The sequence below is a fragment of the Miniopterus natalensis genome, chromosome 7 (genome assembly GCF_054644295.1).
Source record: "Miniopterus natalensis isolate mMinNat1 chromosome 7, mMinNat1.hap1, whole genome shotgun sequence".
Taxonomy (NCBI): Eukaryota; Metazoa; Chordata; class Mammalia; order Chiroptera; family Miniopteridae; genus Miniopterus; species Miniopterus natalensis.
In genome coordinates, this window is record NC_142087.1 from 28,900,061 (window position 1) to 28,952,982 (window position 52,922).

General features: G+C 47.9%; 4 protein-coding genes and 1 long non-coding RNA gene across 6 annotated transcripts; 4 read left to right on the top strand and 1 right to left on the bottom strand.

Moving 5' to 3' along the window:
• The first annotated feature begins 4,369 nt into the window (after nt 1–4,369).
• On the top strand, nt 4,370–9,486 carry LOC107536264 (cystatin-8). The gene is made up of 3 exons (XM_016211923.2): nt 4,370–4,603; nt 6,353–6,466; nt 9,403–9,486. Exons 1-3 carry the CDS (start codon nt 4,370–4,372, stop codon nt 9,484–9,486), a joined length of 432 nt encoding a protein of 143 aa, XP_016067409.2.
• Nucleotides 9,487–18,353: 8,867 nt separating this feature from the next.
• Nucleotides 18,354–23,102, top strand: LOC107536311 (cystatin-13-like). The gene is made up of 3 exons (XM_016211959.2): nt 18,354–18,581; nt 21,258–21,371; nt 23,019–23,102. The coding sequence occupies exons 1-3, from the start codon at nt 18,354–18,356 to the stop codon at nt 23,100–23,102; spliced, it is 426 nt and encodes a 141-aa protein (XP_016067445.2).
• Nucleotides 23,103–28,381: 5,279 nt separating this feature from the next.
• On the top strand, nt 28,382–31,245 carry LOC107536263 (cystatin-9-like). Its single transcript, XM_016211922.2, has 3 exons — nt 28,382–28,642; nt 30,184–30,297; nt 31,153–31,245. The coding sequence occupies exons 1-3, from the start codon at nt 28,382–28,384 to the stop codon at nt 31,243–31,245; spliced, it is 468 nt and encodes a 155-aa protein (XP_016067408.2).
• A 7,980-nt stretch (nt 31,246–39,225) lies between these two features.
• LOC148092735 (cystatin-C-like) lies at nt 39,226–43,191 on the bottom strand. The gene is made up of 3 exons (XM_087818596.1): nt 42,924–43,191; nt 40,352–40,465; nt 39,226–39,526 (listed from the first exon to the last, which is right to left on the bottom strand). The coding sequence occupies exons 1-3, from the start codon at nt 43,161–43,163 to the stop codon at nt 39,443–39,445; spliced, it is 438 nt and encodes a 145-aa protein (XP_087674722.1). The 5' UTR covers nt 43,164–43,191; the 3' UTR covers nt 39,226–39,442.
• A 726-nt stretch (nt 43,192–43,917) lies between these two features.
• LOC107536291 (uncharacterized) lies at nt 43,918–49,576 on the top strand. Of its 2 annotated transcripts, none has more exons than XR_001603113.2 (5): nt 43,918–44,009; nt 45,863–45,904; nt 46,616–46,735; nt 48,572–48,714; nt 49,266–49,576. It is a non-coding gene; the product is annotated as an uncharacterized LOC107536291 (long non-coding RNA). The 2 variants fall into 2 exon arrangements; XR_001603112.2 differs by having other exon boundaries at nt 49,269–49,576.
• Nucleotides 49,577–52,922: the final 3,346 nt, after the last annotated feature.

Here is a 52,922-nt window from a genome sequence, read left to right on the forward strand (position 1 = left end):
GCTTTATGGAATTACCTGGGTTAAAATATTGGAATATATTTGCTGAGACTCCTGAAATTGGGGCTTAACCCAAATCCCAGCACTGGGGTCTTCTGGGGAAGATTCAAAGGCAGAGGGAAGGAGGTGGGGGAGAAATAGGAGACCTGTGCTCCCTACAGGTTGGACGGAGTAAATCTTGAGTGATAGGTTATCTCTGTGAATCCTCACCACCAGCCCCCCTTTCCATTTCTATATCAGGAAACTAGCAACTAGTCTCATGGTTCCTGACTGTGGTTTTCTGAAATTGAGCCCAAGGCCGATTGAATCCAGCACCCTTATCACCAATTTCCCTTTTAACTCTTTGGTTTTCAAACATAAAGATTCATTACTATTAGCAAAGAAACAAAGGCTTAGAAACACTTGTGACTAAGCACTTCTTATTTCCTTTTTGTGATGCCCTCCAACTATCATTTGCAGAACAAAATTACCTGCCACTGAAACTGCTGTTGTTTATCTTCTTTCCTGACCCTCCTTTTGAGGTCACATTGTCAGCAGAGGAATACCATCAGTGGACCAAAATCAACAAATCAATGCCTCAAATCATTACATTTGTCAGGATGAGCCCCTCACCCCGTCTCCTACTGCCCCATACTCAAGTGCCCCACAGCACCTGCCTCAATCTATTCCCAGCGCTCCCTAGGCTCTGGACCATCTCTTCTCCCTCTCCTAGTTTCTTCACTGCATCCCACTTTCGGAATCTGCTACTCTTTCCAATGACACCTATTATCTCTGAAATTGCTTACATTTTATGTAGACCCGTCCTATGGCTTACATTCTGTGCATAGCTGTTAGACTAATCTGAAATATTATCCAAATCATGAAAAGCTTCAAATTAGTTCTATATTTTTAAAACATAGAATTTCTAGAACAAAGTAAAAAAAAATCAGAAAAAAGACAAGACATGATGGGGCAGAACAAAGGTAAATAATAGAAACAAACCTGAAAGCTATCTAGACAACATGGTTATCAGATATGGGCTTTAACATACCCAAGATGAATGGGTTCAAGGAATTCAAAGGTGAATAATACTAGCAAAGAAGTTGAAGCTATCCAAAAGGATAAAAGGAAAGTCCTAGGAATGAAAAACACAATAACTGACATGAATAAAGAGACAGGCAGGTTAACCCCAGATTAGAAACAGCTGAAAGGAGAATCAGACAACAGGAAGCAGGACAAAGGAGATGGTGCAGAATGGAAAGTATGAGGTCAATGTGACATCTGCCCCATAGTGGAAGAAACAATGTTTGCAAATGTAAAGCCTGAGTTATATAAAACTAACCAAAGATATCAAGCCATTGTTTTAAACAGTATTACAAAGCCCCATGCAGGATAAGAAAAGAAACCCACAACTGAACATGAAAGAGTTAAAAATCAAATTTAGGGAGAAAAGTCTTAAAATCAGCCAGGGGTAAAAAAAAGTTTTATTTTCAAATAAGCAAACATCAGGCTTACAGCTGCCCTTGGATAGGAAACAATGAAAGTCAAAATGCATTGTCATGCATTTTCTGTGTGATTCCTTAGCCAGCAAAAATGCATATAAAACAGAATGATTTTAAACAAACAATATGGAATGTAATTGTTGCCAGTAGAATTGTTTTAAAATAAATACTAAAGGGAGTTTTTTGGGCAGAAGGAAAATAATCCCATATGGGAAAATAGTATGATAGGAAGAAAGAAACAATATTCAAAAGAATAAATACGTGGATAAATCTAGATTATATATAGACTGTAAAAAATAATTTTTATGAGCATTTTTCAATACTTTTGAGAATTCTTCAAATACACAGTTTTTAAGTCATATAATAGGCTCCCTTTACTTATACTGTAATGCATTTATATATTTAGTAAAGGTAACAATGAAATGTTAACAACTTTTAGCTCTTTTATGTAAGGCTGTGGCAAGCTTCTTTCAATAAAAAAATTATAACCTGGTTTTTATTGTAGCTTTAAGATAAAGTGGTATTACTGGGTCATAGGACATGGATAATTTTAAGGTTTTTAACATGTTTTGTCAATTTGCTTTACAATAAGATGACACAAGTTTACGATCCCATCAGGAATATGTGAGAGAGTATTTAATCATTTTATACATTATGAAAATGTAAATAAAATAAATGGTTTAATTTTTATGGGTCAAAAAAGCCTTTTCAAATAATAAAACTTGGCATAAAAGCTAGAAGCTAATGAAGAAACAGGTGAATACATTTATCTACACAAAAGGTAAAATTCTTTTATGAGACACATTAAAAACAAAAATAAAATATGAATAAATTCCAAAGATGGAAGATAAGTCTGGGAAAAGTCTTGCTGCGTATTTGTAAAAGAAAACATTCATTTCCTCAGTATAAGAAAAGTTCATGCAGCCTGGCCGGTGTGGCTCAGCGGTTGAACACCGACCTAGGATCCTGGAGATCATGGTTCAATTCCCGGTCAGGGCACATGCCTGGGCTGTGGGCTCGATCCCCAGCCCAGGGTGTGCAGGAGGCATCGGGCAAATGACTCATCACTGATGTTTTCATCTCTCTCTCCCTCTCCCTTCCTCTCTCTGAAATCAATAAAGATATATTTAAAGAAAAGAAAGAAAGAAAGAAAAGTTCATGAAATTAATAAGGACAGACACTAGGAAAAATGGGTGGGACATTAATAGAAAAAGAATAACTGAGTCTATATGGAAACATGTTGAACTTTGACCAATAATATCATTGAAACAGAATTGTTTTTCTATCTAATTATGAAAGAACATCTAGGCTGAAGGCACAGACATGGAGAAGCAAGGATTGTCAAACTGGGGCCTGAGCTGCTGGCTAGCAGGCTGCTGCACAGTTAGCATTCTGAGCCTTGGCTGAGGACCATGCAGGACTGAAACTTGGGTGACTAACAAACATCCTGGTCTCAGTTATTTTTAGCTAAAATGAAGGTAATAATTAATAGGCTGGTCATTGTAAGATTGAAATGATGTGATAGGTTCAAAGCACTCAGCAGGGACTAAAGCACAGTTGACACTTGATAAATGAAGCCCCTATTACTAGTATTAGGTTTCTGAGTCAGAGCTTGCCTCTCTCTCTGTTTTCTAGTTACAGCATCACTAACAAATCTTTTTTTTTTTTTTTAAACTGAAAATCAGCAAATAATGTATGTCAAAGGCGGAAAATACAGATATTAAGTGGATGTCAGCATTTTTTAACAAAAAAGTTGCTAAATGCGATGTAGTGGTGTTCTAGATCAGATCCTGAAACAAAAGCAGAACATGAATGAAAACCTTGTGAACATTAAATAGAGTCTGTGAGTTACTAGCATGGAGCCGATGTGAATTTCTTCCATGGTGCTATGTCAGATGCTAAAGTAAGGGAAGTTGGGTGAAGGGTTTATGGGAACTCTTTTATACGATCTTTGTAACTTTTCTGTAAGTCCAAAACTGTTTCAAAATAAAAATTTTATTTTAAACAATGGGTTGTATAAAGAACCACCCAAATAAACATTTTAATCAGGCGCCCGCAGGGTGGGCTGCGTTGCCCACTCCCTGGCAGAACAGTGGAGAGAGGTGCTATTGGGCCAGGGGGAGGCCAGAGGCCAGGCTTTAGGAAGCCAGGGTCCTGGCCCAGGGGAGCAGGGAACCTCTGAGGGGCCTCCACTCCGAGGGCAGGAGCAGGAAGAGTTTGCCTGGACTGAAGGTCAGTGGTGGGCAGGTTAGAGGTGCCCTCCCTGAGACAGGGTCACAAGTGCTAAATTACATCACAAAGTGTGACTTCCCTGCAGGGGCAGGGACTCAGAGGTGAAGAGAAACCAGAGATCAGGAGGAGTGAAGGAGGCAGCAGAGCAGGATTCAGGCGCAAGCTGAGAGTGCCCGAGACTCAGGAGAACCAGGAGCTGGCACCTGGGTCAGAGCCTGACTCCACAGGAGGAAGGAGCAGCTGGCAGTGGGGCAGGTTGGAAAGTCCACTGAGGGCTGGAGCCAAGAAACCTAGGGGCAGCAACGCTTTACCAGTCACGCCTTATAGGCCTGAGGCACACAAGCAAGAGTGGGTGGTGAGGCTCACAGGGTAGGAGGTGTTGGCACCTCTGGGCTAAGCAGTCTCCCTGGAACTGCAGACCACACCTGGGACAAGGAGGGCGGGTGCCTGGGGGCAGGGACTCCTCCTGGCTTCTCACAGGTGGGCTTCCTTGGAGGACAGGGGTAGCCCTATAGGTGACCCTCACGGCTCTGTCTTGAATCTAGCTGGCTCATGATGCTGTGATGAGATCTTTGAACAGCAGCGACCACCCCACCTCACCTGCAGCTCCTGCCCTGAAAGGACAAAGAGGCCCATCTGCGCCCCTGGATGGAGGGACCATGACAAGACTCTGGGGGTCCTGCCTGTTCCTGCTCACCCTTTTGGTGGCCCTGGTCGCCAGCACAAACTCAGGCGGGGATAATAAGGTCCCGGTGCTAAGGGAATTAAAACTTATCAGTGCCTCGAATTCCAATGTGAAGCAGTGTCTGTGGCATGCCATGCAAGAGTACAATAAACAGAGTGAAGACAAATACATCTTCAAGGCGGTCAAGATAGTGCAAGCCCAGCTGCAGGTAAAGGGGTGCTCTCTCCATATGCATATTTGCATATGGTGGTGCAGACTGGGGCCAGTCTGAAAGGTGGGGCATGCGAGGAAAGCACTGATAGACAAAAATCCTAAATATGTAAGTGCTCAAGCACATAGCATCGGTGCATTTTCTCTAGATGCTTGGACTGTCGGTCTAAGTACTTCACATATATTAACTCGTTTAAGTCCAAAACTACAAATCAAATGTTCATTATTTGTATTTTCTAAGGTTATTGGGAAACAAATTGAGTACCATGGATACTTCACAATGCTGCCACAGGCAGCATTTCAATCTATCCACGTAAAGTGGAACATGGAATTGAAAAGAGACACAGGCCACACTATCTAATTTATAGGCTAAGAAAGTGCCTCCTCCCATATTCTCAATACTTTTAATCCAACCTAGTAATGGAAGTGTAGACTTCATGATTTTCTGTTTGTAGAAATGTGTCCATCCTCATAGGATCACAAATTGCCCAACACAACACTAGGAATTGTTGCTGACTCGGATTCCAGCGTGGGCAATGCCCCCTGGAGTTTCCAGCGTGTGGCCTTGGCACCATATTTGAGAATGTTATGCTGATGGTGCAGCACAATTTATTGACTGGGCACAGGCCACAATCCACCTCGAGGCACACTCTTGTGGCATTTTGAGATGAGGCATGGATCCTAGGTCTTATAACTTTCCTAGTCTCCTTCACAGTTTGTTTTTCCCTTTGGAACCCCAGCAGCATACACATTTAGCAAGTTTCTCCCAAGCCACTTCTATGATAGCCGCTGTAGATGGGCTGTGAGACAGACAGGAATGATCACAGCCCTTCCTTAGGGACCCAGCAGGGCAATTAGAAAGAAAAAAATGCCAAACCAGGAATGAGAGCTGTGATGTTTGTTCCAGTGGCTTGGAACACAGCCAAAATTTAACACAAATTTATCAAGGCTTGGAAGTGGCAGGGAGAAAACGTGATAGAAAAAGTGGAGTCCAGGGAAGCTGGAGCCACGTTGCAGATTCCCCCTTTCATCGCCTGCTGCGATGCTTTAAAACCAGCTGAAAGCATATTTAAGTGAACACCATGAGTAGCCTTCACCTTCCAGGCATTCCATCATTATTGAATTCAGTAAATCCTGAAGCCTCGCTACAAACCTGCTGCTTCCCTCTCTAAACGCCCAACAGAGATCAGAAAAGACAAACTCTCTTGGCATTGCCCCTTAGGGACAGCTGAGGTGGTGGGAAGAGCCTTGGGTGCAAAAGCCTCAAGGGGCATCAGTTTAACCAGATGACAGAACCTGAGGGGGGTGGGGGGGTGGGAAAAGAATCAGGGAGGATGTCCAGTGTGGCTGAATTGTCTGTCTGCCTGTCGGGCCCACATGAATATGTAACATCTAGGGCCCAGAGGAGTTCGTGGTTCTGGTGCCTTCAGTTTCTTCGCCCAGCCCTTCACTGAGCATGCTACATGCCTTGGACTTTGGGACAGAAAACAGAAGGTCTTGCCTTCCAGGAGGCCCCACACTGGAAAGAAGCCTTTTCCCTGAGTGTCCAGCTCCATGGGGCTGCATAAGGTGGTATCAGTGTGCAAAGGAATCCAGGCAGCGGACGTCACCGGAGAAAGACAGGGCAACAGATAGGGAGGGAGAGTGAAAGTGACAGCAATTTTTTTAGTGTTTGCTAAAACTTCTCAGAGGTAAAATACAACTTTTTGAATAAAATTGCACAATCATTATACTTGCTAATTGGCAGGTCACAGACCGTTTGGAATACTTTATGGTTGTCAAAATTGCCCGCAGCGATTGCAGAAAACTTGCAAAAAATTCTGAAAACTGTGTCATTCAAGGAAACAGCAAACTGAAAAAGGTAAGTGACAAACCAACTGTCTGTGATGGTGTTGGCTACTCTGAGCCCCAGCCAGAAGAACTTGGGGTGCCCAGACTCTCTTTGAGGTCTGGATCCCTCCCAATAGTTAGCCCCAGAAGTGGTCAGCTCTGCGGCTTTTGGAGCAGAGAGTGTGGGGCAGCGGAATGTGGGAGACCTCTCCGAGCCTTTCCCCACCCCTCATCCTAGGGACAGCATGCTCTCAAGGTCACTCTTATCGCAAGGGCTCCAGCAACTCTGGCCTCTTGGTGCAGGGACACTTGCCAATGCGTATTTACTGAAAGTCTGCTCTCTCGGGCCTGGATGAGCAACTCAGCTGTTGCTGGCCCAACAGTTGTTCATCCTTGTGAAGACACAAAAGGACATTTGTTCGTTCACTCATCTACTCATTGAAGCTTACTTGCACCAGCTGCTATTCTGGGTGTTGGAGATTAAACAGTGACTAGGCCAGACAGTGTCCCCATCCCAGACTTACAGTTGGTTCTTGCCAGGCTCAGCCGCAATTTCCATGAAGGTTCAATGACACCCACCAAAGGGCTGACTTGGCCCAGGGGCCTTTGGTCTCAACCCTGTATCTTTCATTTCAGAGGATTTATCCAGTGCTCAGCCTGAGCCTGGTGAAGGCCCCTGAATTATGCCTAGGAGGTGTGTCTTTGTCTCTTTCTTTATACCACTGCTTCTCCACACTAGTGGGCATGCGAATTCCCTGAAGGCTTTGGTAAACCCAGATGGCTGCTTCCCACCTGCACAGTTTCTGATTCATGGGTCTGGAATGGGGTCCAAGGATCTGCATTCTTGACAAGTTCCCAGGCGATGCTGCTGCTTCTGGCGTTGAGTGCAGGAGATTGCCAAGGCCTGTTAACAAAGCACACTCCTGTCATGCCTGGAACTACCTCCGGGCGCTCAAACCAAACAAGTTCAATCCTTTCCAGTGAATAGTAGATACCCATCAGGACAAACGTTTAAACAGTGAGCGTGTCATAATGCCATCTGATCTGTTATGTTAGTTTTTTAAAAAATATTTTACTGTTAGTAGAATTATGGTCAGTTTAAATATATATTTTATACTGGGCTCTTTGGAGTTATATTGGAAGTTGTTGCTTTTTACCTGTTTGTAGAAAATACTAGAGAGAATTAAGGAGATTTTTCCTCAAGGAGCTCACTTTTTGTATATAAGGTTTCCACGGACAATCTTAGTTCTACAGTGTATGTTTTAAGCACATATTTATCAACACTGAAAATTTTCTCTTTTTCTCCAGGCCTCTGGAATAATGCAGGGGGCGGGGGGTAATAATGCCAAGCAACTGTTCTTCCCCATCTAATGAGGATGTTTCAGGATTTATGTTCTGTTATTAAATATTATGTAAGTGCTACTTCCTGAAGTTCCTCCAATTCCCTCTTTACAAGTGTAATTTTGTAAATTGGGGACATTTTCTTCTATCAATCACCCTTTCCAGCATCTACCAAGTATACTGAATAACTTTTCTCTTTGAACAACTGGTGTAGTAAACTAAAATAACATTCCCTAGTCTTGACTCATCTTACAAGTCTGGACACTTCTTTTTTTGTGGTTTTATAACTTTATTTAATTATTCGTTCTCCTCTTCATTGATTGACAGTAGGATTTTGAAAATGGTGACAGGTACATAGACAACCTATATATATATATATACATTTTCTGGATAACCACACAGATAGGGTAGGAGACATTTCTTATTCCTTTGACTGACAGCTTTGCCAAGCCTGGTGTTGATGGGCACACCTGGCATTTCTGTCTCTTTCACTGCAAATTTCCAGCTCTCTCAGTGCACCCCTTGAAGGCCACTCCGCAGGTGTGCTTGTGGACATTGATGGTGTATCCTTAGTCACCACCACGTCGATGACAGGCAGCTTCTCCTTCTTGTCACCTTTCCTTGTAGCCCTTCTGCCAGCCCCAGGCTGGAAAGAACAAGGGTGAGGGATTGTGTCTTAACTCATCTCTTAGATTCAATATTCCACCTCTTTATTTAGGACTTTTGCTTTAATAGATATTAAGTACTCTCCAACTTTCCTAATATTAAGAATCTTTGGCAGATAAGGTAGAAGCACATACACACATGCAGACTAGCTCCAGCGCTTCATCCTAAGCTTATTGAATCAGAATTTCCAGACACCTCACATATACTTCATACCACTGAGGAAGTCTGGGAAGCACTGCATTAGGGCTGTAAAAGTCTGCAGCCTCTAGCTAGCAGTAATTGTTTAACTTGCTAGTATTTTTAATCCTGTTTATTGGTTTTAGAGAGAGGAAGAGGGGGGAGAGAGACACACATATGTATGTGAGAGAGAAACATGGATTGACTGCCTCCTGTATGTGCCTGGAATTGAACCTCGACCTTTTCAGTGTCCAGGGTGATGTTCCAACTGAGCCACCAGGCCAGGGCACTAGTATTTTTTAAAAGGATTTTTGTTCTATTTACTAGGGCAAACATTTAAGCAGTAAGGATGTCTTAATGCCATTTTGAAGTTCCTTGGTGATACTGCTAGGCACTGTGGGAAATTCAAACTGCCAAAGAAATCCAACCAACTCTTCTCTCCTTTTTAAAAGAAATATGTTTGTATTGATTTCAGAGAGAGGGAGAGAGAGATAGAAACATCAATGATGAGAAAGGATCATTGATGGGCTGCCTCCTGCATGCCCCACACTGGAGATCTAGCCCCCACACCCAGGCATGTGCCCTGACCGGGAATGAACCGTGACGTCCAGGTGATGGGTTGGCGCTCAAACCACTGAGCCGTGCAGGTGGGTCCTGGGAACATTTCTTGATGGATGTTGGCGATCTTCTAGCATATTTCTAAGCTGATACCTAGCAACCGGATAATTTTTTCTTTTTCTTTGGGCACACTACTGATCTTTTTGTGGTGGTGGTCTTTTTCAGGAAATAACATGCAACTTTATAGTTGGAGCGCTGCCCTGGAACGGCGAATTCACCGTGATGAAGATGCAGTGTGCAGATACCTAGGGAGTACTGGAGCATGCCCAACTGTCTCTGCCTTTCCCTGTGAAACGAGCTGTTAGCAACATGCTTTCTTCAAGCCTCTGCTTGCTCTTTTGTCTTCTAGTTTCATATTAGGCGATAACAAAAGATGGGCATGTCCAATTCCTCCTTCCTGGCCTCAGGGGCCCCCTTGCCTTTAGCCAGCCTGATGACCCACCACCAGGAATACCTTTGCCACTAACTTCAAAGGATGGGGCGAGGTCTAATTCTGCCTCCCACTGCAAGTCTGAGGAGGAATCACTTTTTGATTAGATAACAGCCCCTTACAGAGGTATTAACCCAGTGGGTGCTAACTCAGCATGTTCCTCTTGGAAGCCTCATTTGGCCTGGGGCTCCTTACCTCCTCCTTCTCCCCCGCCCCCCAGGGACCCGAGTGAATGGATCACTTGTGCTGGGAGACCCCCTGGCAGAAGCAATCCTCCCCTGGGGGGCCTCTGTGATTTGTGGAAAGTTGTATGTTTTTTTCTTATGTAAATATCAACAATGGATAGAAAGAGAGAGAGGCAAAGAAGGCAGTCAAGTCTTGAGAGTAAGCTGTATTATTCCCACCTGTCCCACGGAGGGTACCTGTGTGCACGCGTGCATGTGTGTGTGTGTGTGTGTGTGTGTGTGTGTGTGTGTGTGTGTAGAGGGGAATGGAGAATGGAAGTAAGCAAATGTCCATGACAGCAGAAGATAGAAATCTCTTGAAGAAGATAATCATTAAGAATAGGGGAAAAAATAAAACAAACAACAAAAAAGTAAAAGATTGTTTTAAATTAAATTAAGTTAAAAGATTGAAGTAAAATGCAAGGCAGGCCTCACTTTCCTCTTGCTGGATTTCATGTCTATTTCATTAAGTTACAGGAGTGCTTGTCCTCTCTCTCTCTCTCTCCCTCTTTCTCTCTGTCTCTCTCTCTGTCTCTTTCTCTCTCTCTCTCTCACACACACACACACACACAGACACTTTCCCTGCAGAGGAGAAGGGAAGAGGACAGCCCCCCAAGATAGTGTGGCAGGATAGGAAGAAGCTAGGAAAATTCCTGGGCAAGTGGAATGAGGAAACTGAAACAAGAAAATGAAACAAAGCCAAGCAGTTTGGGCAGCTTTCAGCCAGCTTGTGAACTGCAAAACCTTATCTTACCCAAACAAGGACACTTGAGAGTAAATGGTTCATACCCTTCTTCCTAACCAGAGAATACATAGCTTAAATCACCTTGGCCTGGGAAAATAGAGAACAGAGACCCAATTAATGCCATTTGTGTCAGCTAAACCCAAGGACAGATGAAGTTGGGGAACAAACAACAAAACCCCAGAAGCATTTGGATGGTATCACTTGATGGGGAATGTTAGGCAGGAAAGATAGCTGCTAGGGCAGGAGGAAGAGAAGGGGAAAAAGGGGAGTTTATCTCACCCTCTGAACAAATAAGTCAACAGTCTTGGGACTTGCCAAGATAAAATTGCCAGATGTTCTCTTAAATTCTGGGAAAAGCCACAGCAATGTAAAAGGGGGACCTTAAAATCTATCCTATCTGTCAGGGGAACCTTGAAACCTATAGGGGAAAAAAGTATAAAACCCTTGAACTCCCACCAGGTGGTGTTCTCAGACTGACTGAGTTGCTCACTTGTGCTTTATGCTAAGTGTATTCTTAATAAATTCACTTGCTTTGCTTCAACACTACTTTTTGTCACTTGTCTGAATTCTTTCTCATGACCATGATAAGAGCCGAGGAGGGGATAGACCAACCCCCTCCGACTCAGACAGCTCTCTGGTAGCAATAACATTTGCAGTCTCTGCTAGATTCTCCTGAAGCCCCTACCTGTGGGCCCTGGATCTCAAGCACTGTCTGTTTCAGTTTGGGACAAAAGAACACTGAGGTCATGGGAGGCCACAGAGATCAAGGACATGGGGCATGACTGATAAGCTGTGTGTCCTCTAATGTTGCCAAGGCTCAGGACTAGTATAGGCGGTTCCCGTGTCCTGGCCCTATCTTTTCAGGGACATGTGGACTTTCCACCTGGTGTTACCCATGGCTATGCTGTGTGTGAAAATAAGGAATCCATTTAGCTCTTGCCCTGGGCTGTGGAGTAGGAAATGAGGTCAGAGGCAGTGGCCTGCCAATACCAGCAGTGGGCTCTGTGGGGACCACATGGACAGCAGCAAGGAGCTCAGGGCCTTGGACCTGCGAAGAGTCAGGCAGGCTTTGCAGAGAGTGCTGCCTGTTCCTGGTCTCAGAAGACATGAGTCCTGTACCAGCTGTGCCAGTTCTTACTTGTGGCTTCTTCACCACTGAATCTACCCCTAATATGCTCACTATGACCTGGGAAAATGTCAGGACTGCATGGCTCTCAGGGGCCTGCTGGAATTGGAGGCTGTGGGGGTGGATATAGAGTCATTTCCCATGTGTACTCTAGGAGAGGAAACTTGGTAGAGGCATTTCTAGTGTCTCCAAAAGAGTCAGGGGCAGATACTGATTTATGCATTGGAAAAAAGATCAGAGCAAATAGAGTAAATACATAGCTTATAAACTTTAACAGCAAGTGTTAGAAGAGAAAAATTGGTAGCACTCACAAAACCATGAAAGGGAAATCCAAAGGAATGACAATTCACCCAAGCCCAAACCAGGAAATAAAGCATGACCAATAGGAACAAATTAAGAAAGCAAAAATGTGGTTGGATTTTATAAACTGATAATATGGAGACATTTGGATTTTATAAGATTATCAAACTCATAGGATATTTGTTAAGAGACACATATATCACAAACTAATAATGACATGTTGAAAATTTGTAGATGGACAAAGATATAACCATACAACTGCTAATTTAAGAAAGCAAGAGATAAATATTAATTTCAAGCATAATAAAATTTAAGCAAAGAACATTAGAAGAATTCCTTCCTAGAAAACAGATTCTAAGATAGCAAAAAATACGAATAAAATGGCACATAATCCAAATACTATGGAAATGACAATACCACGAATAGAGTGGGAAAAGTCTCTGTCAGTAGCTGATGGATCCAGTAGGAAATATAAAGTGAGGAACGCAGTGTGAGGTGAGTAAAATAATGAAGCCACTTTGTTTCTAAAGCCTGAACTTCTGCGTTATAATCAGAGCCTAACTGATCTGGGGAAGGGAAACACCCAGCCCTGTCTCTAGCCACCTTCTCCTGCCTAAGGAGGGGCAGGTGAAAACCTGAAACACTTGTGAAGTTCACAGCCCAGAGGCACAGGCTCGGTAAAAGCCTGAGGCCTAATCATAGGACCAAAGAAAGCTTCCTCTCCCCAAAACTTCACCACCACATCCCTGAGGGGTTATTTACCACAGTTCATGGTGGTACATTATGTCCAACTATCAAGAAAAAATTACAGAGTGATGTCTCCAAGACAGCATTACCGGAGACCCTGGGATCCATTCTCCCACGAAGATCGACCGCAAGACAGACACAGCTCCGAGGAGCTCAGACACCACTTAAGGAACTTCAGCAGTACATGGAAACAAAAACCAGGACAGTAACCACACACAAAGGGAAGGAGGGCCACTTCATCACCCCCCACACACACACATCACCCCATCCCCCACTGCTCAGCACCCAGAGGGAGCTCTCCGGCCAGAAAGAGCGTCCCTTGCTGAGAAGGGACAGTCTAAAAGACAAAGTCAAATCAGAATATATAAAGGCCTCCTGAATATACAAGACAACGCTCAGCTCAACCCAAATGCAGCAGCTACCCAAGGGACCGGCAACAAAATTGAAACCAATATCATCACCACGAATGTGTCAGCCATTTAAATTACTTAAAAAAGGATTCATGATTTCCACAAAAGCTGTCAGACTTGGTAAGAATGATGGGTGAGCAGGATAAGCGAAACCTTTCTAAATGTTTGTTGTTTGGATAGAGGCTAAAGTTATTGATAACAATAGTGGTGAAACAAAGCAGATGCAAAGTTGTATTTCTTTCTTTTTGGCTTAAAAGAGCTTGTGTTTACTGTCTTACAGTCTGCGGGTCAGAAATCTAAAGTGGGCTGGCAGGACTTTATTCCCTCCTGAGGGCGTAGGGGAGAATCAATGTCTTTGTCCTTCGCAGTCTTTAGAGGCCGACTGCATCCTGCGTGGTCCTTTCTCAGGTCTTCAAACTCAGCAACATGGCACCCTCCCGTCAGTCTCTCTCCCCTGTCTTCTGCCACATCTTCTCGCATCCTCTTGCCTCCCCTTTCCCTCACAAGAACCCCCCCTGTTTACTCTGGACTTGCCTGGGTAATCCAGGATCATCTCCCATTTCAAATTCCTTATAAGTTATATTTATTGATGTGTAAAATGAATAAAATTAACTATGATGAAGAACTGATTAAATTCATGATTAAAAGTAAAGAAAACAAATGAGCTGTTATGCAATAAAAGTGTTCGGATCAGTGGTCAGAAAAATGTGAGCGGATTAAATTCTCTCACTCAATGACAGGGTAATTTCATATTGTTAAGGACCCAACACCCAGCAATATAATGTTTATAACTATAAAACAAATGAGCAAGAAATATGTGACTAGATAGATGAAAATAGGTCTCAGGAACTAGAAAGGACGTTGGTCTGGAACATACTGGAAAACTCAGTGAGTCAAGAAAATGAAATAACTGGTATATATCCTATAAGAGAGGAGAAAAGGCAATTTCTTTTTATGCGATTCTTCACCTGGAGACCCCATATGATGATGAAGGGCTAAGGTGGCTTCCAAGCTGCAGAGCCCAGCTTGACCACCTTATTTAGAGCACTGCTGGCCACACAGTAGGACTGAGAAAATATCTCTTGAAACCTAAATAAAGCCACTACTTAATGCCATAAGGATTGATTGATTCTGAAGATGTAATAATTGTGGACCCAAATGCACCCCAAATTATACATGTGCCTTAAAATAGAACAAAAGTGGACAGAACAACCAGGTGGCATAGATACCTCCCCTTGAAGGCCTCGAGGACAGGCACAAGCCTGTGAATGGCTCAGAATCTCCAGATTTTCTTTTGAGTTTAATAAACAATTATCTTTTTTGTTAACAAATCAAGATCTTTCTCTGCTTAGTATTTTATAACTTGCTTTTGACATTTATATAGAGCAGATAGCTTTTTTTAGGCACATATCTTTGTTGATTTCTAAAATCTCATTTCATGGATATTATACATCTTATTTAATAGTCTACTTTGATACATATTTGGACCAATTTCCTTGTTTTACTATTAGAAATTTTGTTGCAGTAAATAATTTTTCAGTCAATTTTGTACACATAGGCAAATATTTCTGTGGTATACAATCCTAGACGCAGAATATCGTGTTAAGGAATATGTAACTTTCAAATGTTCAACAGAGATTGCTTAATCATTGTGATAAGACGTTATTGTTATTGTATTTCATTTTTTCCAATGTGTAGGTGAATAGTGACATTTCATTGTTGGGTTACTTTGAATTTTTATTGTTGAGAGGGTTAAGCATATTTTTACATGTATATTAGAGACATTTATTTTTTTTTCCTGTGATTTGTGTATTTTTGACTTTTATACAAGTTACTTCTTGGGTTTTTGTCTTTTTACAAAAATAATTACTTGCCATAGCACTTTAATATTATGGAAATTAAATTTTTCTGTGTCACATCTGTCAAATTCTTACCACTTGTCACTTCACACCCACTAGGATGGCTATCGAAAAGACAGATGATAACCAATGTTGTCAAGGAGGCAGAGAAATTGGAACCCTATACACTGCTGATGGGAGTGTAAAATGGTGCAGCCACTTTGGAAAACCATTTAGCAGTTCTTCAAAAAGTTAAACAGAGTTACATGTAAGCCAATAACTCGCGTTAGGGATATACTCAACAGAAATAAAAACATATGTCCACACAAAAGCTTGAACACGAATGTTCATAGCAGCATTATTCATAATAGCCAAAGAGTGAAAACAACCCAAATGTCCACAGATTGATGAATGGATAAGTGAAGTATGTCATATACACAGTGGAACATTGCTCGGCAAAAAGAGGAAGTGAAATAGCAATGTATGCTACAGCGTGGGTGGACCTTGACAACATGCCAGCATGGGCGATGCCATCTGACACCTTCTGGGTGGTATTTCAGTGATCCCACTTCTAGGAATATATCCTAAGAAACCTGAAACACCAATCAGAAAGAATATATGCACCCCTATGTTCATAGCAGCACAATTTACAATAGCTAAGATCTGGAAGCAGCCCAAGTGCCCATCAGCAGGTGAGTGGATAAAAAAGCTGTGGGACATTTACACCGTGGAATACTATGCAGCTGTAAAGAAGAAGGCTCTCTTACCCTTTGGGACAGCATGGAGGGACCTGCTAAGTGATACAAGCCAGTCAGAGAAAGACAAGTATCACATGATCTCACTCATATGTGGAATATAATGAACAAAATAAACTGAAGAACAAAACAGATCCAGAGACATAGAAGCATGGAACAGACGGACAGATCTCAGAGGGAAGGCAGAGGTGGGGGGCAGAGTGGGTGAGGAGAGATTAGTCAAAGAACTTCAGGTGACAGCTTCTGCCAGCCATAGGCCCGCAGTTCCTTGACCCAGGCACCACCAAGGACTTCTCCTCCCTAGGGCCTCTCAGTCCCAGGTTCCCTGAGACTGGCTATTTGGTGCCTCTTCCTGTCTCTAAGATCATGAAATCCCATAGCAGGAGCATGACAGAAATGGCCGTGGAGGTGCTTTCTGCTCCCAATAGTTTAGTCTAAAGTCCGGAAATATAGAAGGTCAGGAAGCTCTGCACTGGGGACAGACACTAGTGGCTCTTGGTGAGCCTGTGAACTGAAGGGTGAGGGACCCCTGCCAGAGGTGCTGCTCACTTGAGCTGCATCAGAGGGGCTAGGTTTACCTCACAAAGGAGCCATAGATGAGACCACCTGGCTGGGGTATATAGCCAGAGGGCAGGGGTAGCCCTGAGCTTAGGACCCACCAACACCCTGACCAAGCACAGGCATGAACTGAGTGTCCTGGGGACCCAGAGTGGCCCATGAGGTTGGAGCTGATCAGAGCTCAAGTCCCCAGAAAGGAGAAAGATATCACCTGCGGGCCAGGGTGTCCAGCTCAAGGCTCAGCAAGAAGGAAACTGGTGAAGGGCTTGGTTCTGAGGTGGGTACAGCTGTACTGGGTAGGAGATGACAGAAATACCAGGGTGGCCTCCAAGTATGCCCCAGGCCGCTTATTCCAGACACCACAGAGCAGAAAGGCTCATAGGCCAAAGTTTGCTGCTCGAATCGCACGTGTAACAAATCAGTGTAAACCACTGACCAAGGAACAAGGCCATCAGAAGGAGCAGGTTAACCAGCGACAGACACGCGGCACGTGGGGCAGGGGGGAACCTGGGCCGGCCACGCTCCCTGCTGCAGCGCCTTCCCCAGGCGAGTCTGCCTTGCCCTTGCACAGCTGGGCATGTGGGGTGGCCTTCTGAGCATCCCAGCATTTGGTTTAAGTTTTCTGGGGAGAAGACACATGGGGCCAGAATGGTCACCGGTGGGCAGTAAGTGAAGATCTTCTGAGTATTGTCTGCTGTGTGTATCGCACATGTACTTAATAGCTGATGAATTTCAGGGTCACCTTCTATGTTCAACTCAGGCATGAGGCACTTACCACTGGTCTGTAACGAGCACAGCTGGGTTCTGCCTGCTTGCTGCTCAGTCATCGTCTACTCTTAATTGTTCTGCCTGTCTCACCACCTACATCCTGATTTAGCTTATACAGTAGCACTGAGTCTCCTCAAGAGCACATGTGCATTACCAGCTGTGGTCTGTACACACGCGTGTGTCAGGTCGAGTGGGTGTACAGGCTCAGGTCAGGGCAAGCAGTGAAGTCAAGCTCTTGCTTTGTCAAGTGGCCAAGGCGTTGGCTTGACTTCTTTGTGAGTCTCATTTTCCTCAGTGTAAAAGGCCCCATGGGGAATGGCAATGATTAAATGGACTAAAACATGTACAATTCTTATTACAGGGTTTGGCAAGACTCACCAATATTCAATAAATAGATCCCAGGGTGATTACTAATGAGCCAGACTAGAAAGAGGTGAGATGCAGGGCATAGTTTTGAGGCTGTACCAAGACTTTCATATATACTCCTGGAATGGAAATAAGAAAAGTTTTTAAATATATATATATTGATTTCAGAGAGAGGAAGGGAAAGGAAGAGAGAGAGAGAAACATCAAAGATGAGTCATTGATCGGCTGCCTCCTGCACACCCCCTACTGGGGATGGAGCCCAAAACCCAGGCAAATGCCCTGACCAGGAATTGAACCCCGATCTCCTGGATTATAGGTCGATGCTCAACTGCTGAGCCACGCTGGCTGGGCGTAAGAGGAGTTTTGAGACCTGTCATCTCCCTGTGGCAGTGCATCTGCTGCAGGTGCTCGCGCCCACTGGTTCACACAGACTTGATGCAGTTACGCATCTTCACTGGATACACAGGGACCTTGCAGACAAGGCAACAGGGGTCTTCTGTCAGGGAAGAAATGTGTGTGTGTGTCTGTGTGTGTGCACGCACGCTTGCACTTATGTGTGGCGTACTTCCCTGTGTGAGTGTGTAGATGCATGCATCCTCCCAGAAAGAAAAGAGCCAAAGTGGGAAAATGGACTGAGTTGTGACTGCAGATTTCTCACATGGCTCCTCTTCGGGGAAGGAGAGAGAACCCACAAAAAAACAATGTTTACAGAGATTCTTTCCTTCTCACCCACAGCAGTGTCAAGAGGAGCTGGGGGGGTAGACGCACCAGGGCTAGTCCAGTCTGCTTAGTGCCCCAACATTGGAAGGGCAGGAGGAGCTCAGCCTGCGCTCCCTTGGCCGAGGTGCCATGGCCAGACTCTACCCAAGCCTCCTGCTCCTGGTGGCCAGCGTGGTCCTTGTGTCCAGAGCTGCGCATGCCTGGGGCACGCCAAAGGTAGTGAGAGAATTCGAAGACATCCCGGAAAACTACGTGTACGTGCAGCAGGCGCTGTGGTTCGCCATGAAGGAGTATAACAAGGCCAGCAGAGATGCCTACAGCTTCAAGGTGGAGAAGGTCCTGAAGTCCCAGGAGCAGGTTGGTGGGGTTGGCTCCTCGGTTCTCTGCACATCTGTGGTCGTGGTGGGGCCATTATTTGTGACGCCAAGACCAGGGAGTAGAAAACAGCTCAGAGATGCGTTTAGCCAAACAAATTAATTTTATTTCTGGGGTTTTGAAAAGAAAATTAATTGTAATTGATCCTTCATTATTCTGAGACGAAATAGAAAATATCCATTAAAATAACTTAAAATTGATTATACTACATCATAAAACATGTTGCTATAATGTACATGTGGAATAAAACATGTACAATTCTTATTACAGGGTTTGGGAAGACTCACTAATATTCAATAAATAGATCCCAGGGTGGTTACTAATAAGCCAAACTAGAAAGGGCTCATTTGTAATCACCCTGGGATCTATTTGGGAAAATTTGGGCTAATATCATCAAAATGAGTGAAGACAGGGATAAATTATTATACAATAAATAAGCAAAGAAACTACAAATCCAGCTTTCACTGATAAAGAGAATCAGGGCAGAGAAGGGAAGACTTTTCTTTACAGGAGAATGCTACTTACAGATGTCAAAGAATATGTAACTAAAAAGTCACCCTTTGCAACCACCATGGTAATAACTAACTCAGGCAAAGATCATCAATAAATTTTATAACCATTGGGTGAGACAGAGCTGGAGAACAGATTTCTGCAGGGATTAATTAATCACAATGGAGAAAAGATAGACTTTCTGGCGGACACCGAACACTGGGAAAAATGGACATGTGCCCCTGATGTGATATCACTGAAAGGACACAACATCACAAAAAAGCATACCCCGACCGTAGTCACGAGGAACAATCCAACAGATCCATATTGTGGGGCATTCCATAATATCACTTAGGAACATCAGTGTCGCCCTTGCTGGTGTGGCTCAGTGGTTGGGTGTTATCCCATGCGCCGGGGGCGGGGGTGAGTGAGCGGGGTGGTGGCCGTGCTGGTTTGATTCCTGGTTGGGGCACTTGCCTGGGGTGTGGCTTGATCCCCAGTGGAGGACCTGCTGGGGGCAGCCGATTGATGTTCTGCTCTCCCATTGATATTTCTCTTTCTCTCTCCCTCTCCCTTCCTGTCTCTCTAAAAAGCAATAAAAATATTTTTTAAAATACTTAAGAATTTTTTTTAAAAAAAGAGCACTGTCATGAAAGACAGAGGAAAAAACTGGGAACCTGATTTGGATTAAAAGAGACTTAAACATAACAATAAATGTAATGTATGATCTTGTATTATCTCTTGGATTTAAAAAAATTAGAAAGACCGTTATTAGGGCAATTAGAGGAATTTGAATAGGAATTATATGGTGGCCGTGAGCACTGGGACAATGTAGGATTTCCTGAGAAAGATGATTGTGCTGTGATATTGTACAAGGGGGTCAAGGCAGGGCTGGTGGCCGGTGGTGGCTATTGGACCTGATTTAAATCAGTCCCTTTTATGATTTGGAAATATCCCTCAAGTATGAAGCAGTGGGTACCAGCTGGGTATGGATTTTGCTTGGCAGGGGACTTTGGCAATACCTGGAGACATTCGTGGTCATCACAGTGGAAGGGCCATCTGTTCACATCCAGTGGGTGGAGGCCAGGGACCCTGCTGCTACACACCCTGCAGCGCACAAAAGAGGGAGCCAGCCCAAGGTCAGTGGTGCTGAGGCTGAGAAGCTCGATAGCTGGCTATAAGAAAGTTCTAGGAGTACATACGCTTGGAAGTTGTTGAGTTAAAACATGAAAGTGAACACTCATTGCTTGCATTTTCAATCTGACTCATTCTTGGGGGCACCATCAGGAGCAGTGTGCTCTGTCCTTCCAGATATATTCTACACACTGCCGGCCTACCTTCCCATTTTCTAATGTGGTCAGGACAGGAGGTCAACTAGGCAGTTCATACTGAAAATTTAAAGGTACTCATGAAATCACACTTAGAATTCTGCCTGCCACATCCATTTAGTTCAAAGCCCAGGAAATTTGTCCAGAATTTCTAAAATGTTTGCTATATTTTCTGAATTATCACTTATTCTTCTGGGATCAGTTACTATGTTTACCTTGGCCATTCTCGTTCATATATTCTCTCCCCTAAATCTTGTAAAACTTGTTTTCTTGTTCATTTTTTGATCATTAAAGCCCACATTTACCACTGTGCGGCTCCATGTCCCCACAAGGCACCCCTGAATAGAGTGCATGGTGGGCTTGGCACAGATGAGGGAGGTGCTCTGGAAGTCAGGAAATTTGGAGGGTGTATCACATGGAATAGGTATATATTGTTCAAATTGCCAAAGCATGGGAGGCTTTGGAGAGAAGCAATACGCTCTAAGTATATTTCAGTTCTGGGATGTCTTTTCTATTGACTAGGCATGAAGATGCTATAACCTCTGCTGTTTTCTTCCCAAACTCCAATAAAGTTCTATGGAGAACAGTTTTCTTGCTTTATCTTGAGACAGTTGTTGTTACTTTAAAATTAAATACCATAATGAGAGACAGAGAGAAAGAGGGGAGAGAGAGAGAGAGAGAGAGAGAGAGGGAGAGAGATCAAAGTATGGACCCTCCTCCCCACTTACTCCAACACTTCTGGCAAGGGAACTATAGGAGAGGGTCATTGACCCTACATAGGCATGTTTATTTATCAGAGACTGCTATTATGACATCTAAGTTTTAAATTATTCATTGACAGGTCACAGATGGTTTGGACTACTTTCTCCAAGTCCAAATTGCCCGAACAGTGTGCAAGAGAACTTCAGAGGAAAACGTAAACTGCCCATTCCAACAGGATCCCCAAATGAAAAAGGTTTGTGGCTGAGACGGGAGTGGCTGCCGTGGTTAGGCTTGTGTCCCGGGCGGATAAGATGGGTAGACCCAGCCCTGCTTTGATTTTCAAGTTTCCTTTTCTAAACCATATTCTGACTCACACACACACACACACACACACACACACACACACACACACACACACACACACGCACAGTGGCCTAAAGCAACACCGGAGCATTATTTTTCATTCTTCTGCAGTCTGGGCTGGGCTCTGATCCCTGTGTTGTGTGCTGCAGTAAGAACGTTCCAGACATCTGCTCTACTTACACGTCTGGTGGTCTCAGCTCGGACAGCCGAAACAGTTGGGGGCTGGCTGCCATCTTTCCCTCTCACTCTGCTCAGGGCCTCTCCATGGGGCAAACTTGCAGGGTGACCAGTTACCCTGGTTTGTCCAGCACTAAGGGGTTTCCTAGGATGTGGGGCTTTCAGTGCTAAAACCAGGGACAACCTGGGAAAACTGGGATGAAATATCATCCTACACTTGGGCTTCCTCAAAGCATAGAGGTTTCTAGGGATTTGCATTTCGAAAGGAGGGAGCAGAAGTGCCACCAGTCCTCCTGAGGCCTTGGCTTGGAAGTCCCAGAATGTCCCATCACATTCTTTTGGACAAATTAAGTCATGGGGTGAGCCCTGGTTCAAGAAGAGAGCTCAGACTCCCCTCTCCACGGGCAGAGAGTCACGCATTTACTAGCAGGAAAGGAATTGATGGCAGCCATCCTTGTGGACTGTCTGCCAGAGGGGGCTTACCCAGTAGAAAGCATGGCCTGACTAACCGCACAGGCTTGTTACTGCTCTCAGCTGGTAATGCCATAGCGAGCTTTCCTTGGCTGGTTCCAATAGTTCGGCTGCTGTACAAAGGCCTGGAAGCTTTGGGTCGGTTCCAAGACTCCTAGCCCAATGGCCTCACACGCCCACTCTAGTCTTATATGTTCAGCCTTCTGCTTTCCCCCAGTCTTTGTATTTTATGCAACTTTAGTTCTACTTGATGCTGCCATATACATTTCCATTGATGTAATGGAGGTATCCCTACTTTGTTTTAATTCTAACTGAATAACATTTTTAGGGGAGAGGAGGGACACAAGTTCACGCATCCCACACGGTGAGCCTGAAGCCCTGCTCATTCTACGGGCCCTGAAAAGAGCGCTATGCGTCTCCTCCCAGCTCCCAGAGTGGAAGCTTTCTTGGTGGTATCTGTCCAAGCTCTGACCCCCATCCCCTCCCCAGGGCATGCAGGACCCTGTACTTTCTTGCGTTGCCTCCCCTGGGAAGGACCCACTGGGCCCTCCATGCAGCATGGGGTCTTCATGGGCTGCAGGGAAGTTGGCCCTACTAGATGAAAACCAGAGCTGGAAGCAGGGTTTCTAAGGATAGCCAGCTCCTGGGCCATCCTGGGGCAAACAGGTACCAGGAAATGAATTGGCAGGAGCCCATCCTGGTGAGTGAGGCCGGCTCCTCTGCAGTCAAGTCTCAGGTCAACAGCTCTGAGGCTGATGGGGTATGGCTGGCTCAGACCACCTCTTACTATTCCCGAAGCCAAATCCTCACGCCTTAAAGTAGGAACTTTAAAAAATACCTTTCTTCAATTTTCTTTCTTAAAGCTGATTATTCTTTTTGTCTCTTTTAGATGTTTCTTTGCACCTTTATCATTGCAACCAAACCCTGGGTGTTTGAACTCACTATGTTGAAGAATCAATGCAAAGATGTCTAATTATCTTCTAGTACATTCTACTACTCTCACTTTCAGTTAAAGAAGCAAAGGCACTTGCGAAACATTCAAATAACACGGCTGACCCAATGACTTCATTTTTGTGGGCTTTTTGCTTTTCCATGGCCTTTTTTCTTGTGTGTGTGTGTGTGTGTGTGTCGGAGTGGTCTGAGATCATGACGGAGGTTAACGTGACCAGAAAGAGGCGCTTTCGGAGACTTGAATGTGGAACTGTAGCACTGGTATGCAGATCAAGATCAGCAGGGGAATGACAATAATAACGCAGGAGCCTGTTCTAACTTAGACATGTGAGAGGTGGTGAGGCTCAGAGGCCACCTGGCTGACAGGCAAAACTCCCTATGAGTTCTTTCTTGGCAGGACCCATGGCAAGCACCTGCGCCTCTTTGTCTAAGGGTTTCCTCTTCAGCTATAAGGGGCAGGCTAGAGTGCTGAGGAGGTAATGCCCCTGCGAGATCTGAGCCAGTGGCTGAAGTTGTAGGATAAATATCTTAGCCTTCTGATGCCCCAGAAGATAACACCAAAATTTGTCCTGCCCGGTCTTTGGGAGGAGCCCAGCAAGAAGGAGCCTGCTGACATTGGGATTCTGCTCACTGCTACATGCTGCTTCCAATCCACTTCCCCATGAACCCTTCTGGTGTTTTCTGGGATCACCTCCAAATAGAACACTTGCACCTGAATTTTGGTCTCAATGTCAGCTTCTGAAGGAAACAGCCTCATGGTGGAGCCCGGGTAGCCAGCCCAAGGAGTAGCCAGCTGAGGCAGCCTGGGGGCTGGCCTGGGTAAGGCCAGGCAGCCGGGCATGCTTCATCTGCACCTCCCTCATCTCAGCCAGTGGGAAAGGCATGCCTGTGCCCCCCCCCTCGGTGTGCTCACAGAGTTCTGGAGACACCGGACAAGTAGATTTTGTCATGTTGCTTCTCCCACCTCCAGAAAGGGATGCTCCCTGCAGCACCTGCAGCCCCGTCCTCTCCACCCACCTCTGCTCTTAAGCCCCAACCGCTGTGGGAGCACAGCCTGTGCTGCTGAGCACTTGCTCCTAGAGCCGGCAGGTCCCACCTGGGCCCATGAGCAGCCCCTCAGAAGGTCTTTCTTCTCTGAGCTCTACAGTGAGGTTACACGCCTGGAGGGACCGGAGTCGTCCACACACCCCGGGCAGGTCGTTTTCCTCCTACCAGTAATACCTAGTGCAAGCATGTGGGGCCAACCACACTTTATGGTCCACACCTGAGGTCAGCAGTGCACCGCTTCAGGTTTAACTCTTCAGAACCTTCTGGGCCCTTCTGACACAGTGAGTCAGGATGGAGACAGCTCAACTGACTAATGAGATTGTTTATTTGCTCATGGTTGCCGGTGTTTGATGTGATATGGAGGGAATTTGAACACGTGGGTGTTTGGATTCTGAGACAACTCAGTCTGGGCTCATTCTCCCAAGGTTTGAAGACTCACTAAAGCCTGCGACCTTGGCCACCCAAAGGACCAGCAGCCCACTAGAAGTAGGGCCTCCAACCCTCCTCCTGGGAGATGGTGCTTCTTAGATGACACATGGGTGACAGAAGCATTGGCTTTGCCATCAATTCCTTTTTCCCCTCTTAGATCATGAAAAAAAAATTTTTTTTGGCGGGGGGAGCGGGATCTTTCAAGCAGGATGTGTTTCTTTTCCAGGCTGGGTGGTCACGGGGGCGGGGCAGGGGGAAACCAGAGTTCTCATCCCACGGGCTGTACCAGGACCTGAGGGGGTGGTGTGAGCTTAGGAAGCAACCTGAAAATTTGGGATGTGTGAAGCTGTGCTGAGGAGCAGGCAGGGCAAGGACTGCTGACAGCAGGGCTGGTCTCCTGTCCCTGCTCCAGCCCCCTCCCCTTCCTTTGTCCCCTTGGGAATGGTTGGGCATCGGCAAAGGCCCCCTGGAGCTCTCCATCTCATTGTTACTTTGTGTTTGATTCTGTATTTCTTGAGCCCCAGGGCTGTGCCATGACCCTGACCCCTGGGAAGCCAAGGAAAATGTCTAAATGTTCCCTGGCAGATGGGAAAGTGGCCACAGAACAGAACACGAGATACGAATGCAGAACATTTGATAACCGTCACAAGCGGCTCTTATCTCCTGCTGCCCCAGGCCTGGGAATCCACCCCTGAGAATGTTGGGGATGACACCCTGAGGTCTCGGAGTGTCATATGTTACCCCAGGGTAGGAATTTAAACTTTGGTCTCGAGTGGTTGTCCAGACTAAGGTGAGATGTTTGTGCAGGGTGGGGACAACGTAGGGACTGTGGGCTGCTCAGGTAGCCTCCAGATTTCAAAGGCTCGCAGTGCAATCAAGGCTGGCCTGGGCCTGGCAAGGATGCAGGCATCCGAACCTGGGCCTCTGTCTTTCTTGCTCTCTTCTCTGCCCACAAGACCTGTTGTCCATTATATTATAAAATAGTCCATAGAAATTGTTATTTTTAATCATTCTTTTTCCTCAGCACATAAAGAATGTGTAGCTGTGCTAGAAATAAGAAAAGAGCAAACTGATATGTCAGTTCTTCAGAATAAAGGAGATCCTCTCTCTGGCTGAGATAAGTGAGAAAATGAAAGTCAAAGTATCCCCAGGTCTTATCTGAGCGTGCTGGGGAGGCTGGGGCACAGGACGTGCAAGGACATCGGGCTACTTGGGAGAAAACGTCAGTTGCTATGGGCTCTGAAGAAGGCACCTTTATAACTCAAGGGAAGGGGTAGCTTTGGATCGCAGTTTCAACCACGTCTCTGTGTAATTAAGTACAAACCGCTTTAATCAATTCAAGGTTTGAGTACATACACTTTGGGATTACTTGTTATACAAAATAAATAACTGGGATGGATATCTATAACTGTCAATGGATCTAGATTATGTAATTTAGAAGGAATATTCTTTCTGGCTTGAAATAACCTCTTGCTATCTGTGGTTTGGAAATCCAGGTGGGCTTTGTTGGGGTCTTTTATGAAGTTGTGGTCAAGATATTAGCTGGGACTGCAGTCACCTGATGGCTTGACGGGGCTGGAAGATCCACTTTGAAGAGGCTCACCCCCAAGGCTGGAGGCCTCATTTCCTCACCAGTTGTTTTCAGAGCACATGTGGACTGGGTCTCCCCATAGGCCCGCTCCACAGGGCAGCTGGCTAAACCCAAAGCAAGGGATCCAAGAGAGAGCAGGGGCCAAAGGGAAGCAGAAAGCCACAGGGCCTTTTATGAGCCAGTCCTTGAAGCTGTACAGTATCACTTACACTTTATTTATTAGTTAGAAGCCAGTTACTGAGCCCGACCAACACAAATGGGGGGAAAATACACAAAAATTTAGGCTCTACCTCTTGAATGGAAGCCTTTGTGGACAGATCACTAAGCCACTGCATAGTCTACAAAAAGAAAATAGGTTAAGGTAGTAAAGTAAATATTTTACAAAGTTTTAGATGTCCATTAAAGCCTGTTAGTGAAAAATTCATACGAGAACTGAGAAGAGAAAGGAAAAAGATGGAAAGAGGGAAATGCTGAGGACACAGTGATGTGGATAAGACTGGGGGAGAAATACAGGAAGAGGAGAGATGAGAAGATACTTGGACAACAAAAGAGATAGATAATGAAAGAAGCAGAACAAAGCTCCAGGAGACCTCGAGGTGTCTTCTGCTAGAGCTCTGCCTTCCCGAAAATCAAGCGCTCGCAGGGGCTGAGTTCTCTGAGGCTGGACAGCAAGCTGTGCAGCAGGTCCCAGTTCTGCGAGCTGCTGGTTAGTGCTCCTGCCTAAAGCCCAGGCTGAGTGTCTCAACAGCAGAATTTAAATATGGACCAGGGCCCCGGCAACGTGGCTCAGCGGTTGAGCGTCAACCTAGGATCCAGGAGATCGCGGTTTGATTCCCGGTCAGGGCACATGCCTGGCTTTTGGCCTCATCCCCGTAGGGGGTGCGCAGGAGGCAGCCGATCAATGACTCTCTCATCATTGATGTTTCTCTCTCTCTCTCCCTCTCCCTTCCCCTCTCTGAAATCAATAAAGATTTATTAAAATAAATAAGTAAACATGGACCAGGAGTTAGGTCGTCAGTTGGGTAAAGCACGTGGTGATGCCTACCCCTCTCTTTGCATTGAATTGTATGCACTTAGTACGTTGCTGAACATTATGTATGAGGTTTGAACTCTGAGTCAGAGAAGGGGTTCACATAGAAAACTGGGGGCTCACTGAGTGTGACTGAGCCACGCTCCCCTAAGAATCTTGGTTGGCACACCCTTGGGAAGCAGATAGGGCAGCTCTGATGGTAGCCCTGCATTGCAGTCCTCGGATGTCTCAGCTCCCGGCCTGGACCACACCAGAGGTGCATACAGGCCCACGCGGCCTCCGTGCTCCTGGGCAGGTCCGCAACCTCCTTTGTAGGCCATGGTTCCTCTTGATCTTTCCCTTCTTATTCTGTAGGGTCCCGAAAGTGGTTTGGCTTCGTCTTGTGTCCTTGATGATTCCCAGACCTTTGTCCTGGTTTGAAGGGTCAGATGTCCAGTCCACCGAGTCAGCTGGTCCCATGCCTAGATCCTGCCCTGGCCTAGGACTACTACTGGCTCTGCCCAAACCTCTACATCCTGTCTCTATCAGGTTTTGTGGGTGCCCCATTCTATCACCACTGGCTAACTTTAACTTCCCCCTCACATCTCCTGGCATGAGGCTGGTGTGCCAGTGCATTAGGCCCCAAACAATGAGAAAAACTGACCAACTCCAGCCTTCACCCTGAGGCCCCCAGGTGGCCACAACTCAGCTGGTGATTCTCAGGCAGATGTTTGGGGCCCTTTCCCAGAGCTCCGTTACAGGTTGCCTTCTATCGCCCACAAAGCTGGCTCCGGGAAACCCATCCTCCTGGCTCTGCCCCGCCTTGTCTTGCTGACCTTCACTCCACTGCTGTGTCTGGAGATCGCCTTCCGTTTCTACCTCTTGCACTTGTGTCTTCATTACAGCATCTGGTTCTGGGGCAAGCAAGTGAAGTCTTCTCTCCCCGCGGGGGCACTGAGGGAGTGCTGTGGCTGGGACTCAGCTGCAGGGGACCTCTTCTCCTATCACTGATCTCTCCCAACCCACCCTGCCTGAGCCTTATTCCTCTGTCCTGGACAGGAAACAATTTTAACTGCTTTGGATGGAGGAGGCAGGGTCACATGTGGGAGGGGACAGGGCATAATAGCAGAGAGGAGGCCCACGGGAAGGATATGTCCTGGATTAGATAAAATGGGCCACTGCCCGGGTAGGGTAGGCTCGGGTGGGAGTCTGAGCCGGAAGGGCCATGGGTGGCTGGTTGCTCGCAGCTCTGCTGTGCCAGCAAGGGAGGTGTGCTCTGCCCTGGGCCATGTTCCTGCTCTTTGTAGGTTCCCAGCTCCTAGTGGCTCCCAGCTCGACTTCTCAAGAATCAAGGAGTGATAACCAAAAAGTCATGGACAGCTATCTCCCTGCCACTGTGGAGTATGCCTTACACACATTCAACATGAGGAACAAGGACAGGAATGCCTACAGGCTGGTGCGCATCCTGAAATCCTGGACGGAGCAGGTAGGCAACCACATCTTTGTGCCCCTCTGGCCTTCACTTGTATTAAGTCAGGGTAAAGCACGGGGACACATCAAAGGATCCTGTATGCCATTTGAAGTTTATAAAATAAAATAAAAATACAACCTATTTAGTTTCAGACTTTATAAAAGTTTTTGCATAGAAATTTAAAAAATCAGAGCAATGTCTACTCACATACAATGTATATTTTTCAGTCTTTATGATATTGTTTCATGAAGAATGACCTCAAAATATAGCCTATGGGGAGATAAAAGTATCCAGCAAGAAAGAGATGCACAGAGAAAATGTTTGAAAAGATAGGGTGAAGAAATATTTCAGGGAAATAAAATTTAAAAAGATAATTAGAGAGAGAGAAACAGAGAGAGGGGAGGGGAGGGAGTGTAGGGTTGAGGATCAGGAGCAGTGAGTTCTCCCCTCAAGCAGAGGTCCCCCTGGGAAGTCAGGGCCTCTGCTGTGACTTCCATGAGCTCTGGGCTCCCTGCAGTGGTATCCACCTATGTGGGTTGATGGGATCTTACACTCTTTCCAGATAATGGTTTTTAATCCTCAAAGGTTCTCCTCCCATGGAATCTCTTTCAGAATGCAACCGGCAATGCCCTTTTCATTTGGGCTGCAGACACGAACAGGGAAGCATTTCTGGTTGTGTGCCTGCATGTGTGTGTGTGCCCGCGTGCCCGCGCGTGTGGTGTCAGGGGCATTACTCTCTCGCCTTCTGGACCTCTGCACCGAGAGCCCACACCAAGGGCAGAGGGTCTCCACCCTCGGCCGAGCTTAACCCTCTGTGGATACTGGTGTGTTACATCCCCACTGGGTCAGGCACGCTGGGCTCTCTCAGGCTGACCTCTGGCTGGGATTTTTATATCTAGAGTCACAGCCTGAGTTTGGGCGTCAGGGATAATGGGCGGGATGCAGTGGGAAGATATGGGTTAAAAAGAGGAGGCTGGAGCGGAGGAGTTCAGCACATTTCACAGTGCACTTTGTAATAGAAGTTGGTCCTTGAAGCCATCATCTCAGTATGTGTGTGTGTGTGTGTGTGTGTGTGTGTGTGTGTGTTTCACTAGCAGTGTATGGCATTTTTCTGATCTTGGGCAGGTGAAGGGTGTGACTATGGGGGTATAGATGAGTCTCCTACTCCGGGGTAAAACTTATCAAGCAAATTCTTGCAGAGCCAACACCCTCCCAGCCACTTGTCACCTGTCCCTGGGGATGCTGTAGAAACTAGAAGCACGCTGAAAAGGAAGGTGGGGTCTCCCTGTGGCACTTGCAAATGTGAGACTGCAGTGTGTGATATTAATAGTGTGTGATAGCCTTGCTTCTACCCCAGGGCTGCCACTGGGCTATGTGCCTCTTTGCCCAGAACATCCCAAGCGTGGCTTTAACCCAAGGGAGCTGATCCAGACCCAGAAGGAAACCCCATACAGAGGACTGTTTGGGTCTGTTCCTACACTCTGTGTGTCTAAGCTAGCAGCTACACAATGGGATCATGAGGGATGTTTCCCCTTTAACGTCTATCCGTACCACAGGCAGAAAACATGATAGCTTTCTCCATGGAGTTGGAGCTTCGCAGGACCAAGTGTGGCAAATTTGAGGATGACATTGACAACTGCCCCTTTCAAGAAAGCTCAGAGCCGAACAATGTAAGACTCATGTGCGCCTCCTTCAGGTTCCACAGCTGTGGTCCTGCGCAGGGTAGAATGGGGGTGGGGCAGAGGACCTGCCATTTCTGGGGACACAGGTGAGTGAGGGACCTGCTGGCCATGCTATAGCCACTGCTTGTGCTAAATACGGAGCCCAGACTGTCAGGTAAGCCCCGGCATCCACTGGGAGGCCCCTGGCCAATCTGGGATCCCGACTGCCCACTTGCCCCATTCAGTTGTCTCAACCTTGGGCCATACTGGTGACAGATCATTCCTGTCCCTGAGGTCTGGGTCTCCTGGTTCTGGCCACAAGATGTGCTCTTCCTGCTCTGTGGCCACTTCCCTTTCCTGCCTTTAGGGGGGAGGAACATGTCAGGGGTGGCCAACATCACCTATGACCGAGGGGTCAGTTCTCAGGTCCCCGTCACTAAGCAGAGCCTGATGGGGGTTTGAGTGAGGGGAGCCAGCTGCCCTGTGTCCCATGCTCTGCCCCCGGCCCTGAGGAGCTGTGGTTCCTGCTTGGGGGTAAGGGAGAGGGGACCCCTGCTCTAGGACAAGCCCACCTCAGGTCAGGGCTACTTGAGATAAGGCCCACTGAGAAGGACATGTTTTGCTGTCCTAGGGGCCTGGGTCACACTGGGACAGCCTAGGGGTTTTCTTGGGGACCACAGGCCCGGGAAGAGCAGAGTGACACAGGAGACCCTGGGGCTAGGAGATCAGGAACACCCAAGACTTAGGTTGGGGCTGCGCCTGAGGGCCGGAGCCTGCATCCCCAGCCGCTCACCTTGCAGGTGCGCCTTTGGGATGGGCGCTATCTGCAGCTCCCCACGCTCACTCCTGTGCTCGTTCCCTCAGACCTTCACCTGCTTCTTCACCGTCAGCACGGAGCCCTGGAGGACGCTGTTCCAGCTCCTAAACAAGAAGTGCCGTAAGGGGGTCACCAAGTGACTCCCACTCCAGCCCAACCTCTCTACCCCCCTCGGACCCCAGCAGCTCTCCGTGGGGGCCCTACGGTGGCTGAGCAGCTCTGAACTCTATTCTCTGCCTTGCAAATATCTGGAGTCCCACACGTGGGCGTTGTAGAAATTCCTCACTGTCCATGTTTTTCGTGTAGAACAGTCCATTAAACATCAGCATTTCAAGAGGCGCTGCGTAGCGTGGTTCCTGGCTGAAGGGGGTGGGCGGTTGCTGGAGTCATACCAGCAGGGCAGCGTGATGGCCCAAAAGGGTGGTCCTTTCTCCCTCTTGCACCTCCTACGCCAGCTCCAGGTGGCACAAATACAGCGCATCAGGCCCCTCAGGACACACGTGGCCACACAGTCCCTGGTCCATGGCAGCTGGGACAATGTGGGAGGGGCTTCTAGCCTCCCTCAAAGAGCAAGCAAGGCACCAGCTCTTAGAACTCCCAGGAATGCATGTTCTCAGGGCCTGGACCTTCGGACAAGGAGTCTGCCTTTTACACATTCTTAGGGAACCCATGGACAGTTAAAGATTGAGAGGTACTGTGGTCCCAGATGCTAGTGAGATTCTGCCCAAATTGCCTAGAGCAGGATTTGGCAAACTTTTTCTATCAAGAGGAGTGCCTCTTGGGCTTTTGTGAGCCATGTGGTCTTCTTAACTCCTAATGTTACCTTGCGTCTGGAAAGCACCATAGGCAATGTGGACACAAACAGGGGTGCTCTTCCTCCAACAAGACTTTATTTGGATAGCCTGGCCCTTGTGGTTCAGTGGTTGAGCGTCGGCCCCATGAATCTGGAGGTCATGGTTCGATTCCCAGTCAAGGCACATGCCTGGGTTGTGGGCTTGATCCCCAGTAAGGGGCATGCAGGAGGCAGCCAGTCAATAATGACTCTCTCATCATTGGTATTTCTATCTCTCTCTCCCTCTCCCTTCTTCTCTCTGAAATCAATAAAGACATGTTAAAAAAAAAAAAAAAAAAAGACTTATATGTATAGACAGGCAGAGGTTGGATTTGGTCTTTGGGCAGTACCCATCCACCCCCACCCTGCCCTGACACTAGGTGCGCCACCTGCCCCCACAGTTGGGAGGTCCAGGATCAGCACACTGGGAACATGGTTGGATCGAGAGCTGAAAGCATCTATAGCAATACAATTGCAGGGTATGTGATAATAAGGGAAATAACTCAACAAGAAGCTCTGATACCTATGAACCCGCATCCAGACAACACATGGAGCTAGAAGAGCCAACAGAATCATCGGTGCTGTTACCTGGCAAACGGGCCATTCCACAGTCACGTTGGGAGTGTATTACTCACCTCTCAAGGATGACATCAAGAAGAATAAACATGCCTATGGCCCTGCCTCCTCCATCCAAAGCAGTTACGGATGGGGTGGAATGGGTCATTGGGGAGAAAGAGGGACATCTGTAATATTTTAAACAAAAATAAAATTTAAAAAAAGAACAACAACAAAAAAATCCAAACAAACAAAGCAGTTAAAATAGCCTCCTGTCCAGGACAGAGGAACAAGGCCCAGGCAGGGTGGGTTGGGAGAGATCAGTGATAGGAGAAGAGGTCCCCTGCAGCTGAGTCCCAGCCACAGCACTCCCTCAGTGCCCCCGTGGGGACACTTGCTTGCCCCAGAACCAGATGCTGAAATGAAGACACGAGTGCAGGAGGTAGAAACGGAAGGCGATCCCCAGACACAGCAGTGGAGTGAAGGCCAGCAAGACAAGGCGGGGCAGAGCCAGGAGGATGGGTTTCCCGGAACCAGCTTTGTGGGCGATAGAAGGCAACCTGCCCAGGGACGAGTATGTATTTATTAGAAATGTGGAGAAGGGGCTTGAGGCTTTCATGGGTCCCAGTCCTTCCTTGTCCCACTGGCTCCTCAGACCCCCTTTGGCTTCGGAAACAGACTTGGCTCACTGGTTCCTGGGGCTGCGGCCTCGCTGGGGATGCTGGAGGATCCAGCTGAGCTCGCTGCTTCACTCTTTGCACAGCTTCTCAGCTTATGGACGTGCTTCCACGAGCAAAGCCTGAGGGCCTGGCTGGATGAGTAAACGCCCTCTCTCCAAAGGTGTCTGCAGGTGGTGGCCACTGACGTGCACTGCGCTATAGTTTGCTTTGAGGAATTTATTTCTAGAGGAGGAGTGGAGTGAAAGAGAAACAGAAAGAGACAAGAGTGAGCTGAAGGAGCTCCACGGATCCGTGAGCCATTCGGTGACCATTGGTGCCCTCTCGTGGCCACAGTTGTCACAGCTCAGAGGGCACAATTTGCTGTGTGCAGTATCTAGAGAAGGGACAGTCACTGTCTCCAGCTGGAACAGCAAATGCAGCTCTGGGACAATTAAATAACATTCTCTCTGCAGACAAGCTTCAGCTCTGTGCCATGAAATAGGCCTCCAGCATCTGTGTGCATCTTCTTGTGAACTCCGAAGGGTACCATGATCTCCTGAAGGCCTGTGCATACCCAGGTCCCTGGGCTTGTCTCTACCCCAGGATTCGGACCCAGTAGGTCTGGAAAGGCCTAGAGAGTTTGCTTTTTAACCAGAAACCAGGGGATTGAGATGTCCTTGGTCTCTGGACCACACTTTGAGTAGCGCAGTTAGAGTGAGTCCCTTGGCTTGGATGCAGCCAATCACATGGAGAAGTGATTCAACTGTAAGGGCATAGGGTGGGTGCTTGAGAAGGGTTTCTGGGGCCACACTGCACCAGGGAAAGGGTCAAAACTTCATGCCTGGTGATAAAGAAAAGTGGTTTACAGACCCCAGGTATCAGTGACCAGATGGTGCTTCTGGAAGGAGAGAAGTCTGCTTTGAATCTGACAGCCTGTCTTCTTCAGAGGTCGTGGGAGCTGGTGTCCTTCCTCATAAGCAGAAGCTCTTAAATCTGTCCCAGTCCTCCCCATCCTCAGGTTTCCCACATTCAGCAGAGCCTGCTGTGTGCTCACAGCTAGTGCTCTCCCCAGGGGCCTGCTCTTCCTGTTCCCGACCAGACAAGCACGCCTGTCTTTCCAGACAAGGTTCCAGGCTCACAGTTACACTGTCCCCCACCAGACAACTCAGTCCTGGTAGGACAACAGCAGGTTGGGATGTGTCATTGGCCACGGATAAGCAATTTGATATGATCACATGTGAAAAGCAGCCAGGTGTCAGAACTCCACCCAAACAGGTCGTATCTTACGCAAAATTACTGAATCATATAAAAGAAGGAGATTTGCCCCAATAAGTATGGGCCTGGAGGACAATATGGTAAATGACATAAGCCAGACACAGGACAAATGCTGCATGACTCCACTTTTATGAGGAATCCAAAATAGTTAAGGTCACAGAAGAAGAAAGCAGAGTGGTGGTTACCAGGGCTGGGGGAGGTGAGATGAAAAGATGTTGGTAAAAGCACAAAAAGTTATGCAGGATGAATAGTTTTGGAAGAGCTGCTGTACAACATGGAGCCTACAGCTAAAAATACCGTATTGTGCACTTGTGCTAGAGGGTAGACAGTGCTCTTACCACAAAAAGAAAAAATTGAATTAACTAGAGTTATGGATGTCGGAGGACACTTTTGTAGGCAATAAATGTATGGCCTTGGTTGGGGTGATGATTTCATGGTGTAGACGAATTTCCCAACTGTTTTGGTTGTAGACATTGGATGCTGCAGATTTTGTATGTTAATCATACTCCAATACAGTGGTTTAATGAAAGCAAACCAAAAGAGATTATATCTTTCTTGGGTGACTTTAATAAAACTGCAAATGAAGCACAAGCAATATGGTTTCTTAGCCTGAGAAGGATTGTGCATGTTTGGGGCTGGAATGGGTGTCAACAATCTTAGGAACATTTTTGTGGGTTTTGGGGGGAACAGGCTGTGGATGGATACCTGTGTGAAGGAGAGCCCTGACATACCTGGATAGGTTGCAAGTGTCTCGACAGTGTCCACAAAATGAACACAGAGGCCACTCCCACTCTGTCACTGAAGGGATCTGAACAACACAGATCTGTCCTGCAAACCTCAACATGCTCCCTCCCCTGGAGCCCATGAGTATTCCAAGGGGATGTTCACACGAGGGCTGGCGTAGACCTCTTTGCACTGCATCTGTCCTCACTGTGCAGCCAAGGAGAGGATGGGGATCATGGCTATGTGGACACAGCTGGTCCTTACAAGTGTGTCTACACTCTTGCCGGGTTCCTAGTTGTCTGGGATGGTCCCCTTTCCCAGACTGAGAGCTGCTGGCATATTATAAAGACACAAGCCAGGGGAAGAAGAGTGAATGTGGGCCCTACGCTGTCAGAACACGAAAGACATGGGCACAGACATCAGGAGGCCCTGGTAAACCCAGAAGGTGTGGGGGGCCTGGCGGGGAGTCCGAAGCTGGCCACCCCTGCACCCATCATCTGGGATCTGAGATGCCCCTTCTCCAGGTCTCCGATTCATCTTTCACTGCCCAGGCACTGTGTTAACTCTTTTCTGTCCTGACTTTCTTGGAAAGAACTCTGTCTCATGAAGAGGAGCCATGGGCACTTGTTGACCTGTCTGTCTCTGAGGGGAGACAGGACTCTTGTGCCCGTGTTTGTTTTGTGGGCACAGGGCACCCATATGGGGAGCATAGGAAGGTCTTGGTAACTGCTCCCTGGAATGATTGCCTAGAAATGAAAGCCTGTGCTTATGGAAGTATTCCTTTCAACAGTCAGGAGCCAGCCAGGGCCAGGCTGAAACCACCAGCCCTCCTCTCGGGAGCTGAAGGTGCAGGGCAGTGAGCAGAAGGGGAGCTGAAGGTGCGGGGCAGTGAGCAGAAGGGGAGCTGAAGGTGCGGGGCAGTGAGCAGAAGGGGAGCTGAAGGTGCAGGGCAGTGAGCAGAAGGGGAGCTGAAGGTGCGGGGCAGTGAGCAGAAGCCATCCCCCGTGTCCAGGACACAGCCCCTCCGTTTTCCACCCGGATCGTTCCTCCTCCCTCAGTCTTCAGGAGATTGGAGGTTTGATCCTTTAAGGATCCCATTTAAACCTCCAGCAGACTTAAACGGAAAAGGAAGAGCCACAACAGAATCTAAAAATGGCAAAAGGAAAAATAAAACATCAGCGTGACCGCAAAATATGTAAGGCCCCAGGCAGGACCTGCTGGAACGCGCGCAGGAGGAAGGCCGCAGGGCGCTCTCTCCTCACGGCCCCGCCCGCTGCGTGGCCACGGGCCCTTCCCAGCCCCCAGCCCCCAGCCCCCAGCCCCCAGGCCGGCGGGCAGCGCCCACCCGCGTGCCTCGTCCCAGGGCGGCCCGCTGCTCCCGAGGGTGCGACCAGAGCTCCGGGAAGCTCATTCTGGAGAATCGAATATGATGGTTTTCCATCGGGAAGGTGCCGACAGCCCTGGCTGGGTAGCTCAGTTGGTTAGAGCATCGTCCCAATACACCAAGTTTGCGGGTTCGATCCCTGGTCAGGGCACATACAATAAGCTACCAAAAGGCATAAATAAGTGGAGCAACAAATCAGTTTCTCACTCTCTCTCTATGAAATCAATAAAGAAAAATTAAAAAGAGAAAAGGAAGGTGCCGACAACCCAACTCACTCTCCTGAGCTTCAAATTCAAAGTATTGAGAAGCTTGAGTTCAGGTCCTTGAACTCTCACCTTGCAGCTGTGAAACCCGGGCACCGCACCCAGCCTTTCACACCCCCTTTCCCTCTCCTACGGCATGGTCCCGTGGCAAGTCCGCATGAGGGCGTGTGTGCAGCGGAGCTGTAGGACCTCTCACGGCACCACTAGCTGCTAGTGAACTACCAGCGGCCCTCAGCCCCACGCTGAAGTGCCAACAGCCTCGGTTCTGTCGCATGAGACAGGCATAGCAATGGGTGCAGTCCACCGAGGCCCCAACTCTCCTGCCAGCCAGTCCTTTTCATCCACACTGGCCCTTTGTCACAGGAGCCCTGTCAAAGTGGAGGCTATTTGGGGTTGTCCCGTCTTGGACACTTAATTCACATTGCACATGGTGTTCTAGTTTTTTTGACAGGTTTGGCAATGTTTGCCACTGCTCCTTTCAAAAGGGCCTCTTTAAACTTGGCCAACTTGACAAATGTGTCTTTTGCCTTCCTTAGCAATCCATTATGGAGGTGTGGACAAGGGCTGCTTTCTTCTTCTGCCTCCTCTTTGTTAATCATCATATGAGGCTATTTTTGCCATTGCTTTTTCAGGGAGAGTGGAAGGGGGGCGAGGGAGGGGGAAGGGGGGAGAGAGAGAGGGAGAGAGAGGGACCAAAGTGGGAGAGAGACACATCCGCTGCTTGCCTCCCGCACTTGCCCCCGTCGGAGGCAGGGAGTGAGCCCTTGACAGGGAATCAAACCCGAGACCCTTCGGTGTGCAGGCCGACGCGCTAACCACTGAGCAACACTGGCCAGGGCCTCTTTTTAAATTTTTGACACTTTTCAATGAACAAAGAATGAGCAAGATAAGGCTGAAACATGAAGAGCCGCGCTGAATCCTCAATGGAGGGCAATCTGGTAATAGCGAGTCCCTGGCTTTTCTTTCCCATGCATGAAAACAATCCGGCACAGTTACACGTTTTGCTATTTAATATTTCTTTTTATCACAAGTGAAACATCCACATCTCTGATTTTCCAGTTGTGCTAATATGTTAAGATGGAAAATTTATAGTAATATTTTAAATGCTATTTCATTATGTAATAGATTTGATGAGTAAACAACTGTGGAGTAATAGGGTCTTAGTGGCAACTTTGAAAAGAATGTCTAGTTAGGAAACATTCTCACTTATGAAATAGGCCCTCCAGTGCCCCTGTATTTTTATTAGCTACGTGTTTTTTGCTTTGGCCCAGGCCTTAATATTAGAGATAAGATATAGACTCTATTCAAATGCACATTATTTCATTCAGAGTTCTTTTTGGGTCTCCCACAGAACTTTCTGTTGCTGGCCAAATTTCCACTTCCTCAATAAGAGTTCCTTGGAGATCAACCACAAGTGTCCAGCACTGGCACTTATTTTGGCAACACCAAACAGTAAACTCATTGCAGAGTAACACTCCCTTCTTTATTTTTCCACATACGTCAGCTGTTTTTGGCTAAACTAACTGTTTTTTTTTCCCCAGCCTCACCGCAAACCATGTGAATTCAGGCTAAGGAATCAGATTTGGAATCTGTTTCTGCCACGTCCATACACAGGGGTTCAAGGTAAAAGATAATATCTAACAGTATTAAAATATAAATATCAAACGCTGGAAGTGGGGTTACGCCTGTGTGGATCAAAATCATCTTTCATATCAAAGATCAGACAGATATTCTTCAATACTGACAAATATAGTTAGAGTGGCGTACGTCTATAACCCGGATGAGTCATAAGGGAAGACACTAAACCAACTGGAACACAGCAACGTGCCCCTGAGGACAAGGACACTATTGCTTTTCATCTTAGCTCATCTGTACTTCCTACCAAGTGAAGACGTTATTTTGACAAAAATGCAATAATGGTTCTCAACGTTTTTGCACCCTTCTGAATTCAAAGAGAAGGGGTCAGACCCAATAGAGTGACGCCAGTTGGGAAATCAGGGGCAAGAGAATTGAACAGGGTGGGGGAGGCCTTCTCCTTAAGGGGTGCCCCATCACAGGGTGCTCAAATGAGGAACAGGGTGGAAGGAAAAGACAACCCCTGGAAAACCCATGGAGTCATTTGGGGAGTAACTTGTGGCACGTGTCTTTAGATTTTCCAACCAAATTATTTCCAGAGCCAGCAGCGTAGGTTCCTTCCTCTTTTGTATAGATTATCAGGGGCCACCACAGCCAAAAACCTGGGTTCCCAGTCCCCCTCCTTGCCTCAGTCATCCAAAAAGGGGCAGCATATTCCCCTAACATGCCCACTACGGTAGTATGTGTCAGCTCTCACCCTCTCGTCTGCCCTCGAGCCAGCAGGACAGGAGCTCTTCATAAAGTCACTGTCTAAACCCTCAGGCACATCCCCGAGACAGTGAACAACTCCGGGAGAGGCTGGTGTTATTTTTTATTGAGTAAAGTAGGAGCAAGGGTGTACCAGGGACAGGTGCATCTAGAAAGAAACAAGGTAGAGCCACTTAGCTGTTCAAACAATGCTCAAGAAGCCCTCTACTTGTCTCCTGGGCCTGAACACTGAGGGGACTCCACCAGGGTGGGAGGAAGTGCAAGTGAGAGGCAGTCTGCATGGCCCAGCCCGTCCCATGTCCTCTATGTGTCCTGGCAGCTGGACTTCACCATGGAGGTCTTGCCCAACCAGGGGACAGTGTATATCTGGAAAGAGCAGAGTGCATTCTGCAAAAGGGAAACAAGAGAGATGGTCAGTTGGGGTTACGGTAAAAGAGGAAATGGCCCAGCACGAGATCTCAGAAGCGCAGGTGAGGAGCTATGGTTGTTTGTGGAACTCTCAGCCCTCTACCCTGCGGAGCCCCAAAAGACTATGCAGGACTCAGCAGTGGCCTCCTGGTAACCACTCCCGTCACTCAAGTCCAGGAGATGGCTTTATGTCCCCGGTCCCTGCAGGAATCCACACTGTTGTACCCCCAGCATGGCCCTTTCAGGAGCCACCCAGGCAAGGCCACAAAGCCCCAGAGGGTACAGGGTATGAAGCCAAGTTCCTTCCACCAGCACCAAGACAGGTCCAGAGGGAAGGACCCAGGAAACCCTCCTGAAAGACACAGTGTGTTTGGGGACGTAACAAGAGGGTGGAGGTCACCCCAGGGGGTGAGACATCCCAATAGCCAGGCAAGCCCAGGGGAGAGTCTGGTGTTCAGGGAGGGCAGCACAGGAGGGTTCCTCCCTTCCAGGCTTCTAATTCCCTCTAATCTGTTCCAACGGCTGAGGCTGGGATTAAAGGGCCCTAATGCCCCCCAGCTGCCTCCTCTGGTCAGCAGGCAACAATCCCCAAAGCACATGGTGCACACATGTCCCAGCTCAAATGCCCTTATAAATTCAAATTAGGAACCTGCCCACACAAATAGGCACCCTTTCCCCTACACGCACTCTAACACCTGCACCCACCCCCACCATGCCACAGCACTCACTCCTGACACTCCCCCATGGCACAGCCCCACTCCTTTGCCCTGCATGCCTGGCCCCTGGCCCACACCAGGTACATACCTTTCTCAGGTGCGGCTGGGCATGGAAAGGACAGCTGGCCAAGTTGGGCTGGGACTTGGTACATGTGGTTCGGCCGATTTCCACATCCAAGAAGTAGTTCAACCCAGCCACGACCTGTGCATATAAAGAGTAAGATTGGTTTTCAACACCTGCCCATGTCACGCAGGAAGTTACCTTCCTATTACTGCAATGGGCCAGCATCCATGGGTTGCCAGAGTCAGCACCCAGCCATTCCTGATGGCTGCCCAACTTGATGTGCCCCAAGTCCTTCCAGTAACTTGTTTACAGAGAAGCTCTGACAAGCTGAGTCACACAGCCTGGCGGCAAGAGAGGCAGGAAAATGGAAGGTGGAGCCAGACACCAAAATTGTGCCAGGAGCTGAAGGTGCAGCTCTGGGGAGCCAGGCAGGGTGTCAACAAATCAACGGTGACAGCGCCAGGACCCCGGGCAGGGGCTAAGACAAAATGACAGCTCTGTTGGGGCCAAGGCTGGTTCTGTCTCAAGAAGACTCACGTGATAATGATCTTGAAGCTACAGTCCAGTTAGTAATGTCCAGCCCATCGAGGCTCTCCTCCAGGTAACCAGGCTTACTCATGCCCTCACTGGGCAGTAGGAAAGGAGATGCATGCACATGTGCGCGCTTGCACACACACACGTGCCTGAGGCCAATAAAAGGTGCTCCTGGAATGCTTGCCTTTTTAGAGTTATTTGTGACCAGAACACTTCTAAGGGGTGTCACCCACCTCCCCCAGGCACACCTCCTGAGAACTCAGAGAACCTTGAGATGAGGGGCCCCGACCAGTCCTATGATCCCTCTGGTGTCAGTTTTCCACATGAGCCCATGAGTATGACACCAAGCTAGTGTCACACTGGAGAGGAGCAGGCTGGTGGGGACGTGGTGAGCAAGGAGTGCACGTCCCACCCAAAGGGGACAATGCCAGCCGCAGGAGAAATGGGTCTGATCCTGACCCATCATGTGCAGTTTCAAGAGGTGAAAACAGGCTTTGAACACTGGCAGGCAGCAAGCGCCACGCTTGGTTGCTGTGTGGCTATGTCCTGCTCTTCAATGGGAAGCAGACCAGCTGGTGGAAACTCCAGCCCTCCTTCCAGGACAAGCTCAAGGCCCAGGGGACTTTCCTGCCATTCCCCTTCTGGACTCTCATGACTGCTCTCCTATGTGGCCAGAATCTCAGGGCGGGCTGGCAGAGGAAGGGTCAGGGTCAGGGTCAGGGTCAGGTGTGGTCCTCTCTACCCCAGCATACGCCTAACTACCTCTGGCTTTCGGCGGTGGGGCGCCCACCTATGGGTGGGAAGGAGGCTTCAAAACCCGGAGCCTCTTCCACAGGTGTGACCGACGCAGGGAAGCAACACTCCAGGGGCCTGTCCTCCAGGATCCCTCAGCAGGTTTGGATCCTTCAGCAAGACCCTCTGCCATGGCATCTGCCTGGACACCACGGGGCATGGACTGGACTCCTCTGTGTTTGCTGGTACCCTCGGGGGAGCAGGGAGGGCCCCTCCTCAGGGAGGGTGTCTGGAGTGCTTGGGGCCCCAAATACCATTGCACACAGAGGGCATGGGATTGGTTCCGTGGCACCTGTTGAGAGGACACTCGGAGAACATTCCTCTTCTTCATGACCCAAATCTCGTCCTGAGGAAACCTCAGGGCGACACAAACTGAGTAAACTGAGTGCCAGTCTGCACACACATCCTGGACCCGCCCCAAATGCCAAGGTGATGACACAGACAGGCAGGCTGCTGCGGGGCAAAGGAGGCTGCAGGCCAGTGGCTGCAGTGCAGGACCTGGGGCAGCCTTGGCTAGAAAGGACATCGGTGGGACAACCACAGACCTGCGACACAGTCTATGCATCTGGTAACTATCTCAGGGTTGATTCCCGATGTTCAGAATCGTACTGTGACGACAGAAGAAAGCGCTTGTTTTTAGGACAGACACTCTCAGGTGGTTCGGAGAAACCAGTGCAAGTGCGTACCCACTTCCCCACGTGGGGAGGGAGGGGAGGGGAGGTGGCTACAGCGCCCGGGCCAACGTCTGAACAGTCTGAGCAACCCGGGGAAGGATTACAGGGATTCTGCGCGCTATTTCTGCAAGTGCCCTGTAAGTCTGACATTAGGTCCAAGTGGAAAGTGAAAACGCATAAAGTGTTTAAGAAATCATTCCGTGGCAGAGCCGGGGGGGCAGCCAGGTTGGCAGCCTGTTTCTCCTTGGCCTGTAGGTCATTTCGTGGCCAACTCGCACTGAGCCCGCCCAGTCCCACGAGCCTGGTGGGGAGCTACGGTGACCCCCAGGCCCGTCCTTGCGGGGCTGGTGCTTGAAGACCGAAATGAAGGCCTGGGCACTGACTCCGAGGGCCTGGGGCTCAAGGCCCGTCCGGGTAAGCTCGGGGAAGCTGCAGGGCCGAGAAGCCGGGGCGGGGGGAGCGCCCCGAGAGCTGGGCGGGCGGGGCTGGGGCGCTGGCGTCCCGCGGGCCGCACCCAGCCCTCCCCTTTCCCGTCCCCTCCCCTCCCCCTCCGCGCCCTGCCCCCCTCCGCGCCCCGCACCGGCCCGCGCACGCACCTGCTTGCGGGCGCGCACCACGCGCACGGCGCGGCTGTGGTAGGCGTCGTTGCTCGCCTTGTTGTACTCGCTCAGCGCGAAGCTGAGCGCCTTCTGCACGCCCTCCTCGTTCACGTCCGCCTCCGCCAGGCCGCCCACCAGGCGGGGCTTGTCGGGGCTGGCGGCCGCGGCCAGGGCCAGGGCCAGGGCGAGGGCCAGGGCGGCCAGCAGGAGCAGCGGGGCGCGCGAGGCGGCGCCCATGGTGCGCGCGGGAGCTCCGGGGCGCGGCGGCTGCGGCGCTCGGGTTCCGGCGGCGGGATGCCCGCCCCGCCCCGCCGCCCGGCTTTTATCGCCCCGGCGGCCCCGCCCCGGCTCCTCCTTTTCCGCCAGGTCACGTCCACGCCCCGTTTCCGCCGACCGGCCCCTCCCCGCGCCTGTCGCTGCCCGGCCCCGAGGCCCTGCGGCTCCTGGAGCCCCTCGCGCCGGCTCCGTTGCCAGCTACCCGCCCCCCAGTTCGGGACCTCCTGCTGGGGTCCCCCCCAGCTCCTCCGCACCCTGGAGCCCTCCCCTCGGCCCGGTGTCCGCCTGTCGCCCAAGTCGGCCTGGCCCCCCCCCCCCCCCCAGGGTGCTCTGAAGCTCAGCTCACCCTGGTCTCCACGTAAGGAGGGAGTCACCCTCCTCTGGGCCCCTGAATTCTAATTCCTTCTTTCCAAAGCGAAAAACTGAGCAATTTCCAAAGCGGTCTCTGAGCAATTGGTCGGATTCTAGGGATCCCAGAGCAAGGCCACGATGTCAAAGGCGGGGGAAGACGCCACCTGCACCTCGTACTGGGGAGAAACATAAGTGAAGTAATTAACCTCTCTTTGGTAAAAAGTTCAGGTTCTCTGGTTCACAACTCATGTATTTATTTATTTATTCAATAAACCTTTCTTGGGCTTCTCCCAGGCCAGGGGGTCTAGGGTCTGTAGGTAAGAGGTGGTGAGTGGGCGGGTGAGCCTTGGACTTGCCATTATAGAGGAACTGCCCTGTAGAGGTGTAACCGAATCCATGTGTAACTTTCTATTTTCTAGGAGACACGTTGAAGGATGGGAAAAGATACCGGTGACAGTAAGTTTAAGAATTTTTTATGTGATATGTTAACTGGAAAAAAAAAAAAGCAAGGTGAGAGGAAACAAGTGCTGATTTGCGATTCAAAAGAATAGCTCTTCCAGAAGCACTGTTTTAGGCAGAAACTCAGTTAGGGCATCTATTCAGAGCTGAAGGTCAGGGGTATTTGTGAGAAAGGGAAGGGGGGTAACTACCTGAAGAGAAGAAAGACATTTCTATGGGTGTTAACAAGCTAAGGAAGGAATTTCTACAGATGCAGATAAGCTAACATAGTGATATTTATTCTAAAGAATGTAATGAATTTGTAGTTCTGTAGTTATGACCTCTGCTTCCCTGTTTTGAACCTGAGAAAGAAAATATCTGCCAAGAAGGACTACTTGTGGTTGGTTGGGCCCAAGTTTAAAACTGGACGCCAGCAGCTGCTGTGGCAGAGGCCTCTAATGCACACTGCACATGGGAGAAACGCACAGGCTGAGCTGTCAGCCTGCGCACTGTGCTCCTGCATTGTGAGGCAGCCCTTGGATTGAAATTCAGCCAATGGATCTGAGACTCTCCTGTCCAACTTGAGACTGCAGCTATATCCTCACTTGTATCTTTACTGACCAATCAGAGCTGCTCTGTTCTGACCAATCAGGGGTGTGCTATTTGGACCAAACAAATTGTGAGGATGTGGAGTCCTCAACTGCAAAGCAATGGACCAGTCAGGGACGGGGGATGGGCATTAGCCTCTACATAAGCCAGCATCACCTTTGTCTCCGTGGAGCACACCTTCAGTTTTCAGAAGACTGATTCCCAAGCTAGAGCTCTAACGCCAGAACCTTAATACTGAGGCCACCTCACCTGGGCTACCTTCTCAGAGTTGTTCCAAAATCCTGCCCTTCCAAACTAGTCACACACACACACACACACACAAAGACAGAGAGGACCCAAATAAATAAAATCAGAAATGAAAGTGAAAGAGGAGAGGTGACAACTGACACCGGAGAAATAAAGAGGATTGTAAAGAAATATGAACAACTATATGCCACTAAACTAGACAATCTGGATGAAATGGATAAATTCCCAGAAACATACAATCTTTCAAAACTGATTCAGGAAGAATCAGGAAATCTGAATAGACAGATTAAAGCTAATGACATTTAAGCAGTAATCAAAAAACTCCCAGCCAACAAAAGTCCTGCACCAGATGACTTCATAGGTGAATTTTATGAAAAATTCCAAGAGGAACTAACATTTAACCTTCTCAAATTATTCCAAAAAGTATTCAAGAGAAGGGAAATCTCCCAAGGTCATTTTACAAGCCCAGCATTATCCTAATTCCAAAACCAGATAAAGATACTACAAAGAAAAAAAAATTATAGGCCAATATCCCTGATAAATATAGATGCTAAAGTCCTCAACAAAATATTAGCAAATTGGATTCAGCAGTACATTGAAAAGATCATACATCGTAATCAAGTGTGATTTACTGCAAGGATGCAAGGCTGGTACAATATCTGCAAATCAATAAATGTGATACACCACATAAACAAAATGACAGATAAAAACCACCTTATTAGTAGCTCACTTGGTTAGCGCATCATCCCAATAAGCCAAGGTTATGGGTTCGATCTCCAGTCAGGGCACATACAAAAATGAACCAATGAATGCATAAATGGTGCTGGGGAAATTGGATGGATACATCCAAAAGATGAAACTAGACCACCTTCTCACACCGCATACAAGAATGATCTCAACACGGGTTAAAGACTGAAATGTTAGACTCAAAACCATAAAAATCCTAGAAGAAATCATAGGCAGTAAAGTATCAGACATTTCTCATAACAATATTTTTTTCTGATATATCACCTTAGGCAAGGGAAACTAAAGAAAAATATAAAGATACAGAGTGATTGGTGAGTACAAGTTTATTTGCTTCTGACTATATATAGTGTGGATGAAAAGGGGCCACATATTAAACCTGACAAGCTCAGGAAAGGCCTGCATGGTGACCTTATGAACTCAGAGACCTAAAGTAACCACATAGGATGGTCTGAAATTAAAACTTTTTAACTAAAAGCAGTTTGTGGTGGGTAGTCATGTCCCAGGCTGGTATCTTCCCTGACAAAGGTCAACCTTTACCTTAACTGAGCCTGTCTATTGTCTTTTTGCATCTATGATAACATAACCATTGGAATGTCAAGGTAACGTCCCTTTTTCCAGAACCCAGAGGGCACAGCCAGTGCACCAGGGCAGAGATCACAAATTATCTCACTGTTATTGTTATTGAGTTAATTGTTGACTAGTAATTATCCTGTATGCACCTATGAAAAAGAAGCCTGTGTCTATCATTTTACCTTTTATCCGATCCCAGAGATTTCCCCTGCTTTGCTTTCTCCTGCCTCTCTAATCTATCACCAATGGATTTCATGTAACCCACACACATCTTCCGTTTGATTGTAATGTATAAAATAAGATGCAAAACTGCCATCCTCTGGAGCATTTTCTCAGTTTGATGAGATTTTGTTTTCCAGCATTTGTCAGCAGTTTGGCTCAAATAAATTCACAAAAATTCTCTAAAGGTTTGAATGTGTCTTATGTTGACATTTGTATTTTATATGTTACAGGTCCTCATTCTGACTCCCCTGTTCTGCTGACCAGATTCCCATGGCTGGGTAAGTGTTCAAGGACTGCGTAGAGATGTGAGGTTAAGGGATCTGCAGTAGAGAGGGTCATCCTGTGAATATGTGAGTTTCTTCCTAAAGCCACCACTACAGCACTAAATAAAACTCCCTGTCTCTCTGAGGCTGTGAGAATGGGTGGGAAGAGGGTAATGCTGCGAGCTAAGGAAATGGAGTGACCTTGATGGGGTGAGAGTGGGAACAGAGGGATGGAGGCAGGGAAATGAATGTTTTTTAGGTAACCTCTGCTTTCCCAGCGTCTACCAGGTTCTTTCCTATGTGCTTCCTCAGTTAACTTCAAGACAATTCTGGGAGACATAACTCCTGTGTCGTTCATATCAAAACAGAGATTAGAAAAGTTCAGTACAGGCCGGCCTCGTGACTCAGTGGTTGAGTGTCAACCCCATGAACCTGGAGGTCACAGTTCAATTCCCGATCAGGGCACATGCATGCATGTGTGTGTGTGTGTGTGTGTGTGTGTGTGTGTGTTTTGTGAGCTTGATCCCCAGTGGGGGGTGTGCAGGAGGCAGCTGATCAATGACTCTCATTGTTGATGTTTCTCTCTCTTTCTCTCCCTCTGCCTTCCTCTCTCTGAAATCAATAAAAACATACTTAAAAAACCCCCAAAAGGCCAGTACATCCTCCACACGCATTCAATCAAAAAGAGGATATGAACCAAAGCTGTTTCCTTTCTGTGAAAACGGGAAGTGGGCTGGGCGTGGAGAAGATGGGGGTCTAGAAAGTGATGGGTGAGGCCGAACAGGGAACAGAAAGGGCGTGAACAGCGTCGAGCTGGGGAACCATGAGCACACAGATCCGCGTGCAAGCTGGGAGGGGGCACCAGTGTTTGCTCTCCAGCGAGGGCACAGATGCCATGCGAGTCATCAGGCTTATCACTACTGATAAGCACCTAGTCCTGCATTTGTTTATGAAACCTCTGACTTGCACTTGGTTCTCAGTAATGTGCAGTAATTCCAGTGCCAAAGATCCACACAAGAGCTCAGTAAGTTACAAAACACACTCAAGCTTTCGGTGCTGATACTTTAAGAAGAAAACAGTGAACACAGATAACACATTTTATAATGATAGGATCCTTTGTGAGTATGGAGAAGCTGACCTGAAGGAGTTGATTAAAACAAAACAAGTAATTTATTGGAGAAAAGGGTCTTCTCTCAATTTTGCAATCGTTTGGGGTTTCTAAAACTGATTTCTTAAGTAGTCTGAGTTCTCAATATTTACCTGGCCTTTCTCATTAACTGGTCTTGTTATAGGCACCTGAAATCCAGAAAAGGTGTTATCAGGCAGCCCCCTGAGTCGGAGGGAGAGGGCTGTCCCCTCCTTGGCTCTTGTCAGTCTTGTAGAAAAGACTTCAAAGGAGTGACATTGAATTGCATTGTGATAAATCCAGTTTATTAAAGTAGTAAAAACACAAGTAAATTTATTAAAGAAGCAAGGCAAGTAAATTTATCAAAAATACACCTGGCTTATGGAGCACAGACAGGCTCTCAGCCCAAGGACTGAGCCTACGGGGGTTCAAAGGTGCCCGGTGTACATCAGGGAGGGGCTTGTAGGTCTGTCCCGACCACGACCCCACCTATCCTGCGCGGGCGCATGATGGTGGCCTTATGTAATGATGATCCAGAGAATGCCACTGAGCGTGCGACATTGGCGCACTGCTGCTGTGGTCTCTGCAACCAGCGCTGTGCACTATAAAGGGGGGATCGTTCTCTGGATTGGCTCTGCGGCCTTCTTCACAGGAGGGATCTCGCCTCCGAAACACCCCTTGCAGCCTCCCTCCCCCGACAAAAGGGTTTTACACTTTCCTGTCTACAGGTTTCAAGATTCTTCTGCCAGATACCTTGGTACAGACTAACTCTCAAGGTCTCCCTTTTCCTTTGTTAGGGCTTTCCCAAAATTTAGGAGAAACACCTGGTGACTTTATCTTGCCAGGCCTGGAGACTGCTGGCTTCTCTGTTTAGTGAGCGGGATAAATACTCCCCCTTCTCTCGCCCTTTCCCCAAGACGCTGACTTCTTTGTTTAGCAGGTGAGATAAAACTCTCCCTTCTTTCTTTCCCCCTTCCTCCCTCCTGCCTTAGCAGTCCCAGGGTGATTTAAGCTCTGTATTCTCTGGTTAGGGAGGAGAGACATTAACCAATTGTTCTCAAGCCTCCTTGGCTGGGGAAGATAAAGACCTGCTATTTACACGCTGCCTAAACTGTTTGGCCTTGTTTAATTATCTTGTCTCAGTTTCCCTATTGCTCTTGTCCAGGAATTCTCCTGGCTTCTTGCTACCCTGTTACAGTCTGGATAAATTTGAGCTTTCTGCCTTCCAGAATTTAAATGTCTCCTTGTGAAACAGAAGAGGGTAGAATAAAGGGTTGTATTGCCTGCCAACTCTCTTGTACTTCAAGCTAAGTGGCAGAGATCTCAGGTTTGCTGATGTTGCTATTTGACTTGATAGGGAGGGAGTGATGGGGTGCGATGGCCTGAATACTATGACTTATAGTTTGATTGTATAACTAGTTGTTCTTATTTCATAGTATGATGTTTGCCATTCTGTCAAAAGTTTGCCCTTTCCAGACCCTTTGAGTTCAGCAGACTGGCTTATGGTTGGATGCAAACACTCAGGGCGATAAGAACAGTCATAAATCTAGAGGCACAGAACAGTCAGAGGCATGTGCTGACCACAAGACTCACATACCGTTTTGTCGTTCATCGCCGGATTGGTCAAGAACAACAGCTGATGCCTGCGGACCTCTGGGGCTGCACGTAGCTGCATTCTGTTCCCAGCCTTCACTCACCCCATCCCCCTTTCTAACCCCATCCCTGGCACCATGCTGTGAGACAGGTTTTGGCCACTTGTAAGCCCCCTGTCTTCTTGCTTGGCTGGCCTTCTCAATAAACCCCTTATATGATTCAACCGCGCCTCTGTTGAATTGGACACAGTGACAGGCCGCACAAACCCAACTGGGGATTCCGGTAACAGGAGCAGCACCTGGAGCAGGTTGGAAAGGGCCTTCCCTGCACTGCAAGGGCTCAAATATGATGCTCGGTCTGGGGATCAGTTCTGGAATTGGTTAAATACACAACCTTCTCGTAATATGATGGCCAGGCTTTTGTTCCCCTCCACACCCCTCTGAACGTTCATTCAGTGCCCATGCCCGCCAGCTGGCTCTGGCTGCTCCCTGTAGGACCCAGAGAAGGCAGCTTGTCAGATGAGGTCCCCCACAGAGGAACTGGGCTTCTCTTAGCTCCCTCGCTTCCTGCCTGCACGCAGCAGGTCTGCCCCCCCCTTCCTCTTTCATTTCCTCCCCTAGGGACTGACTTAGACACACTTCCTCTCCTGGCACGCAGGAGGGAGCCAGGCCTTCTCCTTTCCCCTCTCGCTTCCAGTTCCGAGCTGAGAGCCCGCTGGTGAACTGGCTCTTCTCTCCGTGTTTATCAGCTGGACCAGGAGGTCCAGATGGGTCTAGCAGCATGGAGACCAAACCCTGGAGTTTACCGGGAAGACCTGCCCTGGCAGCTCCTGGGAGCTTGGCTAGAAAGGGCAGGCCCTGTGAGGCCTCCCTGGAAACGATCTGAGAGAAGAGGAAGGAACGTGGTGTGATCTGAGGGAAAACCCAGTGTAGAGCCCCTAATGCAATCTCACTGGGGAAAATGGGACTTGAATATCACAAGGTGACAGGTGACAGGATGTCATAGTACAGAGGTTGCCCTAGCACAGGGGCCTGGGACTGAGGCAGGAAACCTAGTAATAAACAATCTCTGAACCAGGTTGATCTCTGCTAACAACTGGAGATGAGACCCTGGTGACACAGTGGGTGGGGTCGATGGGCAACACCCCAGACAGGTCAGCAGTGCCCCTGAAGCTTACCCCTGTCTGGGGGGGCTGTACCTTGGGGCTTCTCGATCTGAATGTGCATGTGAACTGCTTGGAGAGCTTGTTAGATGGAGGTGCTGATGCAGTTCTGTGGCAGAGCCGGGATTCTGCATCTCCGACTCACTCCCAGGTGATGCTGATGCTGCTGTGCTGTGGCCCGTTGGCGGCGGGGCTGTGGGCACAGGACCTGGGCAGCAGCGTGGTCTTCATGGTACTGAGTCAGTCCTTGGCTAGCCTGGCACTTCCAGGTAAACCTAAATAGGACCATATAGCTGGAGCTGAGTGTCAACGAGTCAAATGAGCAGTGTCTAGTGTCTGGCTTGTGTCTTAATACACAAGAGTAAAATCTGTTCAACTACTACACAGTAGAACGTGTATGCGTACATTTCATATGCTGTCATAAAAACAGTGACTTTAAATCAGTCATTGCTAAAGACTCTGAAGGCTCCAGTTACTTTAAGTCTAGAAATCCCAGTTCTATCTTAGAAATGCACTGGGGAAGAAAACCCTTTCCGAGTAAACCTGAGACTTTTTGCTACTTATGCTACTGAAGCAATCTTAACTATTTAGACTCTTAATCAAATCTAATATATATATGTGTATATATATATACACACACACATATATATATATATTAATCCTCACCTGAGGATATTTTTTCCATTGATATTTTAGAGAGAGTGGGAGGGGGGTAGAGAGAGAGAGAGAGAAGCATCAATGTGAGAGAGACACATCGATTGATTGCCTCCTGCCCCGACTCAGGCTGGAGATCAAACCTACAACCCAGGTACATGACCTTGACTGGGAATCAACCCCGAGACCCTTCCGTCCAGGGCCCAAATCTAATATTTATTTTAAGTTTATGTACTGAAAATTTGCAGCTTTGGCATTTCATTTTTGAGGCTGTCTAGTGTGTGAACCAGGTTCCTCTCTGGGAACCAGGTTCCCCTTGTGTTGTGGAGGAAGTCAGAGCTCCCTCCTCTACTGTGTAAGCCAAGAAAGGCAGGTCACCTCCTGCTGGCTTCTGGGAGGTAAGACAGAGATGCCAGTCAGACACCCTGATTCTGGATTGTAACTTGGGGCAAGTTTACAAAGAGACAAGGACAGATGAACAGGAAGTGGAGGAATGCCATGTCCGTGTCTGTCACGGCAGATTTGGTGGACGTGCATGCTGACCATCACACCACAGTGCTAATGGCCTAATCCACTGCCTGGACCAGGTGCTTCTTGACGCGTGACCTTGGCCATGTTCTGGCTACCTGGTGCCTCAGGCTGTGCTCATTTTCTGAACCTGGTTTTCCAGGCATGCCTCAAGTTCGTGAAACGCCTCATTTCTTCTCAAATAAAGCCAGTTGCTGTTGGCCGATTAGATTTGGTTTCAGTTGCTTTCTGTGCACTGGGCTTCTCTCCTTAAAGACTCCCATTATAGGTATAAAAGACACCTATGAATTTCCTCACTTTTCCCACCGCTGACAGCTGATTCAGGAACGTCTGGGACTTCTGATAATTTTCAGAAAAATGACATTATAGCCAGTCCCCCTCCCCCTCCTCTCTCTTCTTGCTCCTTCCTTTCTCCATATATCTATTTGACTCATCATTTCTTATTTTATTCCTTGAGTTATAATCTTTTATTACTATTTATTCTAATGTATGAGTTGTCTCAGAGTTGGCTGATGGAAGCCCCTTTAAGCTGCTGCTGCTTGTGTCCTGTTGACATGTCCCCATAATGTTTTGAGCCCATCCTTACTTTCTGATACAACAAGAAATCTTAGGTTCATATTTCATGATCCTGGGCTGGGATTCCAGCCACTAGTGTGGCTCAGTGGATGAGTGTTGACCTGTGAACCAAGAGGTCCCCGGTTTGATTCCCCGTCAGGGCAGATGCCCAGGTTGTGGGCTTGGTCCCCAGGAGGGGGTGTACAGGAGGCAGCCGATTGATGTCTCTCTCTCATCAATGTTTCTATCTCTCTCCTTCTCCCTTTCTCGCTCTGTAAAGTAAATAAAAACATATATATATATATTTTTAAAAACACAGGTTATAGTAATGCACATTCTACATCTCATGGCCTGGGTGATGTCTGAGGGGGGCTGTGGGATTGTGTCAGAGTTGGGAGGAGGGTGTGTCATTAGGGCCCTGAGAGATGGAGGACCTCTGAGGGGACCAAAGGAGGAAAGATGCCCACAAGAAGGGCAAGTCACCTGTCCACAGTGAAGAAGCGGTTGATATGCTGAGATATCAGATATGACGATGTAGACACCAAGAAGACAATCCTTGAAGCTGGTACATCATCCACCATGGCAAGGGGCATTCCGGGGCCTGAAGTCTCCTTGCCCCGTAACTCCTGCTGGGTTTAGGAGTTTGCCCAGAATTG

Excerpts from the sequence above, each read along its gene's own strand:
- LOC107536264 (XM_016211923.2), top strand. The coding sequence starts at position 4,370 with ATGACAAGACTCTGGGGGTCCTGCCTGTTCCTGCTCACCCTTTTGGTG. Across the intron at positions 4,604-6,352 it reads TAGTGCAAGCCCAGCTGCAG|GTCACAGACCGTTTGGAATA; the intron begins GTAAAGGGGTGC and ends GCTAATTGGCAG. Across the intron at positions 6,467-9,402 it reads GAAACAGCAAACTGAAAAAG|GAAATAACATGCAACTTTAT; the intron begins GTAAGTGACAAA and ends GGTCTTTTTCAG.
- LOC148092735 (XM_087818596.1), bottom strand. The coding sequence starts at position 43,163 with ATGGGCGCCGCCTCGCGCGCCCCGCTGCTCCTGCTGGCCGCCCTGGCC. Across the intron at positions 40,466-42,923 it reads TGGTGCGCGCCCGCAAGCAG|GTCGTGGCTGGGTTGAACTA; the intron begins GTGCGTGCGCGG and ends TTATATGCACAG. Across the intron at positions 39,527-40,351 it reads CCCAGCCGCACCTGAGAAAG|AATGCACTCTGCTCTTTCCA; the intron begins GTATGTACCTGG and ends TCCCTTTTGCAG.
- LOC107536263 (XM_016211922.2), top strand. The coding sequence starts at position 28,382 with ATGGGTGGCTGGTTGCTCGCAGCTCTGCTGTGCCAGCAAGGGAGGTGT. Across the intron at positions 28,643-30,183 it reads TGAAATCCTGGACGGAGCAG|GCAGAAAACATGATAGCTTT; the intron begins GTAGGCAACCAC and ends TCCGTACCACAG. Across the intron at positions 30,298-31,152 it reads AAAGCTCAGAGCCGAACAAT|ACCTTCACCTGCTTCTTCAC; the intron begins GTAAGACTCATG and ends TCGTTCCCTCAG.
- LOC107536311 (XM_016211959.2), top strand. The coding sequence starts at position 18,354 with ATGGCCAGACTCTACCCAAGCCTCCTGCTCCTGGTGGCCAGCGTGGTC. Across the intron at positions 18,582-21,257 it reads TCCTGAAGTCCCAGGAGCAG|GTCACAGATGGTTTGGACTA; the intron begins GTTGGTGGGGTT and ends ATTCATTGACAG. Across the intron at positions 21,372-23,018 it reads AGGATCCCCAAATGAAAAAG|ATGTTTCTTTGCACCTTTAT; the intron begins GTTTGTGGCTGA and ends TGTCTCTTTTAG.